The sequence below is a fragment of the Lactuca saligna genome, chromosome 2, assembly GCF_052625555.1.
Source record: "Lactuca saligna cultivar CGN05327 chromosome 2, ASM5262555v1, whole genome shotgun sequence".
NCBI classification, from domain to species: Eukaryota; Viridiplantae; Streptophyta; class Magnoliopsida; order Asterales; family Asteraceae; genus Lactuca; species Lactuca saligna.
Genome location: NC_136418.1, coordinates 134,403,510 through 134,475,598, shown reverse-complemented (window position 1 = coordinate 134,475,598; position 72,089 = coordinate 134,403,510). Strand labels below are relative to the sequence as shown.

Genomic DNA, 72,089 nt, shown 5'->3' with positions numbered 1-72,089 from the left:
CATTTTTTGGTTTTTAATGCTAGTTAATTTTCACTAATTACATGCTTAATGGAAATTGTGACTTTAACTAAGGAAATATGTTGTAAGCTTCTCTAGTTATTTTAATAATTAAGAAAAGTCTAGGTAATCTCAAGCTTCTTGGATTATTATAACCAAATTAGAGATTTAAAACAAGTATTGCACCATTTGATTCTAATGATATGCTCCCCAAATGTTCAAGTGAGGAAACCTTAATTCAACCATCTCTCTCTCTCTCTCTCTCTCTCTCTCTTATTAATTTTACGTCAAACTCTTTCTTTTGTTAAATTGTATCTTTAAATTCTAGTTTAATTGTAATTTCTTTTAAACATTTCAAAAGATCAAAACCCCTATTTTTATTTTATTTTATTTTACAAGTGTTTGTACAAGATTTTTCATAGAAGTAATAAATTGAACCAATCTCTGTGGATTCGATCGCTTTACCATTATATGCTATTTTGTGTGCAATATTAAAGGTATTTATTTTGTTGGCATCGAAAACCACCACCATCATTACCTCCTTTTATAAGGACTAAACTTTACCTCCTTAATGTCCAGAGCCTTTACACAATCGACTTCCGGCCCATGACCCTAAAATAAGAAATGACAGAAAACATGATGTTTCATCGTCGCTATAGTTTATTCTTTATATCTTTTTCAAAAATTAAAAATAATTAATAAATATGGCAGTGATGATATAACTTTGCCATAGGTCTATAGGTTGAAGATGGTCTAAAGCATACAAATGTAACTTTTTACCTATTCAATATTCTTGCGCTCGGAGGTTACACCATGTATAACCTTTCTTGCAAAGTCGAAGTGGCTGCTCTTTTGATTTTTAGGGTACAAAAAGGCATAGTGACAATATGTCGTCACCATAGCTAAACAAAACAATGTCGCTTCATCATTTCATTACACTGATTAAAAATAAAATATTTTTCAAATTTGTTTTTTTGTTGCAATGACAAGTCATCATTATAGCTTTTCAGAGACGCGCCAAAAGTCTCATGTAAGTTGTTGCAACAAGAAATCGTCGACATAGCAAAAAAATATGGTGTTTATTATATCAGTAAACTAATTGAAAGATCTAAATATTTTTTATTTATGTTTTGTGGAATGGCATGCTATCACCATAGATTTTCAAGAAATGTGTCTTATTATTTTCGTTTTGCCATAACTTATAGAGACCACATATGTTGTCTTTCATATAACTTAAGATGTTAATTTTTTCTGGTAAGCGATCAGGTCGCTATATTGCTATCTTTGGCGTTGACTAGGTCACATATATATATATATATATATATATATATATATATATATATATATATATATATATATATATATATATATATATTCTTAGAGCATCTTCAATAATAAACATACTCTATCATTCAAAAGATTTGTCACCTGGTTATTCAAATATTTTTTATCTTTAATTAAATGGTCCATCCAATGGTTAAACTTTTTCAATAGTTTTTTTTTTATGAATTTTACTTAATAATACTTATCTATTTAAAATGTTCATAAAAACTTCATCATTTAATTAGTTATCTTTAAACATATCATATTTTAATATGAAATATTTTAAATTAGGGTTATCAATAGAAATTAATACATAAACATTTCATAAATGAAAAACTATGATATAAATTATTAAGTAGTTAAATAAATGAAAAATATTTAAAACTAAAATATAATTAAAGGATAAAAATAAAATATGTTAAAAGTAGGAGAAGATAAATATTTAATAGCTGATCATTCAATAAATTATATTAAATAAAAATAAATAAATATAAATGATAGATAAATATAAAAAAAGCTCTAAAATAAATCCCTATTAGAAATGCTATTAGTGATATATATATGACTCCGCGTATACATTACTCTATTGAAATTTAATAATTAACTTGCAAAATAATGAATCACGGGTTTCAGTTGTCCTATCATGCAAGTTGACTTTCACAACATATTCAGGGTTCCAACTTTTGATTTTCTTTACTGATGAAGTTCATATCTGCAAGAAATTAGACATGGAAGAAGCTGAAGGTCATATATTCCATCTCCACTTACAAAAAAAAAAAAAAAAAAAAAAAAAGCATTTAAATCTATGAAAAATTATCTAAACTAGGAAAGTATTCTGATTCATTTTTTTTCCAAAAGTACTGATTATAGCAGCACATTACTGTACACAGACATGACTAATGTGATTACTGACATAAATGTGAGTAGTCTGAATGGTTTTCCAACTTTCAACTATTAAACTTCCCTTAATTGGTTGCTTATTCAATTGTTTATTAAGTATGATTCTTCAATTATGGAGTGAGACAAGATGGAATCTCAACTTACAAATTTAACGGTGAGCAATTAATATTATAATTTCTCATTAATTCCAATAAAAGAGAAAGGAGACGACCTAATATAGCTAGGGTATAAGCCACAAATAATTGTGTGAATAAACCTTTTATATCCTTTTTGATTTTTCATTTAAACAGTTCGCTAAGATATATATCTTCTACATATCTCTAAATCGAATATATTTATGTATATCCAAGTTTTGGTTTCTGTTTTCTTTTCAACTACATCTAGACGAAAAAAGGGTTTGCTATAAACTTGTCGCTGTATTACAATATCTGCATTCTCCCTCCAAAAGCATTGTTCAAAGTAGGTTTTCATTTCTCTTTTAAGAAACGTCAAGATATCATTAAACCAAAAGATTAGCAGGAAACGAGGTTACAGGGGCTGAATAGCAGATCGGGTCAGTCAAATTTATGTTTTCTACTTCTATTCGACATCCAACTAAACGAGCTAACACTACAATCAAACGCCACCATGCTGCAGCAACCTTCCTTTTATTAAAAATCATCCCTCTTTAACATCTACTTCAAAGTAGGTTTTCATGTCTTTGTCTCTTGTATTTTGGTCTCAACCATCTCGTGTGTATATATATAACTTAGCTTAATCCAAACTCAAACCCTAATCGATTTTTTCACTGATTAGGATAATTAGCATCGACCCTTATTCACTTAAGTTCTATAGGCTCAACGAGTAATTAAAACCTAGAATTTAAATCTAAAACAAACTTCATAAGATAGTATATATCTATTGCAAGTAGCTAGATGGACCTTTATTATTATTTGATCTCTGTAACCAGAATATTATCTTCTATAACTGAAGATATGAACGAACAGAAGAAGAATCAAGGGTTGAAGAAAATAACACGTAATCAGAAAAGTAATAAATAATCAAGAATTTAAAATGGCCTCTCGCGGATTGACACTTCTTAGGTTACTAAAGCCGTGTGGTATGTATAGATGCATGACTTTGTTTGCTCTTTCAGAAAAGAATCATCATGAACTCAAAAGCTCCTCTAACAAATCAGATCCTAGATCTTCCAATATCACCAAGTCTTTCTGATGCTTATTTTTTTCTCTCGAACTCGATGACAACGACGTTCTACGAAGTCTATGCATCTCCTTTATAGCAGCTGCAGGAGACTCCCCATCCTTTTTATTACAGTAGTAATTGGTTCCTTTCAAAGACTCCTTGACATCTTCGGCCGGAAAATTGAGAACAGATGAAGGTCCTTTCATTGAATACAATGCCTGATCATATGCCAATGCTGCCTCCTCTGCGGTGTCAAATGTCCCCAGCCAAACCCTCTTTCCGCTTCTGGTTGAATCCCGTATCTCAGCAGCAAACTTTCCCCATGGCCTCCTTCGAATACCAATGTATTGCTTTACCTTGTCGCCTTCTTCTGTTCTCTCTGTATTTGTAACTTCTTTGTGTAGGGAATACTGTTCTTGGGATGATGATGAAAAGTCCATCTTCAACAAATGAGATTGTGTTAAATAAGTCGATCCGTATGCTACAGCATATATAATTTACTAAATTTGCTGATTCACATAAGCAAAAACATTATTTAAGTAAATTATTTATAATAATAGGAATATTTTGGATGGAGGATTTAGAACTAACAACCGCATTAATTACTAAACTTTTTGGGAACGGCCATATTTGGATCATTAATTGCATGTGCCATATGTTCTATGCCACCTAGCATCTAGTCTTGAGTTTACATAGAGTTTACATGAAGTTTTGAATAGAATTTAATCAGGGTTACAATCGGTATACTAACATGGAAGGTGAATGGATGAATGCAAGGTGAAGGAGATGGAAACAATTATCGAAGTCTCGAGATTATCCAAGGTGGAACCATGCCGGAGTCACGTCGATGTTTGTATCAAATCTGCCATCGGAGGTTAGGAAATAAATCCTAAAGAACGTATTTTCTAAATTCGGTGAAGTCGTTGATGTCTACATGGCGACGAAGAAGGATATAAATAGGAAATCCTTTGCGTTTGTTAGATTCAAAAAGGCGAACGATGAACTGGAATTGGAGAAAGCCCTACATGGTATCACACTCGGAAACAGAATACTAGATGTCAATATTGCGAGGTTTGAAAGGAGACAAGTGGGAGGCTCCACTAGAACCGGAAACGAAATGAATCGACATTTGAATCGTTTCACCCAGGCGACAAAGTTTATGACCAAAGACAAAAGAACTTTTGTGGAAGTTGCAACGAGTGGAAGTAAGTCCTTTAGTATCCATCCTCCCCCTCCCACGATGGAATGTGATCCTATTAAGCTTTTTGATGCCTCTCCTCTTCGGGGATGGATGAAATGTAAACACACTTTGATTGGAGAACTCCATAGCTTCGATCATCTAGAAAAGACGCCTTACTCTTTCAAGAATAATGATGGATCCAATTGTGATATAAAATACTTCGGATTGAATATCATGGATCGGTTCATGAATGAATCGAGTAGAAATGCTTTCATGAATGGATTGATGGAATAGTTTAGCAAAGTTGATAGTGGTGACTTAGTTACAATCAATTTGGAAAGAATTGCTTGGATAAAAATTTCGGGCCTCCATCTAGAATTATGGTCGGAATAAAGCTTCACATTGATAACGGAGTCGGTGGGTAGGGTAATTATTCTGTTTGAGGTAGATGTATCTGCCGTGAACCTATCTTTTGGCAAAGTGGGGATCCTAACTGAAAATCCTTCACCTATATCAAGAGAACCATTGGTGGAAGTTAATGGAAAAATAACAAAGATTAGAATCTCGGAAGTTGATTTTGATTGGGTCCCATTCAAATCCATGACGGAGAATTTCTTATGAGATGACGAGGGAGATGAGGACGGGGATGAAGAGGAAGAGGAGGAATATATATCTAATATGGTCCCTATCAACGATAATGACGTTGGTTTGGAAGACATGGAGTTTAGATTCCCAGAGGTTAATGAAGTCAAAGAATCTAGTATGGAAAGCTCAAAACCAAACTCATCTGAAGATTCCCGGTCACCGGAGGTGATGATGTCGCCGGTTGACATTGTAATGAATGAAGAAGATTGGAGAAATGGAAGTGACATTCATGGGGATCGCCAAGACTCAAGCATGGGCATGGACGTGCATGGGAAATCACAGCAAGAAGTTGAAAGTTCAAATAATAATGAGAATAATAATGATGTGGCATATACAGAACTTCCTAGCTATAATGTGGAGAAGAATAATGTATGACCAAATAATGGAATGTCAAATGGGCTCCCGTATAACCTAGCTATTTTCGGATGCTTTGGGCCTTTCCCAAATAACTTAGGCTTAATTGAAAACCAGATGGAAGTTAATTTTGATATTCACCATGATAAACAAAGGAGGATTGTAAGGAACGCGGATGGAACTCCAGTTGACGTATCAGATTTCTCCCCACCTCAACCTAACATTAACCTAAATTATGATCTAATCCCTTCACGAGTCCCACTCCCGAATTCCAATGTTGACTCCCCATCCCCCTCGATGGAAATTAGGAGCACGATGGTGATTGACAACATGTTAGGCTTTGACGAGGACGAAGATAATCCGGTGCTCAAAGATGTTTTTGGTGAAGAAGGCGAGAACAACACTTCCGATGAATATAATGTCATTAAACATTCGAGGTATGAGAGAGAGTTACAAAATTGACTAGGTTCGTAGACTTAGAAATGAACACAGGTTATGTATGATCGAGATTCAGGAATCAAAATTAGGTGTCTACTCCAACTCTAAATGTTGTTGGCTGTTGAGGAGACTTGGACTATGGATTTGAGCAGGTATTTACCACAGGACGATCTGGAGGTCTTGTCTCTATATGGGATTGAAAACGGTTTTCGGTGATTGAGACCATCAAGTCCATATACTTCATCGTGGTTATGGGGAATTTTTTTGGCATAAATGGGTTAACAGGTTTCATAAATGTTTATGGACCTAAATCGAAGATAGATAAATCAAATGTCTAGGATGAATTGCTAGCATTGGAAAACTCTAAATCAGCCACTTGGATTTTTATGGGTGATTTTAATGTGGTACGACGATCGGATGAGAGAATAAAATTGATCTTTTGCACTCGTAACGCGAATGACTTTAATCATTTCATACGTTCGGGCGAACTCACTGATTTGAATATGGGTTGCCAAAGATTTACCTACTTTAAAACTCAGGGAGCTAAACTCAGTAAGATAGATCGATTCTTGGTGTGTAATAGCTTTTTATCAATATTTCCTCTTGCGTCTTACTTTGAAATGGAATGAGATCTCTGTGATCACTCACAAATTATCCTAAGAGCTCGAAATGATGATTTTGGTCCTCCCCCTTTCAAACTATTTAATTCATGGATGATGAAAGACGGGTTTGATGAGAACATTAGGAATACATGCTCGAAATTTATGGGCTAGGGTAACCCTGATATGATGCTTCTAAATAAACTAGAGCATCTAAAGAAATCCAGCAAGAGCTAGAAATTAAAAACAGTGAGGGAGGAAAATAAGAAGATGGACGATTTGAAAAAAAATGGTTGAAACTGAAATGGTGGCGGAATCCAGGCTCTTATCAACAACAGTAATAGAAGAAAGATTAAGTGCGGTATTAAGATTACTAAACATGTTAGAATCATCGCACTGGATCTAACGCAAAGGGCTAGGCTAAAATGAGAAGTGGAAGGCGATGAAAATTTGTGTTTTTTCCATGGGTATCTTAACAATAGAAACAGTAAAAAAACTATATTCATGGGATTATGGCAAATGGTAGGTGGACTACTGAGCCGATGGAGAGTAAGAAGGTGGCTGCCAAGTTTTTCGAAGAGAAATTTCATGAAGTTTGGACTAACAGACCCGTGTTTCACAATCTTGGCTTACGCACACTCTCCGAATGTGATGTTAGATTTCTTGAAGGAGGGTTTACACCAGATGAAATAAGGAATGAAATTTGGTCGTGTGGTGGCGACAAGTCGCTAGGGCCAGACAATTTCATGTTTAAGTTTTTCAAAAAATATTAGGAGCTGCTAAAAGATGATATATTAGGGTTTGTAAAACATTTTGAAGCGAGTGGTAAAATCTCGAAGGTTGCAATTCATCGTTTATTTCTCTCGCTGCAAAAACAAAAGATACAATTCATTTTAGTGACTTTAGACCTATAATTCGGATTGGAGCTTTGTCTAAAATCATTGCAAAGTTGTTAGCCCTCATACTTAAGCGAGTCATTAGTAGTGTTGTAGGGGAAGAAAAATCGGCTTATCTTGAGGGGAGGAACATACTAGAGGGCTTGTTGATTGTAAATGAACAGTTCTCTTGGGCAAAAGCGAGAAGTAAGAGGATGCTCCTGTGTAAGGCGGATTTTAATAAAGCCTTTGATTCGGTAAATTGGGCATACTTAGACTTAATTATGGAACAGATGAAATTTGGAACTAAATGGAGACTTTGGATTAGGGGATGTTTGGAATCAGGGAAAGCTTCAATAATAATCAATAGGAGCCCAACAACAGAATTCTCTATGACAAAAGGGGTTAGACAACGCAATGCACTCTCTCCCTTCCTCTTTATTATTGCGATGAAAGGGTTATATATGGCAATGAAGATGACGGTTGAGAAAGGGGTTTTTGACGGGATTAAATTCCCTAATTCTAACATTTTCTTGTCTCATCTATTTTATGCAGATTATGCACTTTTTATTGGTGAATGGTCAATGTGTCATATCGCTAACACGGCTCGAATATTGAGGTGCTTCCATATCGCATCCATATCGAAGGTGAACTTTATGAAATCCAAGGTATTTGGGGTCGAAGCTCCGTCTCTTGAAGTTTTGAACTGGTCATCCCCTCTTGGATGTGAACCATCCTCTTTCCCGTTCACTTATATTGGTATCCCGGTGGGGAACAATATGAATTTGAAAAAAGCATGGAGGCCGATAATTGAAAAGTTCCACTCCAAGCTATCTTCTTAGAAAGCGAAATTGCTTAGCTTTGGTGGGAGAGTAACCCTCACAAAGGCGGTCATGGGTAATTTGCCAACTTTTTTTATGTCTATTTTATGGTCCCGAAGGGTGTCATTGATACTCTTGAAAAAATAAGGAGAATATTCATCTGGAGTAAGGAATACAACAAAAAAAAGCATTTGTTGGGCTGCTTGGGACAAGATTATTGCTCCAAAAAAGTGGGTGGTATTGGGTTAGGCTCGATATAATCACTGAACATCTCCTTATTAGCAAAATGGTTGTGGCAATTGAAATTAGATAGTAGCGCATTGTGGGCCAAAGTCATTAGAGGTGTCCAAAATTTAGATGGAAGACATTGGTCTTGCTTCCCCAGTAGTACCAGTAAGGGAGTGTGGAAGAACATAACAAAAATCAGGTCTATAATGACGAAAGTCAACACTAATTTCAAAGAGATTGTATCATGGATTCTTTATGAGTTAGATCAGAGACCAGTTTGAAATTGAGGGCCATATTGTGTGTGACGGACCCTTTAACTAGAACAAGATGATCCCATTCAAAATTCTCTGCTTCATGTGGAGAGCGAAGCGGGGCAGAATCCCTTCAGCAGTTGAACTTCAATCCATGGGGATTACAATCCCTTCTACTGTGTGTGGTACATGTAAGCAAGAAGAGGAGACTAGTGATCATATGTTGATCACATGCCAATCGGCGAGGACTGTAATGAATGAAATCCTTAATTGGTGTGAAATATGGTGTGATAACTTTAATTCAGTAAGGGACATGCTACCATTTATATCGAGATGGTACAAGTGCAAAAAAAGGAGAAGCTTGTTGAACGTAATTCCATGTGGGATTTTGTGGTGCATATGGATTGATAGGAACAAAGGGATCTTCAATTATATTCCCGTTATTCCGGTGAACACAATGGAAAGGGTAAAATTGTTATCTTTCATTTGGTGCAAACACAAGGGGGCCATATAAAAACATTGATTGGAGAATTTGGAACCTATGTCCGTTTCTATGTTTGTAATTTCTTTGTTTCCCATTTTTTTCTTACGTTGTACTTTCCTGTCCGCGTCATCTTGATGTAGGCTTGTTTTTAATATATTTTCCGTTTTCCAAAAAAAACATAGAGTTTACATAGAACAACAATTACCATTCTAATATTAAAATGGTTTTTTTGAAGCGGAAAATGCAATATAAATATATAAGAGGGAAAGAACAAGCAGCCACGGTTAGCAACTAAGACATGGGCTTAACTACAAGTAAGTGTAACGAAACAAAAACATAAACAGATACGTGATAGAATTCATAAGATGAGAAAAAGGAGAACAAAACTAGTCTGTCCAGCTGTCGCAACCTTCCTTGCTCATGTGTTTGCACCGTATATATGATAAAGATATAACATTGTCAGCTACTTTTGTGGACGAAAGTCTTAAATCCTTGTAAATTCTCTCGTTCTTTGTGGTCCATACATTCCACCAAAGACAATATAAATTTGAAATGAAGATTTCTCTTTTTCTTGGACAATTACCCCACGAGGCTGCGAAGTTGATTACTTCACGAGGTGAAGTAAGCTATTGAGTTTTAACCCAACACCATTTAAGCATCCATTCATAGACTCCTTTAGTGAAGTCACGGTCTAGCAGAAGATGATTGGTAGTTTCCGGTGCTTGACTGCATAGATGGCATGTAAGGTTGAGGATTTGTACACCTCTTTTTGATAACTTAGAAGCCAATGTGATTCTAAACAAGGAAGCTCGCCATACAAAACAACGGACTTTTAATGGAATCGTATTGGGCCAAGGCACCTCGGTACCTTTGTACGAAACGAGTTTGGAATCTATAGTTCTCCTTATTTTGTTGATAGTGTATCCACCATCCAGGGTTGCCATAAAACGAAACCCGATTGAGAATTAGAATGACACTTCCATTGAACCTATGGATGAGTATAGATTTAGCAGATTTGTTAATGAAATAGAATCATTTGGTTCATGTTTCCACATTCAACTAAAGCCAAATGCTGATAGGCGATCTTGAAGGTAACAATATTTAACCTTTTCTAGATTATATAAGTTTGGAAATTGGGCTTGAAACAGAAGATTCCCACACCAAGTATCTTTCCAAAATAGGATATTGACCCCACACCCCGAGATAAGTTTGAAAAACTCGTTGAGGTCATCAATGTGCGTGATTACTTGGTGGATGTTACGCCAAACACTAGTGGATGATTTCCTTGCAATGTAAGTTGTTGGTTTCCTTTGAAGATTATGAATACTTATAATTACTCCCCCTCCATAAATTTCCTTCTTCGTTCAATAGCCTCCACCACCATTTGGTGATAAGGGCTCTATTTTGAGATTTTAAAGTGCCAACACCAAGACCTCCGTTTTTTTAGATGTTGTTATTTTGTACCAATCAACCCAATGAATCTTTGACTTGACATCATCTCTTCCCCAAATGAATTTTCGTCTTATTTTTTTTCGAGGGTGTTGATTATGCCCTGTGATGCTTTGAACAATGACATGTAATAAGTTGGAAGGCAAAATAGAACAGATTTTACTAGAGTTAGGTGCCCACCGAATGAAAAAGCTTTAGCTTTCTAGATTGATAATTTAGACTGGAATTTATTGATAATTGGATGCCAATGTTTCTTTAGAGCCATGTTTGCCCCTATGGGGACTCCCAAATAAGTAAATGGTAAAGAGCCTTCCATGAAGCCTAGAACCAATGCCACACGTTTGATCTCCTAGTTGGATATACCTATTTCAAATAAGCGAGATTTGAGAAAATTCACCTTAATGCCCGAAGATATGTGGAAACATTTAAGGATGCGAGATATATTTTTTATCCTTTCTCTGCACCATTCTCCCAAGAAGATGGCATCATCGGTGTAGAATAAGTGCGAGATCATGGCTCCACCGTTGGGTAATTTAATACCTTGAATTAACACATTGTTGCTTGCATTTTTTACAGCTACATTAAAGCCTTCCATCGCTAGAATGAACACGAATTGAGACAGGGATATCCTTGTCAAACACCTCTTGAAGTGGGGAGCTCCTCTTTGGTAATTCGTTGACTAACACAGATGTCATCGACGAAGCTAAACAACATTGAATCCATTTCATACAAGTGACTCCAAAACCCATCTGCATCATAATAGTGTCAAGGTAATTCCAATTTAAACAATCAAATGCTTTTTCAAAATCAATTTTGAACAGGAAAATCTTCCATTTGATTTGTTTAGCCCAAGAGAAGAGTTCATTGATGACTAAAGGCCCATCTAGAATATTCCGTCCAGGGACGAATGCGTATTGAGCTTCGCTACTAACCGAGCCGATAACAGATTTCAACCCCAATGCAAGGATATTTTCTACAATATTGTACATGCAACCTATAAGGCTGATCGGCCTGTAGTCTGAGAGTGTGAGGGGGTCAGTCACCTTGGGAATCAGTGTAATAAAATTCGAGTTACAACCCGAAGCCAAGGAAGCATGGTGTTTGAAGTCTAACAAAATTAACGATATCACCACTCATTAGATCCAAATTGTCTTTAATAATCTTGAAAGTCAATTCTTCAGGTCTGGGAGCTTTACCATTACCACAACACCAAAACACGCTTTTGATTTCATCCGCTAAGATGGGAAGTTCTAACGAGCATTGTTGTTGCAAAGATAGTTGTTTGAAAAGTGGGTTGATAAGTGGTGGGCTGGAGGGCCATCTTTCTTTAAATTTGTTGGAGAAAAACTAGAAAGCCTCTTGTTTGATTAATTTAGGGTCATTCGTCCATGAACCGTTAACAGTTAGGCCATGGATTTTTTTTCCCTATTTGAGTTTTTTAAGGATCCATGGAAAACCCTAGAGTTTTCGTCACCATCCACCAACCACTTGATTTTTGCCTTCTATTGTAGATCCAGTTTGGCAAAATGTTCGAGCTCCAATAGTTTGAGTTTATCCTCCTGCCATGAATGTCGCTCAGAATCCTATAGGGGCCTGGTTTCAGCCAACCTTCCAATTTCATTACTTTATCTCTTAAGAGAGATAATGAACCAGTTTCTTTTTTGGATTCGTCATACTTCCACTTTCGAATCCTCTCTTTTAGAAATTTGAGTTTGTCTTTAAGGAAACAATATAGAGTGCCATAACCATGAAAAGAGGACCATGTTTCAATAAATTCTCTATTAAAATCCGCATTAAGCAACCAAGATTTGAATAATCAAAAGGGTGGAAGCCCAAAATCGTGGAAAGCATGCCTTAGAAGTAACTGTGAATCAGAATGAACTTGAGGAAGTGTGATGACAATGGATGCAGGTTAAGCTTCAATGAATTCTTTTAGTCCATCATTGATAATGAAGTGATTGAAGTTAGCAGTTGTATATTTGCAGAAGAATGAGTTCAATCTTTCTTCACTCTTGCGACAACATTAAAGTCACCAAAGAAACACAAAATCCCATCAAGGCTGAGTTTAAGATTCACTAATTTAGGCCATAGTGCTTTCTTGTCAACAATTGATTGAGTACCATAAACGTTGACAAGGGTGGTGATGCTCGGGAATCCGATCCAATGCCCATAGATGGCTCAAAAATACCTGGAAGAAACAAATTTTGTTTTTGAGAAACTTTTTGGGTCCCAAACACTGAGTAGACCGCCTGATTTTCCTTGGGATTTAACAAATTCATAATCAAAATTTGCATTCCCCCAACAAAGTGAAACATATTTTCTAGAGAAATCTTTAGCGTGAGTTTCTTGTACCCCAAAGAAATCGATTTTGTTCTTGGTTTTGAGATCCTTTATCCATTTGGTTTTACGAGACTCACTCATCCTCCTGATATTTATGCTTAGAATATTCATTTGGAAACCATTGATTCACCTTTGCTGCCGACATCCACTTCCAGAACATCTTCCAGAACATCCTAATTATTTTCCCCGATCTGGAACCCCACTTCATTCCCTAATCTAATGAGATTAGAAATTTCATTCGAGGAAGAGAGGTAAGGTTCATCGGGAATTGTATTACAGCTTGAGGTGGGTAGCACAACATTAAGGTCTAAAGAAAAATTTAGAACCAGGGGGTGAGGAAGAAGTGACTAGAATTCTTGATCTAATCGTCTGGAGGGGAGATCGATTTAATCAGGGTTATGATTGGAATGTACCCATTTTCTTTTCTTGGATTGAGATTCACCGATATTGCATTCATTAACTGATCCACATAAAACCTACTCATTGGGCTTGGGATAGTCAGATTTTCATCAGAGGGTTTCTCCTTAGGCTCAGATGCGGTCGAAATTATTGTGTCATGAACCAGGTTTGTGGTTCAAGCTGGATTTACATTATTTTCAGTATTAACTCCACAAATATTGGAGAATTCAAAGTCTCTTGGACTTACCCCATCCAAGGGTAATTCACCTTCTGCAATTAATGGAATTCGTTTGCCATCCCTGAATGGAGACATCACTGGTTATGATTCCCTCAGGTCATCTCCGACACGGTAATTGATTGCGTTGTCAGATTCTTGGTCAAATTTTCCTTCTTCAAGTTCAAATACCTTATCATGGTTGTTCCAGGTTTCTGAAATTCCATCTACATTAGAGTCCTCCTCCTTAGAGTCCTCTTCAAGTTCTTCATCCTCCCCGTCTCCATAGGCTTCTTCAAAATCTGGGAGAGGTGACTCTCGGGAGGTTCGTTTGAAAAAAGGTTCCCAATTATTTTTCACATTCCATGACCCCCATAAAAAACTTTTTGCCATCAAATGCAAAAATTACTTCACTATTGATTATCCTCCATTAGTTTGAGAGAATAGTTGCATAGCACATGGAAAGATCTGCAATATTCCAGTTATGCCCATCTGCTATAAGAACCTTCCCGAATCTACTTGCGATTATGACTAAGTTTTCATCAGAACGGAGATGTGAAGGGAGTCCCATAAACTTGATTTTAACCAATCTCTCAGGAGGGGAGTTATCCACAAAGCCGAGTCTTGGCCAGTTAAGCCATTTGTTCCATTTGTGTTCTTTACAGAGATAAACCTCTGCTCCCCCCCCCCCCTATAGATGAAATTTTAGTATAATTTTTAGTCCACCCGCATAGTATACTTTAGATAGAATTGATTCTTCTTAGTTTAAGATGGTGTGGATGTTATTTAGGAGTCGCACTTCCTTGACTTCTCCGATAAGACAACGCCTGTTGAATAAGTCTAAGACCGGGGCTCTCTTCATTTGAATCGTCAGAATTACTATGGGAGGAGGTGGGGGTGTATATGAGTTTCTTCCATTCTCATATTTCTAATTACAACATTTTCATATGATTCCCCACACAAGTATTGTTCCATTTTGCGTTCGGTGATGGGATATGCATGTTCATCCTCTTCTTATACTTGGCTATATTAACCCTTGTTACGCAATGACCGCACCTAACTTGATTCAAAGCTTTTGTGAGAGAAACAACTTCTTTTACTCCTTCAGACCTGATGAATGCAAAGAAGGTTCCACCTCTGTCTTTTCTCCCAAGAATGTAAACATCCACTATCTTTCCAAAGCTTTTAAAGGATCTTCTCAACATGGCTATTGTTATGTCTGCTTGGAGGTTTAAAACATAGAAGGTGGTGACTCTCTTATTAGATATGGTGTAAGATCTTTTTCGGCTAACCTCAGTCCAGCCATGGTGTAACGCCCGTAGATCCGGGCTAGTCAATTTAGAGGCAATAGGGGTCGAAAATGACTTTTGACAAAAGATTATTAAGAATAAATAATCTCAACCAAGTTTTAGTATATGTTACAAGGTTTCTGTACATATAAAGAGCGTCGAAATTCGAGTTATAACGAAGAAGTTATGACCCGTCGAAGTTTTGTGACGAAACCGACACGATACCGGGAGGCGTAAATAGTGAATTTACGATAAAGCGAGATTTAGCCTTAGCATCTAAATGAAAGATGTAGTACTCGTAAATACCAACGCGTGGATATAAAGAACGTCGATAATAGAGCTCGTATGCGAAAGTTATGGACGAAGCTTAGTCCCTACTTTTCGATCGCGGCGAATTCGATACAGTTTTGTAAATCTGAGATAGAATGAGAATTAGCCAACGAGATCTAAATGAGAGTTGAAGATCTCATTAATAGGAACTCAAAGGTAAAAGGACTGACAAAAACGGAGCTCGTATAAGAAAGTTATGGATGAAGCTTAGTCTCTACTTTTCGAGTGCGGCGAATTCGATACAGTTTTGTAAATCCGAGATAGAATGAGAATTAGCCAACGAGGTCTAAATGAAAGTTGAAGATCTCATTAATAGGAACTCAACGGTAAAAATACAGACAAAAAAGGAGCTCGTATGCAAAATTTACAGATGAAGCTTGGAGACTACTTTACTATACAATTCCTATAAATAAGAGATGAACTCTTCATAATTTCCTCACACCTTCAAACCTTTCTTTCTCTCTCTAACTTCTCTAAATCCCTCCCAAGTCTAGGGAATCTCCCTATCACGAGAAGAAAGCCCCGGAGCGCCCGACGGCTCCGAGAAGAAAAGCTTTCGACTCGGAAACGCTGCTCCAGTGAAGCCCGGTTTTTAATAAAAACCCGCTGTAAGTGAGTTACGCCTATACTATATTTAATATAGTTTTTATTTAATTATAGTAACATTATTAGGACCTTAAAATAATTATTTGGGCTATATTATGAGTTATATTGAGCGTTATTTAACGCTTATTAATTAGTCGCGATTAACGTTAAAACTAAACTCTAGTGGTATTAATACTAGGTTTTGGTCAAGGAAAAATTGTTTTAAGAAGTAACGAAGTGTTGTCCGAGTTCCGAGTCACCACTTTACCAAGTGAGTGAATAGTTACTTTCAGCTTACACATAGATATGAAGTATTTTATATAAATTACGTGCTATGTGTGCATATTACATGAATACTTGCTATCTATGCTGGATGAATATTTTTATACATGTTTTCAATGATTTAAACTGTATATGTATTTTATATCTAGGAAAATGTTGGGGTAAAACATGGGTAGATGTATTAGTTGTTGTGTGATAAAATGAAATAATGAGAGGCCTCGTTATAGATGTTATTGATGATCCAGTCAACTAGCAGAGTATAGATGACGACCACCGACTATTCTAGACAGTCCAGTGGAACGCTAGCAGGCTCGCAACCTGTAGGTGTTTATTTGAATGTGTTTAATTAAACTGTGTGCTTACCATATGTTCTCCATCCCCCACATGGTTGCCTTAAGGACATTTATTACTGAGGAATCCCCTTAGCAGTAGTGTCCATCCCGATGATCGTCCTTAGACTAGGTCCCTTGTGTTAGATGTCTTAGGGATGTAAAGTGAGGATAACGGGAATGGGTAATCGGGTTTATTTGGTTTGATAAAGTTAATAAACTTATTTATTGTAGGTTGAAAACCCTATGTGCTCACCAGGCTCCCAAGCCTGACCTACTCAGTTTCTTGTATTATAGGTAGTGGCGCATGAGCATAGATGTGATGTTTTGGACGAGGGATTACGGATATAGGCCTGTAGATATGAAATAATGTAGTAAGGCCTATGTTGTATTGTTTATACTTATGTACTGTATCGAACATGACATCCCGAGTCTTTTTAATGAAATACATTTCCAAGGAAATGATTTTGATAAATCTTTATCATAATATTGTTTTGGGACAAATTCTGCAACTCTTTTATTAAAAGATTACTCTGATTTTGAAATAAAGTATAAACAAAACCAATCTTTTCTGGCTGTGATTTTGGGGATGTCACAGTTAGTATCAGAGCATTAGTTTAAGCAAACTAGGAATTTGTAGGATTTCTAGACTTAAACTTAGAATGCTAAGCGATGATTGTGAGGTGTGAGCACTAGCTTATTTTAGGAATTATGCCTAAAATGCTTTTATGTGCTAAATGCCTTGTGCCTGACATGCTATTATTTGTTCGGATCTATGGTCTGTTGTCGACCGGATCTGGAAACCTTATGTGTTTAGGATTCTAATTGTTTAACTACGATATTAGAACTAGCATATAAACGTTTCGGAGTGATAAGGATGATTTAAACATCAATCCTAAATAAAGATCTAGATTCACCTTATTCGGTGTATAGATCAAGATGGAAAGGACCCGTAGCGGAAACGTGAAGGCAAATGGGAACCGAGATCAGCCTCTAGTGATATAGAAAATACCAGTCATAGTAGAAGTTGCACCCGAGCCAATCACGATGGCCGGAGTGCAAGCATTGATCCCAATGAAGTTGGATCGTCAAATGGAGGAAACAAGGCGTTTACTTCAACAAGCTCGAGAGGAAATTACGATGTCTATTGAACAGCCCGAGCTGAATGATGGGCAGTCTGAGGAAGGGAATGACAACAGTACCGTTGGTCAAGCTGACGGTGATTAAGAGGAACAATCATGATGAAGGAGTCGAGAGGAATGGATGTAAGTACAAAGATTTTCTAACTTGCAACCCATCGACTTTCACTGGGAAGGAAGATCTGATCGGGGTCATGGATTGGATCTCAGAGATGGAATTGGCCTTCATGACATGTGGTTGCAAAGTCAAGCTACAAACCATGTTTGCAGTACGTCAATTCAGAGGAGGCGTTGTTCACTGGTGGAATACCCTAGGGAAGACTTTGAGCCCCAATGAGCCCCTGCAACTAGCATGGATAGAGTTTCTGGTGGAATTTAAACGAAAGTACTGCTCAGCTCAAAACTTACTCGAGCTAGAGAACCAGTTCCTGACCTTGAAGAAAGGAAGCATGTCAATTGATGAATACACTAACAACTTCACAGAGAAGATGGAGTTCGCCTTGCACCTTGTTCTGGATGAGCTGACGAAAAGACAAGTACGAAAAGGGACTTCCATGGGAGTACGCAGTGCCGGTGCGTCAGGCACCTACTCTGGAGGCAGCTATCTGGGCTGCCAAGTCTGTGGAAGATATGATTAAGGGAAGAGCTGACAACAAGATTGAGGTTGGCGAAAAGAGGAAGTTTGAGGGGTCTACGAGGCCCAATAAGAAGATCAATTCTGGTTCAAAGGATTTTAGCGGAGGAGGAAACAAAGTGCAATGGTGCGAGAAGTGCAAGAAGAATCACTTTGGGAAATGTAGCGAATAAGTGACTTGCTACAAGTGTGGGAAGACCGAACATTACGCCAACGAGTGCACCGCCAGCAAAAGGGTGTGTTATGAATGTCGTGAAGAAGGGTATGTTGCTAAGGATTACCCGAAAAACAAAGAAGCGGCAAGACCAAACATTCCGCTAAAACCAAAGGCAAGAGCATTCCATATGATCCTAGATGAAGCAGTTGATGATGCAAGGAATCAAGAGTGATGATGGATACATGGAGATCAAGTTATGAAGAAGCCATGTAGATTGTGTCATATGGTGTAGCCTATTAGAGGCATAATCTAGGGTGAACTTGAACACCCATGTAATCGTTTCAAGGAATAATATAAAACCTTCGTTTTGATATTTTATGTGTTAAGTTTCTATGTGATTTTCTTGTATGGTGACTTGGAAAACTACGGGACAATACTTGGGATGAGTATGAGTAGGTGTGAAAGGTAGTAGAGGCATATACTACCGGAAGCACATGACTCACACTTGGATCAGGGAAAGTCACAAGGTTACCAAGAAACTAGTAATTGATTTTGTTTTATTCAATTATGTCGTTACCATTGTTTCGGTAATGACTAAGAAGATTGTTGTTATCCCGACCCTAGTGGTCATATCACATTGAGTCCGACTACAATGAGTAGGTTACGTGGTTCAAAGAACCAATTTTGATGTAGCGTCCGACTTAAACCAAACGATTGAAATCAAAGCGATCAATAGAAGTATCACGCTCGTTGTTAAAGAAGTTGGTAGATAGAAATGCTACATGTTAAAATGTGATTATATCACATTAAACGATGAAGGAAGGCATATTCCATTCCGGAATTCGACTCTACGAGACCTAAGTCTAAGCATTGCTACATACGATGATAGGTCACTAGAATATGACACATTGGTCAATTGTAGTAATTAAATTAAATTATCCTAAGTTTGTTAAGAAGAAGAAGGAGTCTCTGATAAAGAATGATGTTGTGACACAAAGGTCATGATTGAAAGTCTAACGAGCAGGTGCAAGACCGAGCACCGCCTGCAGTCAAGGAGTCCAAGAGTTAGATACTCGTTCGAAGCAGCATATAAGTTACAGTTATTACCTAGGGTGAAGAGATAACATATGGAGTCATTATACAGTCCTGTTTCGTTGATGATTCCGGGACGTAATCATCCTAAGGGGGAGATAATTGTAACGCCCGTAGATCCAAGCTAGTCAATTTAGAGGTAATAGGGGTCGAAAACGACTTTTCGTCAAAAGATTATTAAGAATAAATAATCTCAACCAAGTTTTAGTATATGTTACAAGGTTTCCGTACATATAAAGAGCATCGAAATTCGAGTTATAACGAAGAAGTTATGACCCGTCGAAGTTTCGTGACGAAACCGACACGATACCAGGAGGCGTAAATAGTGAATTTACGATAGAGCGAGATTTAGCCTTAGCGATCTAAATGAAAGATGTAGTACTCGTAAATACCAACGCGTGGATATAAAGAACGTCGATAATAGATCTCGTATGTGAAAGTTATGGACGAAGCTTAGTCCCTACTTTTCGAGCGCGACGAATTCGATACAGTTTTGTAAATTCGAGATAGAATGAGAATTAGCCAACGAGGTCTAAATGAGAGTTGAAGATCTCATTAATAGGAACTCAACGGTAAAAAGACAGACAAAAACGGAGCTCGTATGCGAAAGTTATGGGCGAAGCTTAGTCTCTACTTTTCGAGCGCGACGAATTCGATACAGTTTTGTAAATCTGAGATAGAATGAGAATTAGCCAACGAGGTCTAAATGAAAGTTGAAGATCTCATTAATAGGAACTCAACGGTAAAAAGACATACAAAAACGGAGCTCGTATGCAAAAGTTACGGACGAAGCTTGGAGACTACTTTACTATACAATTCCTATAAATAAGAGATGAACTCTTCATAATTTCCTCACACCTTCAAACCTTTCTTTCTCTCTCTAACTTCTTTCTAACCTCCCTAAACCCCTACCAAGTCTAGGAAACCTCCCTATCACGAGAAGAAAGCCCCGGAGCGCCCGATGGCTCCGAGAAGAAAAGCTTTCGGCTAGGAAACGCTGCTCCATCGAATCCCGGTTTTTAATAAAAACCCGCTGTAAGTGAGTTACGCCTATACTATATTTAATATAGTTTTTATTTAATTATAGTAACATTATTAGGACCTTAAAATAATTATTTGGGCTATTATTATGAGTTATATTGAGCGTTATTTAAAGCTTATATAATAGTAATAATACCTAGACTATTAATTAGTCGCGATTGACGTTAAAACTAAACTCTAGTGGTATTAATACTAGGTTTTGGTCAAGTAAAAATTGTTTTAAGAAGTAATGAAGTGTTGTCCGAGTGTCGAGTCACCACCTTACCAGGTGAGTGCATAGTTACTTTCAGCTTACACATAGATATGAAGTATTTTATTTAAATTACGTGCTATGTGTGTATATTACCTGAATACTTGCTATCTATGTTGGATGAACATTTTTATACATGTTTTCAATGATTTAAACTATATATGTATTTTATATCTACGAAAATGTTGGGGTAAAACATGGGTAGATGTATTAGTTGTTGTGTGATAAAATGAAATAATGAGAGGCCTCGTTATAGATGTTATTAATGATCCAGTCATCTAGCGGAGTATAGATGACGACCACGGACTATTCTAGACAGTCCAGTGGAACGCTAGCAGGCTCGCAACCTATAGGTGTTTATTTGAACTATGTGTTTAATTGAACTGTGTGCTCACCAGATGTAATCCATCCCCCACATGGTTGCCTTAAGGACATTTATTGCTGAGGAATCCCCTTAGTAGTAGTGTCCATCCCGATGATCGTCCTTAGACTAGGTCCCTTGTGTTAGATGTCTTAGGGACGTAAAGTGAGGATAACAGGAATGGGTAATCGGGTTTATTTGGTTTAATAAAGTTAATAAACTTATTTATTGTGGGTTGAAAACCCTATGTGGTCACCAGGCTCCCAAGCCTGACCCACTTAGTTTCTTGTATTACAGGTAGTGGCGCATGAGCATATATGTGATATTTTGGACGAGGGATTACGGATATAGGCCTGTAGATATGAAATAATGTAGTAAGGTCTATGTTGTATTGTTTATACTTATGTACTGTATCGAACATGAAATCCCGAGTCTTTTTAATGAAATACATTTCTAAGGAAATGCTTTTGATAAATCTTTATCATAATATTGTTTTAGGACAAATTCCACAACTCTTTTATTAAAAGATTACTCTGATTTTGAAATAAAGTATAAACAAAACTGGGTTTTTTTGCCGTGATTTTGGAGATGTCACACATAGCCATGTTCACCTGGATCTGAATGATTATGACCATCCATCTCTTGGTTCTCACCGAATCTAAGTCATCAAGATGTCATCACCTGGATCTGAATCGCCATGTTAACCTTCATAATTTTTTTTTTCAAAAAAAAGTTGGTGATAGTAAATGGATTTGGTTATATTCCAATATTAAAATGGTACCTTACTAAACTTTGTGCGGGAAAATGTAGAATGCCTTCTTGTTGGTTAAAGGAAGTGAGAAAAACCGTATGTGAAACCGACTAGATGCCTTTGTTGGAAATTATAGGTTACTTAAAAATGATTATAAGCAAACCGAAAATGTAACGGAAACAGAAACATTTTTATAATAAACGAATTCCCAATAGTCAAATTTGATTTAATGTAGAACGTTGTAACATCCATAAGAATCATGCCAAATTTAAACTTTTTCAAAACATTTCAAAACCATTAATCATTACAAAACTTGTTTTTAAAATAGTATAATATCAAAGTATCCCAGAAACAAGTCATAAACATGAGGAGCTATACGATCATACCTTTGCCTTCCCGCGATCATCTGATGCACCTGAAACAAAAACTGAAACTGTAAGCCCAAAGCTTAGTGAGTTCCCCCACTATACCGATATACTGTACATAACACATATACAAATAACAAAATGTACTGGGTCCATAACTTTATAGAGTAGATTGCCCATGGGCCCACAGCGTGAGTCTGGATTGCCTTTCGGACCCACCGGTCACATCTGGATTACCATTGAGCCCACAGTACGAGTCTAGTATGCCCTACCCGACTCTCAGCTCTTATGTGGAATGCTCCCAAGCCTACAGTACGAGTCTGGAATGCCCTACTCGGCCCTCATCTCGTATCTAGAATGCTCCCGAGTCCTAAGTATGAGTTTGGCATGCCCCGCCCGGCCCTCAGCTCATATCTGGAATACTTTAGGGTTTTTTGGCTACCATACGGAGCAGTATAACCTCAACCCAAACCAAATAATATATCGAAATATATCATGACTAAAGCACATACAAATAAGAAGGTAATAACACAGGTAACCCTACTTGTCTACCAACTGGCATAGCAACTAGCATGCATAACTAACTTATACTCAACATAATACCAACTGCTAGGATATCATATCTAATGGGTCGGCATTGGTGCCTTTGACCCCTTAGTATAGTGAGGATAACTCACCTCTCAGCTGTCAAATCAAAGTGATAACTCAAACTCTTGAACCCCGGCCACGAACTCCACCACTTATATTTACCATAAGATCATTTCCATAAATTTCCAATTTACCAAAATACCCTAGAAGTCAATTAGTCAACCCTAGGTCAAACTCCAAGTCAATGGTCAAGGTCAACAGTCCATGTTGACCCGACTCGTCGAGTGTAGTTCACCGACTCGTCCAGTCCTTCCTGAACTCGAGAAATCGCGAAATCCCCGGTTGACTCGTCGAGTTTCCCTATAACTCGTCGAGTTCATGCATGTCCAAAAGTTGGGAAAACCCTAGCTAACTTGTCGAGTCACCCTACTGACTCGACGAGTCCATGCAGAAATCCTTACACGACAATCTTCATCGGACTCGCCGAGTTGGCCATAAAACTCGTCGAGTCCCTTCAATCCTTTCTCCATCCAGATGATTTTTAAGCCACCTTAAAGCTTCATAATGCAAATCTAAGATCCTAAGGCATACTTCTTATGTAAAGTTGAAAACTTTACATACATGCAAGGTGATAATGGCCTAAATCAAGCTAAAGAAAGGTTCTAAGGGATGAAGAAGGTATTAACTCACTAAAGGCTAAAACTTTATGATCTTACAGACCAAGATAAGCCTAAATCTAAAGTTGCAACTTCAGATCACGCCTAATACCCAAAATAACATATCAACATTGTCAAAGTAGCCTTAATCTCATACATGCATAGATCTAGATAGAAGAAGGTCAAGGTAACAACTTGTTACCTCAAAAACGATGCTAAGATGAAGAAGAACTCAGATCTACAACCTTCCACTTGTTCCAAGCTTGAGTACTTCAAGATCTTCCTTCCATAATCCACCACAACGCTTAATATCACACAAAAGAGAGAAAAACAATGAATTTAGGGTTTCTGAACTCACAAGGGGATGTGAGGGAGGCTAAGGGAGGCTAATGACCCTTTAAAAAGGGTGCAAAACCCCGAAAATTAGGGTTTCATCATCCAACTCCAACTCATTGAGTCATGTCTCCGACTCGATGATTTGTTCATTTAAACATGTGGCCCCAAAAGTTCCTACTCAACGAGTCAGGGCATCCAACTCGTCGAGTAGACCTTCCAATATGAAAAATAAAGTTGTAAAATTAGTACCTGAGATTCGGGGAGTTACAATGTCATCTTGTTGGTCGAAGGCAGAGAGAGGGTATGTATAACCGGAGTTAACGCAATAAGTAATTGACAAGATGATATGAGAACGAATATATGGCTATGATGGAAAATATAGTTTGCTTAGAAACCTATTTTAATAGTCGATCTTGATGAAGCCTTTGGAATAGATGTTAACTTTTTTTCAAAATGTTAAACGATTCCATAGGTATCCATAAAAGCAAACTAGAAACACCAAGTGAATGCTAGCAGGGGCGTAGCCAATATAGAATAAAAGTGGGTGTTATCCCACCCACACAAAATTAAGGTTATATATATATATATATATATATATATATATATATATATATATATATATATATATATATATATATATATATATATATATATGGTATGTACAATATATATTTTTATTAAATAAAATAAGTTAGGGTTGTGATATGGCTTATTCCATTTAAAACATGAAATTAGTAGAAGAGAATACGTTGTTGCCTATGTCGATTAGAGTACATTTTAGATTATTTTAATGTTTTAAGAAAACATCACGTGCAACTTAAAATAAACAATTTAGTTAATAATGCATTGTATTATCGTTTGAAGAATTTTGCCATTAGTTTATATTTTTTATATTATTTGGCCTACCCTAAAAGAAAATCCTAGCTACGCCATTGAATTCTAGTTCTTCCATTACTAAGAAAATACACCATCTTCTTGATATTTTTTGTAAAATCTAAAACCACAAAAGGGTTTTGAGTGTGGAGGTACCGGTGTTATCGACCAAGAGGTCGGAAGGAGAAGGTAAATGGGGTTTCGACAATTGTTACCTTAATCTCTTAATAATGATCCACTAATTCAAAATTCAACATATATCTCATGTAAACGTATGTCAAAGGATATGTAGACAAAAGCATTTTCAAGATTCACCTAATAACACTGAACCATGATTTGACATCTTGAGATTGGGTCAATCAAATACTAACTTCTAGTAAATGCGTGTGAAAATTTTCTATCAGCAAGAAACATATAACCAACAATGAATATTTATGAATATTCACATTTTTCTTAATTCATATTTATTCTTATAACAAAATCAATTATGGATGTTTAGAATAATCAAATGTTATTCATGGATAAAAACATGTTAATAAAGAACATAGTAATATTGATGAAAATACCAAGTATATTCCTTCTTAGCTTAAAATACATTTGATTAATGTTGCAATATCTAAAATACTAAAATTTACATCAAATCATACAACATGATCATCATGTTTAGCACAAGACATGAGCTTTGTAAACAGATTAGTTAGGAACAATAACTTTTTTTATTCCATACAAGGCGATGATTGTGAATTATCATAGAATGTGCTAACGACAATTAGCTATTCTCAGATCCTTCACATGAACCAAAGTGTCAATATTGTTATATCACATCTCCATAGGTATTTTAATTATGTGTACTATGTTGAGTTTAACATTAAACTTCCTTATCAAGAAAGTTTCTAGAGTTATCTGTGAGGTTGTAATGTACTTTGATTATGTTGTGGGTTTCATAATTATGCTATGCTCCAAAAACCTCAGTCGTCTCTATTTCCATTCATGATGAAGATATCGCCTGACTAGAAATAAGAATCATCTTGATTAATTTGGAAGCTCACATCAATGTAGCACTTTATGTTTATCTCCTCATCAAAACCTCTAGAAACTAAAAACATATATTTAGGCCTTTCAAAGTATTTAAGAATATTATTTATAACAGACTAATGATATTCACTTGGATTTTATTGATATCTACTAGTTATGTTTAAGGACTATGAGATATTTTATCAAGTATATAATACGACATACATAATTGATCCTACAAAAGAGGCCTAATGAATTCCATTAATGAATCTTAGTTGTGGTTGGAAATTGAGGCTTGAGCAATATGATGCCATGTTATATTAACGGAGCTCTATTCTTGAGATTTTGCATCTTAAATTGTTTCAATATATCTACTTTAATTGAGACCAATTAGCCTTTTGGATCTGTCCTTAATTCCTTCTAGATAACGAATCCTTTTTAACATGTTGTATCTCCTAGATCTTTCATATTAAAGCATTTTCCAAGCACATCTTGCAAAGCTAGAATATATTTTCTATGAATATAATATGTCAACAACATATAATATTAAGAGGAAAACAACATTCCCACTAGCTGTAATGTAAACACAAGTCTTTTGGTTATAAGAAAATACAAATTCTATGAGTTTCTCCTCTAACCATATTTTCCATATCTTAGATTTTTGCTTTAATCCATAGATGGATCCTTTGAAACTTGTGTACACTTTTACAATGTTTTGTCTTCACAAACCCTTCTAATTACACCATATCTACCTCTTCACTCATGTGACCGTTCCAAAAAACGGTTTGGACATCTATATCTCATAATCAATGTATAAAACTATAGCAATAAGTATCATTATAAATTAATGTTTACGACTAAATAAAAGGGTTTCTCATAGTATATACCATCCATATAGGTATGTACACTTCCATCCATATCATTCTTCATCTTGAAGATACACTTGTGCCCAATAGATTTGTTGTCAAGATGGAAGATCAACTAAACTTGGTTATCTTTCATGGATTGCATCTTTATAATCATGGTTTCTTACCATTTATAAGATTTTAGATATGATGTAGCTTCTTAATAGCTAATGTGTAACGCCCGTAGATCTGGGCTAGTCAATTTAGAAATAATACAAAAGATTATTTAGAATAAATAATCTTAACCAAGTTGTAGAATATGTATCAAGGGTTCTGTACATATAAAGAACGCCGAAATCCGAGTTATAACGAAGAAGTTATGGCCCGTTGAAGTTTTACGGCAAAACCGGCACGACACCGGGAGACGTAAATAGTGAATTTTTGATAAAGAACTTTTTAGACTTAGTGATCTAAATAAAATTTGGAGTATACATTAAACCGAGAACATACAAAAAAAGAACGCCCAAATCTGACTTCGTATGAAGAAGTTATGAATTTTCTAAGATTTGGTATAGCAGTGCACGGCCCAAAACTCGAATTTTAGTTCGAGCAGTTTTTGGCCTACGTGACCTAAATGAGAATTGAATATCTCATTAATAGGAACTCAACGGTAAAAAGACATACGAAAACAAAGTCCGTATGTAGAAGTTATGAATATTACGCAGACATTTAACAGTATAATCTCCCCGTACTGTTAAATTTAAGATTGGTCGAGAATTATCTAACAGAGTCAAAATGAAAGTTGTAGATCTTATTTTTACCTACGCGTGGATATAAAGAACGTCAAAAACGGAGCTCGTATGTGAAAGTTACAAATTTTAGAAGTCGGAAGTGTGTTGTTCGAAAATGGGTGATGTGATACAATCTTAGCCATTGCTTTCTCCCTAAGTCTTGCCACTAGATGGTGATATATGACACCAAGTTCAGCCATTCTCACCCTATAAATAGAACCTCTCCCACCCTCATTTTCTTCACACCTTTCCCATTCTTTCTTCTCTTTACTCTCTCTCTAGAACCTCTCTCTAGCCGAGGCGGAAGCCCCGGAATGCTCGACGGCTCCGAGAAGAAGAGTTTTTCGGCTCGGGAATGCTGCTCCAAGCAAAGCCCGGTTTTCTATAAAACCCGTTGTAAGTAAGCTACGCCTACGCTATTTTTAATATAGTTTTTATTTAATTATAGTAACGTTGTTAGGAACTTATAATAAGTACTTTGGCTATTATTATGGATTATATAATTATTTTTTAACGCTTATATAATAGTAATAATAGCTAGACTGTAAGTTAGTCTCGGCGAATAATAGACTAAACTCTAGTTGTAATAATACTAGGTTTCGTTGAAGGAAATTATTTTTTTTAAGAAGCGAAGCGTTGTCTGAGTTCGGAATCACCACCTTTTCAAGTGAGTACATAGTCCCTTTCATGAACATGATGTTAATACAAGTATCGATTGAAGTATTAAATATATGTTTATGTGCGAATTATTTGATGTTGCATGGGATACTTGTTAAAGAACATACCTGATTATATATGCTGATTTAGGATAGTAAACCTAAATTAATTATGAGGAATATTGGGTAGTGTTCTCTTACGAGTACGAGTGAATTATACTCAGAGAATAAAACCTTAGTATATGCCATTGATCCGGGAGCATGGATTAGACATAGTCATTGTCCCTAGTCCGAGAGTATGGATTAGACATAATCATTCATCATTAATCCGAGAGTATAGATTAGTCATTCGTCCCTAGTCCGAGGATATGGATTAGGTAAAGTCGTTCATTTCTGATCCGGGAGTATGGATTAGGTAAAATGGTTAATCTTAGGTCCGAGAGTATGGATAGTCTCATTGTGATGATTGACGGAGTGGAATAAGAGGTGTTTATATATATGGTGAAATTGTATATTTTGTGAGTTTTAAACTATATATATGGTATAACATTGTGAGATTGAAATCCATATGTACTCACCAGGTTTCCCAACCTGGCCCACTCAATTTATTTATATCACAGGTATTGATATAAAGTCACATTGCACTGAGAGATTAAGGAGATATAAATCACTAGTGATAATGAATGTAAGTTATGTTTATGCTTATGTTTCTGTATTGACGATGACATCCCAAATGTTTTGAAATGAATAAAAATATTTTTCTTCTGAAGCGCTTTGATAACGTATTTATCATGTTTTACTGGGAACAAATTCCGCAGTATTTTTTTTAAAAGAGGTACTCTGGTTTTTATAAATCATAAACAAAATCGGTATTTTCTGACCGTGAAAATTGGGATGTCACATAATGAGCTCACAATGGTCCCCTTGTTCATCTTCTTCAACAAAGATGTTAATTCAAATCTCCCAAGTGAGGAATGCTACTAGATTTGTGAATGTTATGTGTTTCTTATTGTGTATCTACAACTGAGTGCTTGGCCCGAAACTATGTAGTCTAGTGACTACCTAAAGCATTATATTTTGTGGTACTTGAATTTTGTTTCAAGATCAACATTGCTCCTATGTGCTTCTTGTAACAAGATCTCCCCCCCCCCCCCCTTCTCTCTCTCTCTCTCTCAAAATTTAACATTTCGAGCAACAAACACTTTACTCTTAATAAGGTTGTAAAGTAATTACCCATTATTTCCTTTATAAGTATCCCATGAAAATACGTTTGATCGTTATGGATTCTAGTTTACTAAAAGTCAAACAACATTTATATGTAGACAAAATTGCAAAAATGGTCCCTATGGTATGCATTTTTTTGGGGTTTTGGTCCAAAGCACGAGTTTTTTGGGTTGGTGGTCCTTTTGAGCTAGTTTGTTTGCAATTTTGGTCCCTGTCAAAACTAAAATGACTATTATACCCTTAATGAATTTAGTTTTCATTTTTCTTTTACTTTTTAAAATTGTTATTATTAATAAATATAAAAGTGGGTCCACTCCTCTCTCTCTCTCTCTCTCTCTCTCTCTGGTGATCTAGAGCCAGCTACCATACCACCTGCTAGCCTCCCGTCGGCCACTAAATGCCACTGTAAATCCCACAACTACACCACCCCTGTGCCACCACCTTCTCCCTACTGGAAACAACCATCCCAACCTCACTCGACTATTGGAGCAACCTACGACCACCAAATCACCTCCTTTCCCTCCCCCTTCTCCTTCACGTTCGTTACCAGTAGAAGAGAAACAGGGCAACAAGGTCGCCTCCTGATTGCTATAGGAACCAACCATCCCAACCCCACTCTGCCGGAGCAACCTCCGCCTACAATCTCGATGCAACCTAAATGAAAGTAATTAAATACCATCTAATACCCAAACTATACCATCCTAAATTAAGGGGCGTCAACCTTCATAATCCGAAATTAAGCCACCAAACTGAGAAAAAGAAAGAAACTCATCCTTAGATTGAAGCAAAGGTTGTTGATTGGAATACGTAGAACAAACATAAACCAAATACAGTCCCTGGGGTATCGCTACTAATAGGAAGTCGGAAATTGCAGATGGAAACATGGGTTCATCGTTGCCCGTGGTTTAGAGAACGCCAACTCCAGTATACCCTAAACCAATCACACAACAATAAAGTCAAAAATTCGATCCAACACAAAATCCGTCATCGGGGATAAAATAAAATGTTACCTGAAGCCGATTGAGAACGTAAGTGTATTTCCCCCAAAGCTCCAGACGACGAGATTCGACAGATCGAGAAGAAAGGAATGAAGGCAGCTAACGGGAAGCTTCGGTGATGGTTGAAAAATCACAAGGAACGGATGGGCAGTCGATCTATGGCGAGCCCTCTATGGTTCATTTGCTTCGGCACTAACACACGAAGGGGAGGAGGAGCAAAGCAGTCTCCAATCAAGGTGGTGTTTTTGGATCTGTTAGGATAGAATGACGATATGTAGGGGTGTTTGGGTAGCGTTGCTCGGCCAGAAGAGGAACGAAAAGGCACCTCCGGTGGCCGACAACCTCTTCCTTGGCTGGTGGTGAAAAAAATGGGAAGGAATGAAGGAATGTCTTCTACCCGATGAATGAAGGAATGATTAGGAGAGAGAGAGAGAGAGAGAGAGAGAGAGAGAGAGGAGAGAGGAGAGAGAGAAAAATGTGGGCCAAATTAGTTATTTATTTTCTTTTTCTTTTAAATTAAATAGAAAAAATATAAAAATATATCATAAAGGGCATTTTAGTCTTTTTAGTTTTTCGAGGGACCAAAATCACAAGCAAACATGCTCAAAAGGACCACCAACCAAAAAAACTCGTGGTTTGGATCAAAACCCCAAAAAAATGCATACCACAGGGACCATTTTTGCAATTTTGTCTTATATGTATGTATGTATGTATGTGATGTTGGAGATGGCAATCGTGATGGACAAATGAGGGATATTATTAGAGGTTAGGGTGAACAATATGGATGTAGATTTAGGGCTTATATATCATTTTTCATATAATTTTCAGAAATGATCCGTAAAGTTTGTAGGTTTTACTAATTTTGGCCAAATGGAAAAAAGTATATTTTATATTGCACTTAATAAAAAAAATCTAACGGTGTTAGGAAAATAATTAAAATTGTAATTTACTCTAACACTTGTGTACTAACTAAAAATACCAATCCTAAGCAATAATAAAGGACCCAAATTGTAATTTACTCTAACACTTGTGTACTAACTAAAAATACCAATCCTGAGCAATAATAAAGGACCCAAATTACCACCAGGTGTCGAGTATTCATTGGTAGCTGGAGCAAGTTTTGTCCTTTACCGTCGGCGGATTCCCCTTGCATCATGATCGAGTGTCAAACTTAATAAAATAATTTGATTTCATAATTCCTTTAATCAAGAATTTTCTTAAAATACGGGCTTTTTTACCTTTTCTCATTCCATTAGCAACCCTCGACTTCAAAATTTCTACATATAAAGCCCGTTGTTATCAAACCCTACAACCTTCACAAATTAAGTTAAAATACACTCGTATACATATATTTATACATATATAAACACATACACATGTATATACATATACATATATGTATGTGTTTAAATTTTATTCATGTATACATTCACAAACTTGTGGGCATCTATGAAGAAACCATGGATAGTAGCATGAAGGCTATAGGTCAAATGAATATTCAATGAAGATTGCAAGATGCCTGCACAGGTATGCAATTGATTATATGGATATTTATCTTCATGTATCACTCTCATGAAATATAATAATGACAATTATTAAATTATCATTTGTTACGTATAGCAACAATTACGTAGATTTTGATTAATGCTATAAGTAAAGACAATTTCTTCTAATCATATGATTATTATATGTCAGATGTTATAATCGTAGCAATATATATATATATATATATATATATATATATATATATATATATATATATATAGAGAGAGAGAGAGAGAGAGAGAGAGAGAGAGATCTTCAATGTTATCTCGATAGGTAGGGCTGTAAACGAACTGAACGTTCGGCGAACCGTTCGTGAACTGTTCGGCGGGAAGTTCGTTTATGTTCGTTTATTTAATAAATAAACGAACATGAACAAAAATTATTGTTCGTTTAGTTAAATGAACGAACATGAACATTCATTTATGATGTTTGTTTACGTTTGTTTATGTTCGTTCGTTTAAGTTTATTTATATTCATCTATATTCAATTATTTTTTATTATATTGCTATATTATATGTTCGTTTATGTTCATATATGTTCAATTGTGTTTTTTTTTTATCTTTGTTCGTTTATGTTTGTTCGTTTATGTTCGTTTAGCATGTTCACGAACATGAACAAAGTAATTTGTTAAACGAACGAACATGAACAAGAAAATCTCGTTCGTTTATCTGTTCGTGTTCGTTTGTTGTTCGGCTAACTTAAACGAACGAACATGAACAAGACCTTGTTCATGTTCGTTTGGTTCGTTTACAGCCCTATCGATAGGGATAGGAAAATTGTTCTATTACGCCATTTTTTTGTATCACATTTTTTTTTGTTTATTATTTTGTGGTGGGATTTTATGCAGGATTGATGCTACACATGTGAAGTTCACAGTGAAAAGTTTAAATGAATATTCCCCAAGCACAAATATTGGTATATTGTATTGTTAAATTTCTTTGGGTCGTCAGATTAAAATACTGAAAGTCTAAAACCATCGTTTTAATGGTCAAATCCATAATCGAAATTATTTTCATAAAGTGTGAACGAAAAAAAAAATGCAATGTACTTGCACAATTTTATGGATACAATTATTTTGTTTGAACAACTTAATACAATCATCATTTGTATATTATTATCTAAAATTGAAACTTTTCAATGTAACAAACGTAGAAGATGGTTTTTTATTATGTTAAATGATTAACAAAGTTATTATATAAACTTAGAAAAAATAAAATAAAAATAAATTAATATAAATATAAATTAATATAAAAATAAAAATGGTTAAATGGTATGCACACAATTATCTTATCTTTGTATTGTAAGTATTTTTATCATTATTCAGGTAATTTATTATCAATAAGTGTCTTATTTGTATTATATTAAATTATCATATGTCAGGTCTGACTTGAATACAGATGTAAATATTAGTTGAGAGCATCAATAAAGATACCGATTTTTTAATTGTAATATTATAATATATCAGATGTGGTAGTGGTGGTGGCCAAAATATATAAAGACTCATTAAGTATTATGGTTTGATCCCTAGCTAAACCCTAAACCAATCATATTTTCAACTCCAATAGAATACTAGTAGAAAACAAGAGCTACAACAGCGTAATATATGAGCTCTTGTGATGTTTATGAATCCGAGCCATTCGAATTGGTGGTTTTCTAGGAAACTTATTTTGTTTCTTAACATATTTTGCTTTTCTACGGACAACCAATTTGCAGGTGGATTAATGAATGGATTATAAGAACTCTTTATGATTAAAAGGTTAATAATTGATATGCAAATGGTCTTTAAATTATAATAAATCAATAGTGGACATATTCTTTATAATGCAATTGCAACAACAATATTTGTTGACTTGTTTGTGCACTTGAATTCTCAAGTCAAATCTGAATTATTTTTGGCTCAATTCAATGGATGTTTTTGTATCGTTTGCGTTCCACAAAAACACTGCATAACTAATAGAGTTAAATGTGCTTTTATAATGAAGTAGGCATTTATTAAAAAAAAAAATTCAGTTATTATAAAAGCTTGTGTGTTTATTGTTAGCTTGGATTTTCTTTATTCATTTCATATATACACATAATTTACATTAGTTTTAGCCTAGTTTGCATTAATCCTAGTATAATTTCACGAATATTTATTTAAACTATTGTTTTAGTGAATATGGATATTATGTGACAGATATACACGCATAATACCATTTAAAAGCTAAGGATCCTAGCCCAGAATATGGTATTCCAACAGCCCAAATTTTCAATTAAAATGAGCCCACAACGTTTTTGAATTTGAAAACCAAAAACTGCTAATTTTAGCAGACCTTGATCGTGATATATACAGCAGCAGCAGCCCAAAATTCATAAAATAAGTAAAATATTTGGTAAGCCCACAACGCCACACATGTCTGCATTTAGTTAGACAACATACGTAAGTTTAGTTGTGAAAATCGGTGTTGGATCGGTCTCGGGTGTTCCAATTTTTTTCGGTCTTTGGCAACATGGTTTTAGTAAGATCAGTTCTGTCTTGGACCGAGCGGACATTTTTTAAATCCGGTCTATTTTTATATTATATTTTTGTTAATTAATATTTTATTTTTAATTCTACAGATTGGTAGATTAATATTAATGATATAACCAGTTTATTTGTGTTTTATATCTTATTACATATTATAGAAACTTAAACAAATAAATAGTAATAAGGTAAACATTCAATATGTCGTTGAAGTGAAATTTTGTTCGGTTTAAACAGTAACCTGAACTGAATAAATTAAAATCGATTAAACTGAACTTATGTGGTTTGGTTACGGTTCAATTCCAGATGTTAAGAAAAAATCGACTAAACCATACCAGTTAAACCAAAAATAGATTAAATCGTGGACATAGGTGTCGATATTAAGGTATCAAAGGGTTAATATTAATTTATCAAATGGTTTTTAGCCCAACGGTATTATATGGTGTCCTCTTTCTTTGAGGTTGAAAGTTCAAGTCCCGTCGTGGGTATAGGTGGAATTAGATGTTGATTTAGGAGTAGATTATTATATATTTATATTTAAAAAAAATTGTATTTAAAAAATATTTGAATCAATTTACGTGAAACATATAATAAGTTGATAAGTTTTTTTTAAATATTCACAAATTGATGGTAAATTGAAATTACGTGTTTTTAACATTAGCATTGGAGAACACTTAGATACTACATAATTCATAAAGACTATTTGTAGTTGTGGATATAGATGAAATTAAATGTTAGTTTATGAGTAAATTATTATATATTTATATATTTTTCCAAAAAAATCAAATCGTATTTAAAAAACTATTTGAACCAATTTACGTAATACAAAAATATAATAAGTTTATAAGTTTTTAAATTATTCACAAATTGTACTTATACATTTCTATTCTTCTAAAGTTTTGGTTCTAGTTATAATCCTCGAAACACCAAAAAGATGGTAAATTGAAATTATGTGTTTTAAACATTAGTATTCGAGAATACCTAGTCTATAGATACTATATTACTCATAAAGATTATTTGTGTACAATTACATGAAACTTAACTGTATAAAAAAGAAAAAACAAAAAAACCGCACCGCTAAAATAACCGATTGCACCATTTGGATTCTTGGTCGGAATAAATACCTAGTCTATAGATACTATATTACTCACCCCTTAATAACTTCTTCCACTGTATAGTTTTTTATTTTTGCTATCTAATGACATTTTTTTATTAATAAAATTCTTTTTCTTTGTTATAATAAATTAAAATTAAAAATTTCTCAAAACCAAATCTATTATTCCACGTCATCAGCTGCCGTACTAACTAGAAAACAAACCTACCCTTTCAGCGTTACGCTTCCCTCTGCTTCCTTTGTCTTCTTCTTCTCTTAAACTCTTCGCCCAAAACTTATTTCCCTTTCGATCACTCTCCACCATTTCCAATTGTGTAACAATGGGGTCACTTTCTCCGTCGATCAACCCGAGGTTGGTTAGTCAGGCGACTAGTTATGATCCGGTTTCCTTCCGCCGCGTGTTTGGGCCGGTTCTCACTGGTCCGCAGGCAAGACCTGACATGACCGGCGCTTGCAGGAGAAGTCGTCGTCGCGCAGTGTACGCCATGAAGAATTCAAATGAGGATTTTGTTAATTGCGATTCCGAGTGGAAATCTAAGTTCAAAGAAGACTTCGAGAAGCGATTCAACATCCCTCACATTAGTGATTTCTTCCCTGACGCTGCTTCATATCCCTCCACTTTCTGTCTCAGCATGAGGTACCAAACGAATACTTGAAACTCCATTTCTGATGCTATTGAATTTTTTTGACTCGATCAAATTCCAATCTCACTGTTATATTCGCTCAAACATGCAAAATTGGGAAATTATCGAGTTACTGTTTCAGCTACTTAGACTCGTCGATTGTTTACACGAAAAAAGAAATTCCCTATTAACGTAAATTATCGGCTAAAATCTCTCTTTTAAACCTGTTGATTGAAAATATAGGTAAAATTCAAATTTGTAATGTAAAAGGTCTGAATTCCAAACACAAACGTGGAATCTACTTGTGAAATGCAGGAACTAGGAATGATTCCTTAGATATTTCAAGGATTCAATATCTGTACACAACCTTGTATGAACTTTATACTTGAACTAATCCACCAAATAGAGTGTAACATTAAGTTATAAATAATGCCTCATCAAATTAAGGTGGTTTTGTCTAAATGTATATCTTTTCACGGATCACAATTTTGTACAACTTGTGTAGAAAGTCCCTTTAAACATCAGCATTTTACATGTTATTGTGCATTTAATTGCATAATTTGTGGTATAGGACTCCTGTAAATGAAGAATTTGCAGAAGGGTATCCTTCAGATGAGGAATGGTATGGATACATTAATAATGATGATAGAGTACTACTCAAGGTACTACTATAAGTTACATTCTTTCCATTGACAGTTTTTTCATAGTAAGATTAAGAACTACATAGTTAATTAAATTTTATATTACAAATTTACAATAATGCTGTTTGAGATATTGAAATGTCACAGGTTATTCGATATTCATCCCTTTCATCTGCTGGAGCTGAATGCGTTGATCCTGATTGTACATGGGTTGAACAATGGTAATAACTAATAATTTTTTTTTTTTTTAAAGTGTTCTAATGTTAATGAACTTGCATTATCAAAATAGTAAGATTCTAATTGTAAAAAATAAAAAAAAAAATTGAAATCTTTATATAGGATTCATCGGGCTGGCCCACGCGAGAAAATATACTTCAAACCTGAAAATGTGAAGGCTGCAATTATAACTTGTGGAGGACTCTGTCCTGGACTTAATGATGTCATAAGACAAGTGAGTTTTTTTATTTTTATTTTTACTTTAAAAATACTTTCTTGTATTATAATTGTTAATATCTTCTCTTGTTCTTTGAGTGACTACTACAGATTGTCATCACACTTGAGATTTATGGTGTGAAAAAGATAGTTGGGATTCCTTTTGGGTATCGTGGATTTGGTAAAGAAATAGATGAAATTCCTGTAAGTTTTTTTATATCTATATTTTGGTAATATGACTAATATCTTTGTTTATTGTTAAAAAAAAGATTAATTTTGTTTTAATCAGTCTTTTGATGATTAGTTGTCTAGGAAAGTGGTTCAAAATGTTCATCTTTCGGGTGGAAGTTTATTAGGAGTTTCTCGTGGAGGACCAAGTCTTGATGAAATTGTGGATAGCATGGAGGTTACTCATTTCTCTTTTTTACCCTTTTATAATTTGGGAAATTACATAAACGCCATTAACATAATTTTCCCAATTAATTATTTATTTTCTAAACTTATAATAGGATAGAGGAATCAACATGCTTTTTGTTCTAGGTGGAAATGGAACACATGCGGGAGCTAATTTAATACACAATGAGGTATAATCAACAATCATATTAATATATCATTTTACAAAATAACTTAATTCTTTCATACATCATTTTTAATTAATTTTTTATTATTTTAGTGTATAAAACGAGGGTTAAAAGTAGCTGTAGTTGGTGTTCCAAAAACTATAGACAATGATATTCTCCTCATGGATAAAACATTTGGTTTCGATACTGCTGTTGAAGAGGCACAAAGAGCTATAAATGCTGCTTACATCGAGGTGGATTAATATTTTTTTACTCATAATAGAAACCTACTTTCTTCATCTTATAATAGTCAAAATTGATATATATGTTTAATACCTAAAATGCCCTTTGACTTTGACCTTCTTCAGGCACATAGTGCTTATCGTGGTATTGGGATTGTGAAGTTGATGGGAAGGAGTAGTGGTTTTATAGCCATGCATGCGTCTCTTGCGAGTGGTCAAATTGATATTTGTTTAATTCCAGAAGTACCCTTTGAGTTGCATGGATCTCATGGTGTCTTAAACCATCTTAAATATTTACTCGAGACAAAGGGCTCAGCCGTCATTTGTGTAGCCGAGGGAGCTGGTCAGGTTAGAGTCTCTGATAGTTGAAAAACTAGTTGTTAGCTGAAAAGCTAGCTGTTAGCTTATGACTTAGTTGATAAAAATGACTTTTTGTGAAAACTAGTTGATAAGCTAACTGTTAGATGAAAACCTAGTTGATAAGTTAGTTGTTAGCTGTAAAACTAACTGATAAAAAATGATAATTGGTAAAAACTAGCTGAAATATATAAAATGACATAAAATGGGCATTTAGTAGAATATATATATATTTTTTTAATAATTAATTAAAGGTATATTTCATAAATTTTAAAAAAGCTCCTGGAAAGTCAGTCTAAGTAGCTTTTTAAAAAACTATTTTTTGGTTTGTCAAACATAACAACTTAAAAAGCTCAAAAAATAAGATAGTTTATCAGCTAGTTGTGGCATGCCAAATTCAGCTAAAATTTTAAAACGGTTATTTTTATTTTCTTCTTTTGTATTTTTTATTTTTTATTTATTTGAATTTAGAGTTTTTTGGAGAAAACAAATGCCAAAGATGCATCTGGGAATGTTGTATTAGGAGATATCGGTGTACATATCCAACAAGAGGTTAGTGGATTCTACTATTCTCATTTCTCAATATCATTTTATTTTAATTTTGAATATATCGTAATTATTTTAATATATTTTCTAGGTAAAAAAATATTTCAAGGAAATGGGGAATCCAACTGATGTAAAATACATTGATCCTACTTATATGATCCGTGCATGTCGAGCAAATGCCTCCGATGGGATTTTATGCACAGTTCTTGGTCAAAATGCTGTAAGTTTATACAAGAAATAAAAATATACTTTTATATATTTAAATATAATTTTTTTTTTTTTTTTTTTTTTTGAAAAATGTGATTTAGGTCCATGGTGCATTTGCGGGATACAGTGGAATCACAGTTGGAATATGCAACACTCATTACGTCTATTTGCCAATTACTGAAGTCATTTCTTACCCTAAAATTGTTGACCAAAATAGTCGTATGTGGCATCGTTGTTTGACCTCTACAGGCCAACCAGACTTTCTTTAATCCTAAAAAAAAACATTTTAATATGTTTATTTGACAAAAAAATTAAACTCCACGTTAAATTAGATTAAGAAAAAATGAATCTTTTTTTGAAGAAATAATACGAAAGAGTGCACTGTGATTTGAAAACACAAATCCTAGAGAACAAACAGCTATATCAAGTGTATTATGATTAGGAAAATTCAATGTATCACATTTTATATGATTTCGTGAATGTTGATTTTTAATTCACTGATATGCATTTGTGTTTCGCAAATAAACATTATTTAGCAAAATTATTCTAAGTTCACGAACAAATGATCTGCTGAAATTGCAAAGTGGAAATACAGTACATGTAAAATAATCATAAGAAAACTTTTAAACTAATCAAAGCATAACTTGTAAAACAAAATAAACATCTACAGTGGAATTATACTAAGTTCATGGCATTATTCTAAGTTTGCGAATATAGTATAATGTAGGTATTGCCGTATTGGTTATGTAGATTGACATAGACTACAACATATAATACACTAATTAATAATAACTTGTAAAACGTTATTCTATGTCACAAGACATTTTTCTAAGTTAGCGAAATGTATAATTAGCAGAATCGGAAAGAATTTGATAGAGTTTGATAGAAAAGTGACACCTGTTTATGTGATCTCAGTTTTTGATAGAAAGAAACTCAGATTTGAAGATTTTAAGCATTTTCACGTTGGGACGGATCCAATGTAGAGTGTGGGATAACCTTCAAATTTTTTCAATAGTGTAATTTTTTCGGAAAATTTCGTTTTATGTTGTGGTGATACACCAGAAAAAATTTAAGCTACCCTAAAAAAAATTGTGATGCCCTTCTACTTTGCCGGATACTGTTTTCACGAAATTAATGTCATTTCATTAGATAGTGATGATACTTTTATTCACAAATAAATTATTATATTCTTTTTTAAGAAAAAAGAACTTTTTTAATACTATCGCACACACTCACTACTCTTACGGGTGCAAATGAGCCGAGCCGAGCCCGGCTAGGCTCGGCTCAGGCTCGTTTAAGTTATATGAGGCTCGAGCTCCAGCTCGGCTCGATTCAAGCTTTCTTGTGTTGAGCTCGGCTTGAGCTCGTAAAGAATTATAAAACCTCAGTTCTAGCTCGTAAAGAATTATAAAAGTTCGGCTTGAGCTCAAGTTCGAGCTCATTTAATAAACAAGCTTACCAGTAAGCTTGAGCTTGGCTTGGGCTCGTTTAAAATCAGTTTCGAGTTGAGCTTTTAACAAGCCGATCCAAAGTAGTTCATGAGTAGCTTGACTCATTTGCAGTCCTAACAACTCTACTCCCAAATGTACACTTTCCGTCCTATACGAGACCTAGACATTCAACATTTGGCTAATAAACATCTACCCGTCAATTCTTTTGAATGAATAACATTTATATTTTACATGTATTATGATTGCATATGTTATTATGACAAAAGTATACAATCAACAAAATAATAAAAACAATACAAACAAAATTCAAATGAAATGTAAATACAAGAATCAATTCACAAGAAAAAACTTACTTGAAAGTGTTTTACATAAAGATTAATACAACCACGAAATTGTAGAGATTGAGGCCTACAACCATGGTATGGATATGTCTTGAGGATACAACAATCTATTCAAGATATAATCCTGAATATGTCAAATATGTACACTGTCCCCTTGAACATAGATAAGAAAATCGACTATGAATGTTTCATATTTTTATATGTAACACTCAGTTTCGAATCACTTCATTATTCGGGGCTATAGCCCGATCATTAAGGCCTTGGGCCTAAGCGGAAGAAAGCTTTCGACCCATTAGGATGTGGGAATTGTGGATTGCATGATCTAAGAGTTCAGTTGGTACGTTGGAGTCTAAAGGTATACGATAAAGGAAATGGCTCAGGCTTTTCATGAAAATTGGGTTTGATTTCGATAGGTTTTCAGGCATCATGGAGTTAATAGAAAGGTAGAGCTCTTCTAGACCTTTCCGTGGATATAAGAAACGTCGAAAACGAAGTTGCAACGAAGAAGTCATGGTCGTTTAAAGTTGGGGTGGTTTGGGTGAATGATCGTTGACTGGTAGATCACGCTCAAATAAGGCTCACGACGTGAGCATGAAGTGCTCACGACGTGAGCATGAAGTGCTCACGACGTGAGAGGCACCTGATGCTCTAAAACCCTTATTTTCGGGTATTTAAAGGTATGAGATGATTAGGATTGTTCCTCCTCAGCCTCATTCTTGGTGTTATTCAAGAGCTTTTGGGTCTTTGAAGCTCATTAAGGGAGAAGAAAATCATTTTGTGGTGCATTTGTTAGCATCTTGGCTTCTTCATCAACTAGTTGTGGAGCTTTTGGACCTCTATAAGTCCTCCAGCTCATGCCTTTCCTTTCCATGCTTGCTAGATCTAAGTTTTCGTGCATTTTATGGCTTGTAATGTTGGTTACCATGCATGGGATCCATAAAGTTGGAAACTTTATGGATCATGGTGGTGAAAAAGAAGAAGATTGGGGTTACGTTGAGCGTACCCAGGAGTACGCCCAATGTACATGGTCAACGACCCCAATATGGTCAACGGAGTAGTATCCCAACATACGTCTAGAGTACGCCTCATGTATACTTGCTAAGTTGACTCTAATGGGTTGATTCGGTTGGGTTGACTTATTTGACTTATAGATTTTGACCAGTTTGACCTGTACTTTGACCAAGTTTGACTCAGGGGTATTTTGGGTATTTTGGATGGCGATTTAGAATTTTTCCCTTGATTGGATAGGTGACGGTTAGAGCTGAGATTCAGATTTGAGACCTCATCAACTACTTTTCAGACTGTGAGGTGAGTCTTCCACACTATACTTACGGGTCGAAGGCACCAAGGCTGGCCCATTGGATTAGTTATCATGTTATGTGATAGCATGTTATCATCACATAGTGATCTGTTAGATCGATATCTTGATAGATAGGATGATGTTATGCTTAGTGATCTATATATCTGTCTGATTGTTTGTTGACTGATTATATGTTTATATATTATATGTGCACATATTCGGTTGATGGTTGAGGCTTTACTGCTTTGTGCGTGAGCCAACAGACCAAGGGTATTCCATCTCGATGGATGACTAGACCTGTCACACCCCCAAACCGGAATGGCGGAAACATTCGGGGGTGGATGACTTCACGTAGTATCACAACGATTGAATATTGTAAAGAAAGTAACACAACCATCATATATATATATTAATGAAAACGTGTATTGTTGCGTTATACATGTTATCAAAAGAATATTACAATATGATGAATAAATGTTTAATGATAAAATCATCCTTTGTGTTCCTTCTTCCAAAAGCAGGTAGTTTACCTGTATCACTGATTCCCTGAGAAATACAAGTGGTTTTGAAAAGTGTCAACATTTAAGTTGGTGAGTTCATGAGTGTTCCGAGTTGAAAAGTATATTCCTTTTTGGTGGTAATTTGGTAAACGAAATCTTTAGAAAATCCAATATTTTCTTGTAACATGTAAAAGGTTCCAAAGTTGGAATGTGTTAGTAACTTTTATAAACAATTGATAACAATAATTTAGTATGAAAATATAATGTAGAAATACTGCGATGCACATATGAACCTTGTAAATCAATCTTGTTTTATACTTTTTATGTGAGTTTTATAACCATACTATTGACACTGACGGCCTGTAACAACATTCTTCAAGTGTTGTAGTGTTATGACATTTGTCACCCCAGACCTGCCGGTCTAACTATAGCTAGTAGTTTAGGTGCGGGATTGTCAATCCCGTATAGATCTATACACAAGTATCACGCTCTCCCTCCAAGAGATTATGGTATATAATACAGGACTTGAAATGCGTACAAAAATGTACGTTGAAGTTTAAATGTCTCACATTACCTAGTATAAATAGATTTACAATGAAATGACTTTACTCCTTTTTGAACGTGTTTCGTTTTCAAATTGTATAAAAAGGTAGGATTGACTTGCTAACTATACCCATTATAGTTTTTCAGATAGTATGTTCCATTTCGTAGACATAACTTAGTGATATAATTGCCCTTGTATACATAAGATGTTTGTATCGATATTCGAAGTTAGAAATTTCATTTATGTTTAGAAAACGATACTTTTAACGTGTAATGTACTTGTATTTCCCCCCCTAAAACATGAAAAAGAGTTGAAAAGTAGGGGTATGAACTCACTCGTTAAGTTTGAAGAGAGGGGCTAGAGTTGAGCAGAGTTTCGATCGCGGATAGTTGCGTTGTCGGGCTCTTCGGGAACTTCTGCAACGTAAATCTTTCGTCGGGGCTCGAGTGCGGAAACCGAGGTGAGAAAAGGGTCTCTGGGGCTGGGAGAATGTCTGAGAAATGGTGAAGGTGTGCCAAAACCCGAGCCTTATGCCCTCTATTTATAGGGCTGAAAAGCCCCGTACGCGGCGCGTACTGCCGGAGTACGCGGGGCGTACTTCGGTTACGCGGGGCGTAATAAGGCGTCATGGCTTACGACTCCTGGCTAGCTAGGCGTAGCTTGGGCGGGCCGATGGGACTCGACCCTGGGTCTAGTACGCGGGGCGTACTCCCAGATTACGCAGGGCGTAATCCCTGCTTCCAACTTCTAAATTCCGTAACTTTCGCGTACGAGCTCCGTTTTTCGCGTTCTTTATATACACGCGTAGGTGAGATTATGCTCTACAACTTTCATTTAGATTCCGTCGGCTAGTTTTGACTTTATTTTTAATGATATAATTTTAATAGGCCGGGCCTCCTAAAGTTCGTTACAATTTCATAGATTCTTTATTCGACGTCGGTTTTCGTTTGTCTTTTTATTGTTTTATTATCACCGAGGAGATCTTCAACTTCCGTTTAGGTGGCGATAGTTAAATAATACTCGATCTTCAATCCGAGTTTTTAGCCTTTTACTACTGTTGCGAAACTTTGAAAATTCGTAACTTCTTCATACGAGGTCCAAATTGGGCGATCTTTTTATGCACGCTCATCTTTCAACGAGATCTACGACTTTTGTTTAGATACTTTAAGGCTAAAATGTATTTTATAGAGATTTCACTTTTTACGTCAAATTATGTTTTAACGTCGAGTCGTAATTATACGAGTGGTTATAATTTCTTCAATATAACTCGGTTTTGAGTGTTCTTTATGTCTTTGGAAACCTGGGCATGATATCTAATATTCGATGCATCCCAACTTAGATACCTGAACACTTTATTTTCGAGGTTAATTTCATTGTTTTTAGCTTTCGAGTGTTTACAATGCTTTTGGGAAAAATAGGGTTGTCACATCATCCCCCTGTTAAGGGAATTTCGTCCCGAAATTTAATCTAAGATCAATATTACAATTTAGGAAAAAGATGCGGGTACTTTTGTTTCATTTGATCCTCTCGTTCTCAGGTGTATTCAGGTCCTCGCTTGGCGTTCCAGCGGACCTTCACGATAGGTATGCGGCTTTGTTTGGTCCTTTTGACTTCCCGATCCATGATCTCTACCGGTTCTTCTACAAATTGGAGGTTTTCGTTTATTGCGATTTCGTCTAGAGGGACGACAAGGGTCTCGTCGGATAAGCATTTCTTCAGGTTTGACACATGAAAGGTAGGGTGTACATTGTGGAGTTCCTGAGGTAGTCTAAGTTTGTAAGCCACTGGACCGATCCTCGCAAGGATCTCGAATGGTCCGATGTATCTGGGGTTCAGTTTCCCACGTTTTCCGAAGCGTATCAATCCTTTCCATGGCGAGACTTTTAGTAGGACACGGTCTCCAACTTGGAATTCCAAGGGTTTTCGTCTCTGATCTGCATAACTCTTTTGTCTATCCCTTGATGCCTTTAGACGTTCTCGGATTTGAACAATCTTCTCCGTAGTTTCCCGTATGATTTCTGGCCCAGTAAGTGTGTTGTCAGTTGCTTGTCCTTTTGCTAGTTGGGTGTCTCCCACTTCGGCCCAGCATAAAGGTGACCTGCACTTGCGGCCATAGAGGGCTTCGAACGGGGCAGCTTTGATACTGGTGTGGTAGCTATTGTTGTACGAGAACTCGACCAAGGGTAGATGTGTGTCCCATGCTTTGCCGAAATCGATTATGCAGGCCCTCAGCATGTCTTCTAGGGTTTGTATGGTTCTCTCGCTCTGGCCGTCGGTTTGAGGGTGATAGGCGGTACTCATGTCTAGTCTTGTCCCCAAAGCTCTTTGTAGCGACTGCCAGAATCTTGAGGTGAATCTACTATCTCGGTCCGAGATAATGGATACGGGCACACCGTGCAGTCGTACAATTTCCCTGAGGTACGTCCTTGTTAACTTCTCCAATTTATCCGTCTCTTTGATCGGTAGGAAATGCGCTGATTTAGTTAACCTGTCGACAATTACCCAAATGGTGTCGAGTCCGTTTGTCGTTTTGGGTAACTTGGTTATGAAATCCATAGTTATCCGCTCCCACTTCCATTCGGGTATTTCTGGTTGTTGTAATAAACCTGAAGGTTTTTGGTATTCTATTTTGACCTTAGCGCACGTCAGACATTTACTCACGTAGGTAGCAATTTCGGCTTTCATGTTCGGCCACCAGTACAACTTCTTGAGGTCGAGATACATCTTGTCGGAGCCGAGATGTATGGAGTATCGTGTTTTATGGGCTTCGTCCATGAGGATTTCTCTGAATCCACCAAACTTTGGTGTCCATATTCGATCCATGAAATAACGAACTCCGTCGTTCTTGGTTTCAAGATTCTTATCCATTCCCCTTAGGGTTTCTCCTGCCACATTTTCAGCTTTCAAGGCTTCCATTTGGGCTTCCTTGATTTGCGTGGACAGGTGGGAATGGATCGTCATAGTTAGGGACTTCACTCGGCGACCGGAGTATTCCTTCCTACTGAGTGCATCCGCCACCACATTAGCCTTTCCGGGGTGATATCGAATTTCGCATTCGTAATCACTTAGTAGCTCTACCCACCGTCTTTGTCTCATGTTGAGTTCTTTCTGGTTGAGAATATGTTGAAGGCTTTTATGGTCAGTGAAGATCGTGCATTTTGTGCCGTAGAGGTAGTGTCTCCATATCTTTAGAGCGAAAACGACTGCTCCTAGCTCAAGATCGTGCGTTGTGTAGTTCACTTCATGCGTCTTTAGTTGTCTGGAGGCATAGGCGATGACCTTCCCTCGTTGCATCAGGACACAACCGAGTCCTTGGTTTGATGCATCACAATAGACCACGAAGTCCTCTGTCCCTTCTGGCAGGGTTAGGATGGGCGCACTACACAATGCTCGTTTTAGCATTTGAAATGCGGCATCTTGTTTTTCTCCCCAGTCGAAGGTCACATTTTTCTGAGTTAGTGTGGTGAGTGGCTTGGCAATCTTGGAAAAATTTTGTATGAACCTTCGGTAATACCCGGCGAGTCCTAAAAATTGTCGGATCTCGGTAGGGGTTCTTGGGATCGTCCAATTCTCTATTGCCTTGATCTTCGAGGGATCCACATGTATTCCTTCCTTGCTTACTACGTGTCCTAGAAAATCCACCTCTCGAATCCAAAATTCGCACTTGGAAAATTTTGCATAAAGTTTCTCTGCCCTTAATGTTTCCAGAACTTGGCGGAGATGTTGGCTGTGTTCTTCCTGGTTTCTAGAATAGATGAGTATATCATCTATGAACACGATCACGAATTTGTCCAGGAAAGGGCGACATACTCGATTCATCAAATCCATGAACACTGCTGGAGCGGTTGTCAATCCGAAGGGCATCACTACAAACTCGTAGTGACCATATCGTGTTCGGAAAGCCGTTTTGGGGATGTCTCCTTCTAGTACTCGTAGCTGGTGATAACCGGATCTTAGGTCGATTTTCGAGAAGTAGCTCGCTCCTTGTAGTTGGTCAAAAAGGTCGTCTATACGTGGAAGGGGATATCGGTTTTTGATTGTCAGTTTGTTCAGTTCTCGATAATCGATGCACATGCGAAAAGATCCGTCCTTCTTTTTCACGAACAGGACTGGTGCACCCCATGGTGAGAAACTTGGCCTAATGAATCCCTTGCTCAACAGCTCGTTCAATTGACTGGACAGTTCCTGCATCTCGGCTGGAGCTAAACGGTACGGTGACTTTGCTACTGGGGTGGCTCCGGGAATCAAGTCGATTCTGAATTCGACTTGACGTTCTGGTGGGACTCCTGGGAGATCTTCTGGGAAAATGTCTGGGAAGTTGCAGACTTCTGGAATATCTTTAATGTTCTTTGGTTCTTTCTTCTGGTCTACTACGTGGGCTAGAAAGGCATGGTATTCCTTGCGAAGATATTTTTGTGCTTTAATACAGGAGATGATTTGTAATTTTGCACTAGGTTTGTCTCCATATATGATGAGATTTTCGCCGTTGGGAAGATTGAGACGAATGGCCTTTTCATGGCAAAGAATGTCGGCATGGTGAAGACTCAGCCAGTCCATACCGATGATTATATCAAAACTTCTTATCGAAATGGGCATAAGGTCGATTGGAAATAAATGTTCGTTTAAATTTAATGTGCACCCGACGTACATATCACTTGTGCTTTCTGTTTTTCCATTAGCCATTTCTACAGTGAATATTTTATTAAGTGGTTGGGGTTTCTGGTTAAGTAGATGTTTGAATTTATGGCTCACAAAACTTCTCTCCGCACCGCAATCAAATAGTATGCATGCATAAATGTTGTTGAGGAGAAACGTACCCGTAACTACTGTTGGATCAGTTATTGCTTCATTTTGACCTATCGCCAGCACTCTCCCAATACCACCAACATTCCTTGTCTTGGGGCAGTCCCTCTTGAAATGCCCGGTTTCTCCACATCCATAACAGGCTTGACTTACCCCAGTACTAGGAACTTGAGAGAATGGCCGCGCTGGTGCCTTACAGAAACGGGCTGTGTGCCCTTTCCTGTCACAGTTCTTACAGTACATTTCGCGGCAATTACCATGGTGATGGTAGTTGCATTTGCTGCACTTTGGCAAGTTCCCTGCATATTGTTTTGTTGGCGTCGAAGTTGTAGGAGTTGTGCTGGGAGTAGTAGCAGCATGAACCGCCACCATTTGTCTCTTTGAAGGTTCTTGCGAGGTTAGTCCCTTCCTCTTGTTCCAATACTTCTTCTTGCTGTTGTTATTGTTGTCATTGTTCCCTTTGGTTGGTTCAGTTGCGATAGTCGTGACTCCTTGGCAGACGCCATGATCCACAAGCGATTGCGCCAGTTCTTTGGCACTGTCGAAGGTCATGGGCTTTGAAGCTAGTACACTTCCTCGCAGTTGGGGTGATAATCCCCAGATGTATCTCTCAACTTTTTGGCCTTCTAGAATTAACATCCCAGGACAAAGCGTTATCAAATCGCTGAACCTATTGGTGTAGCCTGCGATGTCCGAACCTTTCATCGAAAGGTTCCACAATTCTTGTTCCAGCTTCTGAATTTCGCCCCTTGGGCAGTATTCCCGTAGGAGCATTCGCTTCAAATTCTCCCAACCCATGGAGTTTGCCACCACCAGGGTTAGTGTCTTGACGTGGCCGTTCCACCATGTCAAGGCGCGTTCAGAGAATGTACAGGCAGCAAATTTTACTTTGCTTTCTTCCGGGCATGCGCAAATTTCAAATACGGCTTCCGTCTTCTCTATCCATTGGGATAGAGCCAACACTCCTCCAGTTCCATAAAAGGGAATAGGTTTTCCATTAGTGAAGTCTTTGTAAGTGCAGACTCCAGTACGGCCTTGGCTTGGGCCGTTGGTAAAGCTATTTATTCCACCTCCCGACCCATTGTTGCTCATTTGAGCCATCGCCGCGGTTACAGCGGCCGTTACAGCAGTTTGGAACATAGCTGCATCCATAGTCGGAGGAGGTGGTGGAGGTGGTGCTGGAGTTGAGTTTCTGCGTGTTGTTCTACGAGGAGGCATGTTCTGGTAGAGAAAATAAGAATAAATACTATAAGTTTCTAATGTCTTGACAATCGTGTAATTGAGGGTTAGTCGTATCTTGTAATTTGTTTTGACTTTAGTTTTTGGTTTCAAATTAGATATAACAATTTAATTAATTTCGAGAGGTATATAAAGAGGCACTGCATATATATATATATATATATATATATATATATATATACATCACACCTAAGGTGTGTTTCTTTAGGCTTCTAGGAAAATTTAACCTATTTAAGAGGTCTCCGTTTTACAGATACAAAAGGAAATAAGAGAAAAACTTTTATCCGCAGTCCTAGTCTATATCAAAATTTCTTGGAGCTTGAACAAACTCTACTTGTGGCGTTTGGAGCTGGATTCGGCATCTGGCCGTTTGACTCCCATCAGTCGCCTCTCGAATTCCGCTTGTTGTTCTTTCATCTCTCTTATGTCATCTAGCGCTGTTATCATTTGGTTCTGTAGTGTCCCCGTGTAGATTTGGAGATTCTCATGTAGTCCATCCAAACGGCTGATGTCGGAGGCGTTACCTTGGGTAGCAGCATTGATCTCTCGAATTCGGGTTGCTTGTTGGTCTGCCTGGTAGCTCTGGTTAGCTATAGCGTTCACGACAACGGGAAGTGCTCGATCAGCTGAGCCTCCTCCACTGACGTTGTAAAAATCCCGACACATGCCAAATGGAGGACGCACGCCTTGCTGACGGCTCCAGTAGTAGAGGTGGCTTCCCCATATGGGAATGGGTCCCGGTTGATGTGGCCTGATCACTGGAGGATGGGGGATGGGAGGGTCAATTACTTCTGGTTCGGAATCTGTTCCGCTAGAAATTTCCACGATCTCCTCGTCGACTTCGTATTCCTCTCCGACCTCGATTTTGAATTCTTCTTCGACCTCTTCTTCGATTTCTTCTTCGATTTCCTCTGGGTCTTCCTCCGGGTCTTCTTCTATCCAGCCGCCGTTACCTTGATTTAGGTAGTAGGGGTCTCCCGGTAAAGGAAATCCAGCCATTTGTCTATACTGGGATAGAGGTATGAGATTTTTATAAGAAAAGAATTTCTAATTAACGAATTCCTAAGCCTATTTATATCTTTACTGAGCGCAATGTTTTATCGTTTATTAATAGACTTATATTATTTCAATTTAGTGAATTTAGATTTTATAAGTTTTTGGCTTGTTGACTACTACGACCATTCCTCGACGTATATTGGTCAAATCCAGGATAAATATAGTTGATCAGGCTATATTTATTCTTGATCTGGTTACATACCCCAAGGCTCAATCGTGGTATTGCAACTTGCCATTCTACTTTTTAGAAAAACTTGTCATGACGCGAGACTGATACGTGCGGTAAAAATGTATATATTTAAAAGAAAATATATTTCTATGAAAATGTTGTTACCAGAGGGTTTTTGGTTCCCGTTGTATTTATAGTTTGTATATCTTATGTGGTTAGATATACTTGGTTCACTATAAACAATGCTCTGATACCAATCTGTCACACCCCCAAACCGGAATGGCGGAAACATTCGGGGGTAGATGACTTCACGTAGTATCACAACGATTGAATATTGTAAAGAAAGTAACACAACCATCATATATATATATATATATTAATGAAAACGTGTATTGTTGCGTTATACATGTTATCAAAAGAATATTACAATATGATGAATAAATGTTTAATGATAAAATCATCCTTTGTGTTCCTTCTTCCAAAAGCAGGTAGTTTACCTGTATCACTGATTCCCTGAGAAATACAAGTGGTTTTGAAAAGTGTCAACATTTAAGTTGGTGAGTTCATGAGTGTTCCGAGTTGAAAAGTATATTCCTTTTTGGTGGTAATTTGGTAAACGAAATCTTTAGAAAATCCAATATTTTCTTGTAACATGTAAAAGGTTCCAAAGTTGGAATGTGTTAGTAACTTTTATAAACAATTGATAACAATAATTTAGTATGAAAATATAATGTAGAAATACTGCGATGCACATATGAACCTTGTAAATCAATCTTGTTTTATACTTTTTATGTGAGTTTTATAACCATACTATTGACACTGACGGCCTGTAACAACATTCTTCAAGTGTTGTAGTGTTATGACATTTGTCACCCCAGACCTGCCGGTCTAACTATAGCTAGTAGTTTAGGTGCGGGATTGTCAATCCCGTATAGATCTATACACAAGTATCACGCTCTCCCTCCAAGAGATTATGGTATATAATACAGGACTTGAAATGCGTACAAAAATGTACGTTGAAGTTTAAATGTCTCACATTACCTAGTATAAATAGATTTACAATGAAATGACTTTACTCCTTTTTGAACGTGTTTCGTTTTCAAATTGTATAAAAAGGTAGGATTGACTTGCTAACTATACCCATTATAGTTTTTCAGATAGTATGTTCCATTTCGTAGACATAACTTAGTGATATAATTGCCCTTGTATACATAAGATGTTTGTATCGATATTCGAAGTTAGAAATTTCATTTATGTTTAGAAAACGATACTTTTAACGTGTAATGTACTTGTATTTCCCCCCCTAAAACATGAAAAAGAGTTGAAAAGTAGGGGTATGAACTCACTCGTTAAGTTTGAAGAGAGGGGCTAGAGTTGAGCAGAGTTTCGATCGCGGATAGTTGCGTTGTCGGGCTCTTCGGGAACTTCTGCAACGTAAATCTTTCGTCGGGGCTCGAGTGCGGAAACCGAGGTGAGAAAAGGGTCTCTGGGGCTGGGAGAATGTCTGAGAAATGGTGAAGGTGTGCCAAAACCCGAGCCTTATGCCCTCTATTTATAGGGCTGAAAAGCCCCGTACGCGGCGCGTACTGCCGGAGTACGCGGGGCGTACTTCGGTTACGCGGGGCGTAATAAGGCGTCATGGCTTACGACTCCTGGCTAGCTAGGCGTAGCTTGGGCGGGCCGATGGGACTCGACCCTGGGTCTAGTACGCGGGGCGTACTCCCAGATTACGCAGGGCGTAATCCCTGCTTCCAACTTCTAAATTCCGTAACTTTCGCGTACGAGCTCCGTTTTTCGCGTTCTTTATATACACGCGTAGGTGAGATTATGCTCTACAACTTTCATTTAGATTCCGTCGGCTAGTTTTGACTTTATTTTTAATGATATAATTTTAATAGGCCGGGCCTCCTAAAGTTCGTTACAATTTCATAGATTCTTTATTCGACGTCGGTTTTCGTTTGTCTTTTTATTGTTTTATTATCACCGAGGAGATCTTCAACTTCCGTTTAGGTGGCGATAGTTAAATAATACTCGATCTTCAATCCGAGTTTTTAGCCTTTTACTACTGTTGCGAAACTTTGAAAATTCGTAACTTCTTCATACGAGGTCCAAATTGGGCGATCTTTTTATGCACGCTCATCTTTCAACGAGATCTACGACTTTTGTTTAGATACTTTAAGGCTAAAATGTATTTTATAGAGATTTCACTTTTTACGTCAAATTATGTTTTAACGTCGAGTCGTAATTATACGAGTGGTTATAATTTCTTCAATATAACTCGGTTTTGAGTGTTCTTTATGTCTTTGGAAACCTGGGCATGATATCTAATATTCGATGCATCCCAACTTAGATACCTGAACACTTTATTTTCGAGGTTAATTTCGTTGTTTTTAGCTTTCGAGTGTTTACAATGCTTTTGGGAAAAATAGGGTTGTCACAAGACCCAACATTGGCATTCCAATCTAGGGTATTCCATCTCGAGGATGATTGGACCCTATGATTGACTAGGCATGGGGTGTTCCTTATGGTTGATTGGACCTGACATGTTTGATGGTATACGTTATCTATATGTGTGTGTTGGTACATTGGGGGAGGGGGAAACTCCCTAAGCTTTGTTTTACGGTTTTAGTTTATTGTTTCAGGTAGTCCGAATAATCGTGGAAAGGCGAAGGCGTGACCGTACACATCTCCTTGTTATGGTGTTTTATGATTTTAGGATACTCTGATGTTGGATAGATATTTTGGAAACATTGGTTTGTAAATATTTTATAACTTCAGTATGTTTTTGAAAAGTTTAAATTTGTTGTGAATTTCGGTAGTGTTACAAGTTGGTATCATAGCCATGGTTTCTGTGATTTGGAGGAACACTTGTGTGAATCCAGTCTCAAACTAAGGAAAAAGGTTTTAAAAATGATTTTCAAATTGTTTTCAAAATAATCAAAGAAGATGTGATGTGTACGATCAACCAGAGCCAGTAAGTAGACCCTAAGTTACCACATTGTTTTTGATATTGTGATATGTTAGAATAACATGCTAGTGATAGGCTAGGGATCTTCAAGAATTGCATGATAGAATTTCCTATTATATGATGCCTGGTAGCCTATGATTTCCTTTTTATATGAGGCGGCACTCGTCGGCGAGGCAACCGCTTAGCAGTCCTGTGTGGTCGGAACAACGACAAAGGGGGGTGGTGGCAGCTGATCATCACACATGGCGGCTGGAAAAATGGTATCTCATGTTTAGGGTTTGGAGATGCGACATGGAGGAGGGCACCGAGTTAAGTCCCGTATTCATTTCAAACTTCCTTCATTTTTTCGAGTTCAACCCCTCCTCCACCAAAGCTTGTCAAATTAAATCCAAAACTTACACTTTAATTAGCTCTTGCCTCTATAAAATCTTTTCAACTTTAATCCTATATTTACCCTTCAGCCCCTCTCTTCAAGATTTTATTTCAATTTAAATCCATAATTTACCAAACAACCCTCAACCTCCAAAATTCTTTACAAACTAATATGAAAATTACATTTTAACACCCAAACTCTCAATTATGACTTTTTAACCCCTAAAACCAACGCCTTGCTAAATTATCCCGCATTTAGGCTACTATTCATTTAAAATTTATCTGTTTATTTAATTAATAAACAGGATATTACATCATTAGGTTAACAAAATTGATCATTAACTTTCAAAAGAGTAAGTTTTGAGTTATGGATTCTGATAATTACTTTGAGTTTATTTCCTCTATTGCGACTTAACAATAGGGCACAAGGTGCCGTCTGGGTCCGGAAACACCACCCCTAGAAGAAATTTTTGAAGGGGTCTGTAGTGGCAATTACGACATAGACTGCAGTGCTCAAGCAATGTTTGCGGTGGTCGAGATCAAGGTCTATATTGCGTGAGAGCAAGGTATGTGATGCTTTGTAGCAAGGTCTATGGTGCTTGAGATCAAGGTGTGAAATCTCGAGGACATGTTCGACATTTTTGTTTTAACCCACAAATAGTTTTTTAAGTTAACCCGTCTTTCTAAATAGACCGCCATTTATCTCTATCTTTGTAACCTTCAGCAAAAAAATATGTGTGTGTGTGACATATGTATTTCTACAATCCACATAAAATATCTCTATAGTACGTTCATGGATTAGCCAATTTCCAAGCATGTGAACCATGTTTGTGAACTTCATTATTTCTTGATGTTTTTGTTTTATTCACATCTTTATTGTGTTGTGTTTACCAATTATTTATCGTAACAATTAACGTTACAATTAGACAACTAAAATCAAACCGAGTAAGATTTGTTTTGATTGTTTGAACCAAACACCAAATCGAAAATCAACTAACATCAAACAAAAATTTATTGGATTGGATTATTATTATTATTATTATTATTATTATTATTATGTGAAATATGTATTGAAGTCTTACTATTTTACCCTAATTTACGAATAAACCCTAAATTAAAGTTTGTTTATGATAGAACATAAATTACCGGTAAAAAGTAACGATTTGGCCTTTTTCCCAGTTTCTCGGTTTTAATGCTAACCTGAACGCCTAGTCATTAAATGAGTTGGAAAAATCTCTATTAAAACTTATTATTTTACCATAATTTACGAATAAGTCACAAACTGAAAATTTGTTTACGGAAAATCATGAATTACCGATAAAAGTGTTGATTTGACCATTTTCTCCCTACAACACACATTTTACGGGTTTTATTACTAACCTAGACTCTAGTTATTAAATGAGCTAATGAGATGAATATAACGAGTTATATAATGTTATGTTTAATGTAAATCTTGATATTCATCTCATCGGCTCATTTAATGACTAGGCATCAATGTCAACAATGAAACCGATAAAATGTGTGTTACCGGAAAAAAAGACAGGAAATAAGTTGATGATATGGATATGATAACTTACATAAAATTACAGAAGACAATTTGAGATTTCTTATAAACTTAAAAATAATGAAGTTGTTGCTAGTTTATGTAATTATTTTAGTCATCGTTGGATGCATTTCATATTCCAAAAAAATACAATGTAATTGGATACCAAATTTTACGGTAGAAGTAACATTATATAACTCATCGTATCCATCTCATCAACTTATTTAATGACTACGTGTCCATTTCAATAATAAAACCGGTAAAATGTGTGTAATAAGGATAAAAAGGAAAAAAAAACATTATTTTTACTAGTAATTCATAGTTTTTTGTTTATAGATTTTAGTTTGGAAGTTATTTATAAATTATGGTAAAATAATGAGATAATGAAGATTTCTCCGGCTCATTCCAGATAAACTATAAAACCAGTATTCCTGGAAAAAAATGATCAAATAGTCACTTGTACCGATAATTCATGATTTTTTATAAACAAATTTTAATTTGAGACTTATTTATATAAATTAGAGAAAACTGTAATAAAGTCCCTACATATTAGCCTCATAATCGATTTAGTCCCTATATATTTTTTTTATTCAATTAAGTCTCAAATACCGGTAATCGTATTCAATTTAACCATTTGACTCGGTCAATAAGTCATCCAACTTTCAAAAATTACATTTTTGTCCCAGATTTCAAAATTTATTACAAAATTGATCCAAATTTTACACTTTTGGCCTAGATTTTATATTTTGTTATAAATTTGGTCCAAACTTTACCTTTTTTGCCCAAATTTTAGAATTTTATTATGAATTCATCATAACTTTATTTTTTTTACAACATTTTTTCTCAAAGAATTGTTTCTAATAAGTTTTTTCTTTATAAAATTATATTTATACAAAAAAAAAAAACTTATTTTCACTTAAATATCTTATATTTTCTATATAAAAACTTTTTTTATATGAAATATCTAGTTATAAAAATAAATATTTATTGAGTATACAAATATAGGGAAAACCGTAATAAAGTCCCTATATATTGGCCTTATAATTAATTTAGCCCCTATATTTATTTTTTTATTCAATTAAGTCTCAAATACCGGTAATCGTATTCAATTTAACCATTTGACCCGGTCAACAGGTCATTCAACTTTCAAAAATTACATTTTTGACCCAGATTTCAAAATTTATTACATATTTGATCCAAAATTTATTACAGTTTTGGCCCAGATTTTAAATTTTGTTACAAATTTGGTCAAAACTTTACCATTTTTGCCCGAATTTTAGAATTTTATTATGAATTCATCTCAACTTTAGGTTTTTTTTACAACTTTTTTCTCAAAAAATTGTTTATAATATGTTTTTTCTTTATAAAATCATATTTATACAAAAAAAACATATTTTCACATAAAAATCATATATTTTTTATATAAAAACTTTTTTAAAAAACTTTTTTGTATATGAAGTATTTAGTTATAAAAATATATATTTATTAAGTATATAAATATATACAAATCCGTTTTTATATTTATATACTTAATAAATATGTATTTTTATAACTAGATACTTCATATACAAAAAAGTTTTAAAAAAAAGTTTTTATATAGAAAATATAAGATTTTTATGTGAAAATACATTTTTTTTGTATAAGTATGATTTTATAAAGAAAAAACATATTAGAAACAATTTTTTGAGAAAAAAAGTTGAAAAAAAAATCTTAAAATTAGGATGAATTCATAATAAAATTCTAAAATTTCGGCAAAAAGGGTAAAGTTTTGACAAAATTTGTAACAAAATTTAAAATTAGGGCCAAAAGTGTAAATTTTGGACCAAATTTGTAATAAAATTTTAAATCTAGGGCAAAAATATAATTTTTGAAAGTTGGATGACCTGTTGACTGGGTCAAAGAGTTAAATTGAATATGATTACCGGTATTTGGGACTTAATTGAATAAAAAATAAATATAGGAACTGAATCGATTATGAAGCCATTATGTAAGGACTTTATTGCTGTTTTCCCTATAAACTAATATGATTTTACTTAAGATTGATATATTATTATTGTTTTAATATAAGGAAATTTACAGAAAAGTTTCAAATTTTTGGGAAAAATTTCAAAAAAATCTTTTTCTTTTAATAGAAAATTTTCATTATTTTGAAAAAATTATATCATTTGTTATTTGCTGTTATAATATAAAAATGAACTTTTTCATTAATTTGGATAAAATGTTAAATAATTTGAACATTTTAATTTAAAAAAACTTTTAAAACTTTATTGAAACAAAAACGAGAATTTTTAGATTTCACTTTAATATAAAACAAATTTAAAAAATATTTTTTTCTTTTTTTCGTTTTGTTATTTTTATTATTTTTATTATTTATATATAAGGTTCTATGGTGTAGTGGTTAGCACTCTGGACTTTGAATCCAGCGACCTGGGTTCGACTCCCGGTAGGACCTCCTTTTTTTTTTTTAAAGGTTAGCGAAAAAGTGAGAGCCACGTTTTATCGGCAAACTTTGTTTTTATTCTTTATTTTGAATACAGACGAAGCTCCTTTGCAAAACATAGAACCCTACTAGAACCAGCTAAAACCCCAAACGCTTTTTACAACAATGGAGCTCTGCACTTCTACTCGTTGCATCCCAAATCGTCTACAAAAACTTACATCCTTTACCCCTTACAGAACTTGCTTGCAATGGAAATTCTCTGTCCCTTTGAAACCAAACTCGATTTCTCGCAACAATCAAGGTGCACAGTCTCTCACTCGTAACTGTTTTACTCATCTGCTTTTTTCGTTCAATTTTCGATTCGTGATCTTTAAATACACTTCATAAATCGAATTTTGTTAGATATAATTAGTTTCTGGATCATTTTGGCTTCCACTTGCGAGTATAGGGCTCAGATCTCTTTGAATATACTGCTTTCAAGGAAATATGTAATTTGATGATTCTAGTACATAAAAACGTTGTATTCTGTATTGCTCCTTGTTAACCCTAAACTTACAGTATTCATTTACTTGTACGATTGCGTCCATTGTGGCCAAAATGATGAATTTCAGGACAAGATCTATAAAACTTTTTGTGTTGAAAATTGAGAATCAACAATGACCTACAGGAGATATTGGTTTCATGGAAAACGAACTGATTCTCATCATCTCATATACTTTGCTTCATAGGATCACGCCATTACAACTACTCTTCTATAAAAGCATCAGCGTCTGATGAAACATCAAGTGGAGCAAATCAGTATGTCAAAGAAGAACCAAAAGTGCTCAACTACTCACCAGTAGAAGAAGCACCAAATCCTGATGAACCATCAAATGGAGCAAATCAGTATCTCAATGAAGAACCTGATAGTGGAGTGACAGAAGCTCAATCTGATGAGAAAAGTGGATTTGGAGGATTTAGTCTATTCAAAGATGATGATGATGCCACATCAGCTGATCAATTCCCTCAGTTTGATTTTCTAAACAAACTCAATATGGAGGTATGCTTAATGCTTAATGCTTTTACTCATAGATATAATCTTACAACAACTATATCAATCTTTTCTTTTTGATCTATGAATTGACTACATACTTTTACTTGTTTTGTAGTTGGATTTTGAGGACACCTTTTCAATTTCTTTACTAGGTGTAGGTGGTGTTACAGCCTTATGGTTAACTGCATCAATAGTTGGAGCCATTGATAATATACCTTTGGTATGTTATTTGCTTTTTTATATTTGCTAATATAAAATCATAATATAATAATATATACCATAACCTTAATTTCATTTTTGTGTTATCAGTTTCCAAAATTGATGGAAGTTGTAGGCCTTGGCTACACTATCTGGTTTAGCACACGCTACTTGCTCTTTAAGGTAATATTATATAGGCAATAAATAGTAACATATTTTTATTTATTTCAATAAATGATATTGATTATTTATTTTGCAGAAAAACAGAGATGAATTGGCATCAAAGATTGAAGAAATTAAGCAACAGGTTTTGGGGTCGAAAAATTGACATGTGAGATCTCACTGAAATTATCCTTTTTACATAACTCTAGATTTCATACTAGCTTTTAGATATAACAGGATGATGCTTATATGTGAATAAATTTATGATTATATAAAGTTGTTTCATTTTAGCTTGAATTATGGAGAATTGAAGTATTTTGAATTTTTGAGATGAGGTGTCTAAGTTTTAAAATTTATGATTATATAAAGTTGTTTCATTTTAGCTTATTAAATATACATGCAAGTTTATAGCTATAGCTATAGTCATATGTTTGGCAATGAGTTTTTGAGAGTTTTCTGTGGAGTTGTTAAAGAAAAAATTGAAGGGTGGCAATTCATAACATATACACTATCAAAATATAACACATGAAACAACATTCGGATGAAATTCAATTTTAAATTTGTGTTCCTGTCAACCGTTAAAAAACACAATGTCATGTTCGTGTTCAAAAAGTCGACATGATGTTAACATTTGTTTGTCGTGGTTTTTATGATTAGTTATGATTTAAATAAACTAAAAGTTTATTTCATATTATATTTATCTTTTTTTGTTCTGTTGGTCGTTTATATGGTGTTATAATTGAATTGTTTTCGTGTTATTACTCAAAAAACGACGGGTCATATATTGTCATGTTCGTATTATATAAAAAACTGTCATTATCATGTCGTGTTAGCTAAAAACACGACATAACTTGTCAATTTATCACCCTAATAACTTTCAATAATATATAATAGAATTCAATACCAAATTTTATTTTAACATGCTGATAAATTAATAAGATATACCTATGATATATTTTTTATGTGACGAATGAATGTCATCAAGTGGGTATCAATTAGCAATAATTTTTTTTGTGGACTTCCGGAAATCTCTTTCATGTAGCTTGGCAAGGAAATTTTGAGTTATGGGTATAGGATCCTTTACATGTAAGACCTATTGCTCATGCAATTTGGGATCCTCATTTTAGTCTCTAGAAGCTTTTACTCGACGTGGTGCTCTTGGCCCAGTGAATATCGGTTATTCTGGTGTTTATCAGTGGTGGTATACAATTGGTTTACGAACTAATGAAGATCTTTATACTGGAGCTCTTTTTCTATTATTAATTTATGCCGTATCTTTAATAACGGGATTTATTTGGGTTTTTTAAACACTTTTTGAGTGTATGGTTTATTTGGATTTTTTAAACATTTTTCATATGATACAAGAAAAAAATAGTTGTTTCAAAAAAGTTTTTCACTAATATCCAAATTTATAGGGAAAATGACTTGTCATGGTAATTATTTTTTCGTCTTGTTCATGTTTATACAACTTTTTTTTAACAAATTTGACAATTTTAACTTGTTAAATGTGTTTATATATTACCATTGTCACCTACTATAACAACTGACAATGGTAATATATGAACATATTTAACAAGTTAAATGGTTAATGTATTTAAAAAAATTCCCTAAATATGAAAATTTTCTTTTTTTCTTTTTGTAAATTTCTTAAGACTTTTTATAATTTCCTATAATATTTTTATGATATTTTTCCTATAGGTTTTTCTAATACACTATTTTAATTTTTTTCTTATATGTTTTTTATAACTTTTTCTACTTTCATATAATTTTAGTACACATGCTTTTAAAACAAATATTTTCTAAATGTTATGTCTTAATTTTTCATACAAGGTTTTAACTTTTTTTTCCTTGTTTTCTTTCTTTCTTTTTATTTATTATTATTTTTTTTTACATTTTCATATAATTTTTTTTTATAACTTTCATACAATATACATTCTCAACTTTTTTACAACATTTTTAAAGTGTTTAACAAATTTTATATAACAATTTAATATTTTTTTTATAATATTTTAAAAAACTTTCGTTAAATACTAGTTTAAAACGATGTATTAAAAAAATTAAAAGTTTATAATCTTCTAATTAAAAAGTATTAAAATATTGTAATACTTTTAAAACATTTACATTATATAGATTTTTTTTTTAATTTGCTATGTAATATTTTTCTTTTTATCTTTTTAAAAGACCATCCATACTTATTGTTACGTATTTAATTAATTTATTTTTATTGTTAGATATGTTAATTTAAAAATATTGTATATGCTTAAAAACACACACACACACATATATATATATATATATATATATATATATATATATATATATATATATATATATATATATAAAGTGAGAGAGAGAGAGACTTGTTCTAATCACTATTAAAAGTGGGATAAAACATTTTACAAAACAAAAGGATATTTATTAATTAAAAAAAAGTTTAGAATTATCAATATTTAATTATATTTAAAACATTATGGATATTTTAAAAATAATGTTTGAAAAAAAAATAATACAAACAAATATGAAAAATAAAATCACTATTAAAAGTGGGATAAATGACTTATCAGGATAATTAACTTTTTGTTTTGTTCACATTTAGATAATATCTGTTTTTTTTTTACACATTTGTTTATTTAACTTGTTAAATGTATTCACATGTTACCATTGTTACCTGAGATAGCCGGTGACAATGATAATATATGAACACATCAAAAATTAACAAACCAGCAAAATGAAATCCTTTTCTCAAATTTATATACGTATATTCTTGCTTATTAAATTCAATGTCGATTGCAAAAAGATGTTGTAACATAAAACATTCTTAATTAGAACTTATCATAAATGAAAGGATAAATTAATAGCAACAAACATCACGATATACTTGGTCAATATGAAAGCTATGAAAACACCCATATCCCGATGCATCATCAGGATCCTTATATATCATATCAACGCCTTCTTCATCCTTCTACCATATCCATACCTTCAACCATTGTGGAGGCCAAAAGTAAAACATGTGAAAAGAAAAAAGAATAAGTTGAGAAGAAAAGGGCAGCAAAAATGGAGGACGACATACTCAGTGATATACCCGAAGCCTTGCAACTTCGTATCCTCTCTTCTCTTGACGTGAAACAAGCTGTTCAAACATCGATGTTGTCAAGAACTTGGGTTTCTTTGTGGACTAAGATCCCAGTTCTTAAATTCAAATGCCTTTCTTTCAATAACCTCGACGTGTTCAATACATTCGTCAACAAGGTTTTATGTCGTCGTGATCATTTAGCCAAGTTGGACACGTTGAAGTTCATCGTCCACAAAACAAGTACTCAGATTTTAAAGAGTGTTTTTGATTACGCGTTTTTGCATGGTGTCAAGCAGTTGGAAGCATCCATTGTCTTCGGTGGAAACATTGCATGGCCACTTTCTGTATGTGATTCCTTGAGGAGTTTAAAACTGGTATCATGGTTTGATCGGATCAAGTGCCCGTTTCTACCAGGATCCACATCATTCAAGAATCTGACTGTTATATACCTCAAACGTGCACTCATAACGGATGTTGAACCATTCTCAGGGTTTCCGATGTTGGAGAGTTTGACAATGGTTAGTTGTGGTCATTCTAATAACAATAAAACGCTTAGGATACACAATCTTCGACTTTGGCATTTGATAATCTCTACAGGAATGAGCTGCTTGAAACTTGAGACTCCAAGACTCAGATTCTTGAAGTATCGAGGGTATGATTTCCCAAAACATGAGGATCTTAGTGTTCTTGAGACCCTAGTGATTGGTTATTGGGGTTTTTACAACCGTAAACATATTTACAAGCGTCAGGAGAAGCGAGTCTTAGAAGATCTGCTGTTTTTCTTCTCTGGTCTTCATAATGTCAAATCGTTAACGCTATACTCGCCTATTGCTCTTCTTCTATATTTCTATCCAGATGAGTTGGTGAAGCGTAGTTCACCCTTTCGGATGTTGAAGAACGTGAAGCTGGAATTTCCGGTTCATTGTGGTCGAGCGATTGACGTATGTGACGACTCATGTAAGGAATCGGTGTTTAAATGTGTGAAAGATTACTTGCTTCAGCATGTTTCTGATGCCGAATTTACGATCACTCTTCTTAAAGCCGATGAATGGTACGATGATGATATTTGATATGTTTTTGGGTTTAATTGACTTACTCAGCAATCATTGCCACGTAATTTGTTCATAGGATTTAAGAAAGGAGTAGATCGAGGGATGTCGTTAGAATTAATTCAATTTCTTTCAATTGTTCAAAGTTTAGTTGCAATGCAAGTTGGATTTTATATTATTTATATCGTTTTTACTTTCAATGACAATACATGTACCACTAAATTAAAAAGACTATTACATTTCTTTATTTATTTTTAATTTATTTATTGCTTATATCTTATTTTATAATATAATTAATGCAAGTGGGACCCCCTCTCTCATATATTCAACTGAATACCCGCACGTTGTGCAGAAACAATATATAGTTGAAGTCTTTACAAATATATGTTTTTTTAATATAACAATAACGTTGTTGTTAAATTTGTATACTAAATGGATATAATATATTGATTATTTTGAATTATATGATAATATATACATCTATTCAAGGTTGTAGAACTCGCTACTCGGTACCTGCTCGGCCGACTGGGGAGTAGCGAGTACTCGGGAGTACTCGGATTCGGTAATTGATGTAGAAATATTTTTTGGAAAATTATATATGTCAAAACCATAAGTTAAAATCATAATTTGATTAAAATATATAACCAAAATTAGATACATGTGAATACATAAAAACCGAAATACACATAATTGTCTCACTACGTGAATAATTACTGAAAATTTAAGATATATATATATATATATATATATATATATATATATATATATATATATATATATATATATATATATATATATATATATGTAGTAATAATCATATGTTTGTGTTAAATAATAAATCATTAAGTGCATTATACATATTAATTTTGAAATTCTTGATTTTTTTTTCTCTTTTTATGACAATTTTGACCCTTTGACCGAGTTGGCCGAGTTTGACCGAGTAGGCCCGAGTAAGATCGAGTAGGCCCGAGTTTGTCCGATTTTTGACTGAATTTGACCGATTTTTAGCCGGTTTTGACAAAATCCGAGTTTTTTGGCCGAGTTGACATTACTCGCCTCGGTGGAGGGCCGATTCCGAGTAATCAGCCGAGTAGGCCGAGTTTTGCAACACTACATCTATTATAACTGCATAATCTCATTCGTTTGAATGACTTCTACCCGTGAGTTACATATGATTAAATTAACTATAATATATGGTTTAGTGTTATTTATGGTTATTGTTATTGTTAATTAGTTTTTTAAAATTTATTTGCTTAATGTTTTAATTTCTATCATTATAATTATTTAAAAATCAAACATTGTTTTTTAATTTTAAAGGTAACAATATAATCATTTATATAGAGTTATTTTTAATTATTGTTATTGAAGTTATTTTAAGCTACTTATTTGAATTTTTTTAAAGATTATATAAATATCTTTAGGAAATATTTTTGTAGCACCTGGTTCCTGGTATGTAAATCTTATTTGAGTATTTTCCATTTTTAGCCTTGGACTCGGCGAGTCATAGATCCGACTCGCCGAGTAGAGACGGGACCCGGGACACGTTTAAGTTGGCGACTCGACGAGTCCATATCCTGGACTCGGCGAGTCACCGCTGTTGGATGAAACCCTAAGTTTCAGGGGTTTGCACCCTATTTAAACATCATATCCGCCCCATGCCAACCCCCATTCACCCCCAGAGCTCCTAACCCTCGTTCTAAGCTTGTTCCTTGATAGTTTGAGGCTATTGTGTGTGTTCTTGAAGGTTTTGAGGCAAGAAAGGGAAGTAGATCAAAAGGAAGGAAAGGAATCCAGACATCTTTGCACTCTTTCAGCAGTTCCTTTGAGGTATAATCCGTTTTTCCCCTGTTTCTATGCTTATTACTTCATGCAAGTCATTCTTGAGCCAATACCCAAGTTTGTATGTGCAAATTATCTCGTAATAGGCTGATTGGCCCTTAGATCTAGGCATGGTTGAGCTCCAGGAGCTCAGATCTGTTGCCTTTATGGACCCTCATTGCATGAAGACCCTAGATCTACCCTCTTGAGTACATTTTGAACCCTAAAAGCCTCATGGGTGAATATCTACACATAAAGTTGGAAACTTTACGTGTGATTCGTGTTCTAGGAGTCCAGATCTGTGAATGGCATGGACTGGAATCGAGCAAATCTGTGTATTTTGTAGGTGCATGGCAACGACTCGGCGAGTCGTTCATGTGACTCGGCGAGTCCGCTCGCGAGTCTCCGAATTTGTCCCCTCTTCGTAGTGTCGAGTGTGCAGTGAGTCACGGGGTGTGACTCAGTAAGTTGGAAGCTGAACTCATCTATGGAGGAACTCGGCGAGTTCAAGGCAATCTCCTTAGATCAAGAACAGACTTGGCGAGCTGTTCATACAACTCGGCGAGTCTCCGCATAAGTGTTCATCGGATGAAGATGAACTCGACGAGTTGTTCATACAACTCGGCGAGTAGGATGAAGGACTTGAATATCAGTTTAGAAGAAGAACTCGTCGAGTCATAGCCTAACTCGACGAGTAGAAACGGGACTCAGGAGAATCGTCTGGATAGGGACTCGGCGAGTTGGAGAGCCAACTCGGTGAGTCGGGTCAATTGAAAGTTGGCTCTGACTTTGACTTAGGGCTTGACCAGGGGTAAAATGGTCATTTTACCTAAAGGACAGTTAGCAGTGTTTGATTGAGTATGTTGTGGGAATTGCAGCCGGAGGATTTCCGGAGCAGCAGCAGTCAATCAGTTCCCGATCAGTTCAGCAGCTACTTTGAGGTGAGTTACCTTCCAGTAGCGGTGGGTCTACGACCAAAATACCGGCCCACCAGTAGGAGTCGTATGTTAGATGATTGTCTTTGTGATATCATCTTGGTTGCTACTACCTGTTATGTTATATGTTAGCATGATACGTTATATGTGATAGTAGTAGAGTTCGGTTGTTAGGACCAAAGGGTAGCCAGACACCCCCGAAATGTCTGACAGTATGTGATGATATGTTGTATGCTGGCCTGTTATGTTATGCGATAGAGGTAGTAGGAGGAGACCAGTCCCCGAGGATCAGTTGTTAGGACCGATGGGTAGTCAGCACCCCCGAATGGCTTGACATGGGTAGTCAGCACCCCAGAATGGCTTGATACGGGTAGGACGACACCCCAGAATGGCCGTATGGGTAGGTTGGCACCCCAGAATGGCCGTACCGGGTAGTCAGGCACCCCAGAATAGCCTGGTAGTATGTATGTTATGTGTTTGTATGGTATGTGGTACGATGGGGGAACTCACTAAGCTTTGTGCTTACGTTTTACAGTTTTGGTTTCAGGTACCTCTTCTTCGAAGGGGAAGGAGCTGGCGCGGTAGTAGCACATCATGCACACACTCTGGTTTCCGCATTTACGAGATTCACTGGGATTTGTACTCTGATATTTTGATGGGTTGTATGGTTTGGCTTTTAGACATGGTTTACGTTGTGTTATGGTTTGATCAAACAATGTTTTTAATTATTAATGTTTTCTAAAGTAATGTTTTTAAAACGAAATTTTCGGACGTGAAAATTGGGTCGTTACAAGTTTACTTAAATTGAAATTACAATTTAGTTTTTGCATTTATCACTACAATTTATCATTTTTTACTATATACAAAATATTCTTTGATTTTTTAAGTGGAACTGAAATTTATATTTAAGTTGACACTATAATCTTATATTTAAATTAAAAATTGAAGTATTTTGTCAAAACTGTTCAAAAGTTATAGTTTTAAATTGATAATGGTTTATATACAACAACATTTTAAATCTAATAAATTAAGTATAATATGTTAAAAGTTAAAAACATAGTTTTATAAGTAGAAGTAAAGATATTATTTTGAAATTGAAATGTACTTTATTTATGATTACACTTTAGGTTTGATACATATTTAACCTTATTAACCAAACTATAATCATTATTAGAAAGACGTTACAATTTATCACTTTTAACTATTTACTAAATATTCTTTGAGTTGTTTAAGTTGAACTAAAATTTATATTTAAGTTGATCCTGTAAGGTTATATTTAAATTAACAATTTAAGTATTTTATACAAGTTGTTCCAAAATTGTATCTTTAAAATGATAATAATTTACATCCAACAATATATTAAAACTAATAAACTAAGTATAATATGTTAAAAGTTAAAAAACATAATTTTATAAGTAGAAATATAGAAATTATTTTAATATTGAAATTTAGTTTATATATGATTACACTTTAAGTTTGATATTTATTTGGTAACCTTATTAACCAACTTATAATTATTATTAGAAAGACATTGAAAATTCATGGGAGTTTCAAATAAATGTGGTAAAAAAAAAAAAGAATGAGAGTTTCAAATGAATGTGGTAACAAAAAAAATGTTTCATTTATAAGTATATAATGATAATGATAATGATAGATATATATAGATTACTAGGTTTGAACACAACATAAAAAGACTTTACTAGTAATTCAAAATTATACTAAATTAGTTATTAACTTAGACACTCAATCCAACAATTATAGTCCCCTTGATCTTTATTGGTTTTGGCGATGATAGTCCTGCTACATAGCTCAATAAAATTTCAGCCAAGTCACTTATTTATGTGGAATTGATAGTATCATGAATCTCTTTCGAGTTATCCACATTGGCTTCTTCACTCTTTTCTACATCCTCATATTCATTTAGGATGATGTTTACATGTTTCTTTCACTGATGGCCTTTGAACCACATCTTGTCACACTTATAGCATAACTCTCAAGCTCTTTTGTCATTGATTTTGGATTTTGCCACCGGTGGATCCTACCATGGTTGTGACGAAAATACCCTCCAAATTTTAGGATTTATGGTGCATGCGATGTAGTGTGGTTTGTTGTGGTAAGCTAATAAATTCATGTAAACACTCAAAAGAATCAATTCGGTTTTAGTGTATATATAAAATTTACTATTATAAAAAAGTGTCGCTCAAATTGTGTTATAAGAAAATGAAAAAGATTAAAATATATCAAGAAAAAATCATCTCACGAGATCACCTGAATCACTACCCCTTCGAACTTTATGACTCTACGCCCATTTAGAAGAAGAAAAAAAATTATATACCATGTCAGTCCTTCAAGTTTCTTTATTAGCATTCCAACCCTTCACACTTTAACTTCCACATATCAACGTATGGTATGGTGGCTTAAGAGTGGAAAAAGACCAAAATACCCCTCATATGGTCAAAGGAAAGAGACCAAAGGTTTGGATTATGGAGAGCACAAATTGAATCTTGTCGACTAAAAAAGTATACAGGGATCAAACATGTAATTTACTCTAAAACTTATTATGTTCCTCACGAATCACGATGCTTAGATAGTTTGATGAACATAACAACGAATAGATCATCACTTACGAATATTATTTCATTTTTTAGTTTGTTATCTTAACTCAAACACATACACATACACTTTAGTTTTCATTCACCAATAATCCCTACAAGAACAAACCCCATCTTTGAAATGGTGAAACCTATTTGCATCTCTTAACACAATCTCCCTACTCACAACTTTCGATATCAACTTAATAGCAGAATGACAATCTCCACAAACCCTAAGATTCTTCATAACCCTAATCACTATCCCTTTTGGCACCTTCAAAACCCCATAAGCAACAGCAAGTTTCTCACTATGATACCCTAAACTATGCACCTTCTCTTCTTCATCAACATCATGCAATACAAATCTCCCATCAGGACAATATCCAGCTTCTCTTATCAACCCCATTAAATACTCCAACATTTGTATAATCAAATCATACTCAACATGTGTACTATTTTCACTTTCACCCCCTCTAAACATATGAACTTCTTTCCCTATAACTATCCATGAACAACCAGGCGATTTCTTCACCTTCTCTAATCTCATCCTTTTTCTAACATCTTCAACTTCACACCATTTTTTCTTTGAAGCATATATGTTTGATAACAAGATATAAGGACCTGAGTTTGTTGGCTCAAGCTCTATAACTTTCTTAGCTGCAATTTCAGCCATTTCAAGATTCATATGAATTCGACAAGAACCCATTAAAGAACCCCAAATGATAGCATCAGGGTCCATAGGCATGTTCTTGATTAAGCTCATTGCTTCATCTAACTTCCCATTTCTTCCAAGTAAATCCACCATGCATGCATAGTGTTCGGTTTTTGGGTCGATTGAATATTTTAATTTCATGGAGTTGAATATTTCAACACCTTTGTTAATATTTCCTGTGTAGCTACAAGAGGAAAGAACTCCTATGAAAGTAACATCATCTGGTGATATGCTTAAAGAACATAATTTATCAAAAAGTTTCAAACTTTCTTCTCCTAATCCATGTTGTGAATACCCTGTAATCATGGAATTCCACATCACAATGTCTTTGTTGGGAGATTTATCGAATACAATCTTGGCCTTTACAAGATTTCCACATTTTACATACATTGTGATCAAAACTGAGTTAACATATACATCGGTGTCACACAAATTTTTAACCAATTGAGAATGAATTTGTCTACCATGATCAAGATTCGCAAGATTAGAACAAACAGAAAGGATGCTAATCAAAGAAGGGAAATTCGGTTTAACTCCTTGGGTTTGCATTGATGTGAATAATCTTAATGCTTCTAATTCAAACCCGTGTCTTTCATAAGTCTTTATCATTGTACTCCATGTTGCATTATCCTTTTCTATTGTTTGATTGAATATGTTTCTTGCTTTATCTACATCACCATTCTGGCTAAACCCTAATATCATGGCGTTACATGAAACTACAGATTTGTAAGGCATGGCATAGTAAAGCTCCATGGCTTCGTTCATCCTTCCAGACTGGGTGTAGCCATTTAGCATTGCAGTCCATGAGACCTCGTTTTTGTGGGGCATAACTTCAAAGAGTTTTCTAGCAACATCTACATGGTTGTTTTGGACATACCCTGAAATCATTGTGGTCCAAGAGAATACGTTTCTTTCAGGCATTTCATCGAACAGTTGGCGTGCTTCAGCCAAACGACCTGTTTGACAATACCCACCAACCATGCTTGTCCAAGCAACCACGTCTTTCACTGGCATGGTGTTGAAAAGTTCACGAGCTTTGTCGATTTGATTGTCTTGAATAAGGCCACCGAACATCACTGTGTAAGACACGACGTTCCTTTCGGGCATCTTTAAGAAAAGTGTTTCTGCTTCAGAAACTAAACCTTCTTGTATATATCCTCTAATCATTGCAGTCCAGGAAATAACGTTTCTGTGAGGCATTTTGTCGAACACTTCTCGGGCTTCCTTTACCATCCTATTCTTCACGTACCCAGAAATTAAACCGTTCCAAGAAACAGTGCTTCTTTCAGGCATTTGTTCGAACAGATTCCGGGCTTCATTGGGTTGGTTGTTTTGGAAATAACATGCAACCATGGAGTTCCAAGAGACGATGTTTTTTTCCCGTAAACCATCGAATACTTGGCGAGCATTGTGAATTTGGCCAAGGCGACCATACCGTGCAATATGAAGATTCTCTGAAATCACAGCATTTGAGCAATATGTTCGGCAGTGAATTAATAGAAAACGCATTTGGATCATTTTAGTATAGCTTCTTTTCAGTAATGGATCACATCAAATCACTTGAGAGCAGTTGACAATTGAAACAGAAGTGCATCGATTGTCAAAAGCTTTATCAATTGCGTGTATTAACATACTATAAATCTTTGCTTTTCTACACAGGGTTGATGTTAGTTTAGCCCATTTATTTTAAAACGTTTTTATTGTTGTTTTGTTTTTATTGTTGTTTTGTTTTTGTTTTGTTTTTTTTTTTTTTTTAAATTTACGATGATACAATGTAAATTTGTCCGGTTTAAAAGTTCATTTTGAAGATAAGGAATTTTTTTTTTGATTTATAATGATACAAATTTTCTCAAATGCACCAATGTCGAGAATTGGGATTTTCTCAGGTGCACCAATGTCTAGACACAAAAAAAAAAAAATGTGAAATTTGAACTTCATCCATATTGTTGAAAATGTGGGTCAGGGCTGTTGACGAAAATTTTGACGTTTATAAACTATATGGTAAGATACTCTATATTTGATGTTTAAGTTTTAAACTTTAAAAAATGCTAACATTCTTTTCTTTATCTCTTGAAGATGGATACGCAAACTGTTCTCCAAAGACTAGGTACATTAATGGGGTTGTTAGGTATTTTGATGTGGTCGACGTTAATGAATTCTCTATGCATGAACTAGACTTGATGATGGGAGAGTTAGGGTATTATGGTACTCAAATCATGTATTACCACTTCCATTTTCCTAATGAAGGATTCGATTGTGGACTACGAGCATTAAGTAATGATGATGATGATGATAATGTTTGATCTCTCAAAATATATTACCAGGAACAAAGTCATAAAAGTTTACATAGAACATGGACAAACTAACTTGCTTACATATTTTTATGTCCCTAAAAGATCCTAGAAAGGTTATAATAAAAGACTTACCCATGCATCAAATTGAGCAAGGCTCACGTCCCATTAGTGATAAAGAAATATCTACAATGAGTCATGTTTCATATGCTTCTTCTATATGATCGATTATGTATGCTATAACATATATTCAACCTAATGTGGCTTATGTTTTGATCATGGTTAGCAGATATCAAGGTAATCATAGTTTAGCTCATTGGACTGTAGTTTTAAGAATTTGTGGAAAACAAAAGATATGAGCTTAGTTTTCGGTGGCAAAGATGAGCTTAAGGTGAGTGGCTATAGTGATGTAAGTTGTCAAACAGATCGATATAATAGTTATTTGCAATCTGTTAAACCGATT

At 35.2% G+C, this 72,089-nt stretch overlaps 4 protein-coding genes, 1 non-coding gene and 2 pseudogenes across 5 annotated transcripts; 5 read left to right on the top strand and 2 right to left on the bottom strand.

The window, feature by feature from the left end:
• Nucleotides 1–3,365: 3,365 nt before the first annotated feature.
• On the bottom strand, nucleotides 3,366–3,842 carry LOC145030117 (ethylene-response factor C3 pseudogene; annotated as a pseudogene).
• Nucleotides 3,843–7,777: 3,935 nt separating this feature from the next.
• Nucleotides 7,778–8,335, top strand: LOC145030115 (uncharacterized). The gene has a single exon (XM_078978538.1). It carries the CDS (start codon nucleotides 7,778–7,780, stop codon nucleotides 8,333–8,335), a length of 558 nt encoding a protein of 185 aa, XP_078834664.1.
• Nucleotides 8,336–35,592: 27,257 nt separating this feature from the next.
• LOC145029108 (ATP-dependent 6-phosphofructokinase 5, chloroplastic-like) lies at nucleotides 35,593–39,472 on the top strand. The gene is made up of 12 exons (XM_078977730.1): nucleotides 35,593–36,064; nucleotides 36,622–36,712; nucleotides 36,839–36,912; nucleotides 37,031–37,142; nucleotides 37,235–37,327; nucleotides 37,428–37,529; nucleotides 37,633–37,707; nucleotides 37,797–37,937; nucleotides 38,052–38,273; nucleotides 38,754–38,834; nucleotides 38,920–39,048; nucleotides 39,137–39,472. The coding sequence occupies exons 1-12, from the start codon at nucleotides 35,748–35,750 to the stop codon at nucleotides 39,302–39,304; spliced, it is 1,605 nt and encodes a 534-aa protein (XP_078833856.1). The 5' UTR covers nucleotides 35,593–35,747; the 3' UTR covers nucleotides 39,305–39,472.
• Nucleotides 39,473–57,701: 18,229 nt separating this feature from the next.
• On the top strand, nucleotides 57,702–57,773 carry TRNAQ-UUG (transfer RNA glutamine (anticodon UUG)). Its single transcript has one exon. It is a non-coding gene; the product is annotated as a tRNA-Gln (tRNA).
• A 57-nt stretch (nucleotides 57,774–57,830) lies between these two features.
• On the top strand, nucleotides 57,831–59,531 carry LOC145031701 (uncharacterized). The gene is made up of 5 exons (XM_078980306.1): nucleotides 57,831–58,062; nucleotides 58,490–58,800; nucleotides 58,910–59,014; nucleotides 59,104–59,175; nucleotides 59,252–59,531. Exons 1-5 carry the CDS (start codon nucleotides 57,927–57,929, stop codon nucleotides 59,318–59,320), a joined length of 693 nt encoding a protein of 230 aa, XP_078836432.1. The 5' UTR covers nucleotides 57,831–57,926; the 3' UTR covers nucleotides 59,321–59,531.
• Nucleotides 59,532–62,211: 2,680 nt separating this feature from the next.
• Nucleotides 62,212–63,300, top strand: LOC145030114 (F-box/LRR-repeat protein At3g26922-like). Its single transcript, XM_078978537.1, has one exon. The coding sequence runs from the start codon at nucleotides 62,212–62,214 to the stop codon at nucleotides 63,298–63,300; it is 1,089 nt and encodes a 362-aa protein (XP_078834663.1).
• A 5,328-nt stretch (nucleotides 63,301–68,628) lies between these two features.
• LOC145031700 (pentatricopeptide repeat-containing protein At1g56690, mitochondrial pseudogene) lies at nucleotides 68,629–70,989 on the bottom strand (annotated as a pseudogene).
• Nucleotides 70,990–72,089: the final 1,100 nt, after the last annotated feature.

Excerpts from the sequence above, each read along its gene's own strand:
- LOC145030115 (XM_078978538.1), top strand. The coding sequence starts at position 7,778 with ATGGAACAGATGAAATTTGGAACTAAATGGAGACTTTGGATTAGGGGA.
- LOC145029108 (XM_078977730.1), top strand. The coding sequence starts at position 35,748 with ATGGGGTCACTTTCTCCGTCGATCAACCCGAGGTTGGTTAGTCAGGCG. Across the intron at positions 37,328-37,427 it reads AAGAAATAGATGAAATTCCT|TTGTCTAGGAAAGTGGTTCA; the intron begins GTAAGTTTTTTT and ends TTTGATGATTAG. Across the intron at positions 37,530-37,632 it reads AAATTGTGGATAGCATGGAG|GATAGAGGAATCAACATGCT; the intron begins GTTACTCATTTC and ends AACTTATAATAG.
- LOC145031701 (XM_078980306.1), top strand. The coding sequence starts at position 57,927 with ATGGAGCTCTGCACTTCTACTCGTTGCATCCCAAATCGTCTACAAAAA. Across the intron at positions 58,063-58,489 it reads GATTTCTCGCAACAATCAAG|GATCACGCCATTACAACTAC; the intron begins GTGCACAGTCTC and ends TTTGCTTCATAG. Across the intron at positions 59,015-59,103 it reads CCATTGATAATATACCTTTG|TTTCCAAAATTGATGGAAGT; the intron begins GTATGTTATTTG and ends TTGTGTTATCAG.
- LOC145030114 (XM_078978537.1), top strand. The coding sequence starts at position 62,212 with ATGGAGGACGACATACTCAGTGATATACCCGAAGCCTTGCAACTTCGT.